At 41.3% G+C, this 57964-nt stretch overlaps 2 protein-coding genes and 1 long non-coding RNA gene across 3 annotated transcripts; 2 read left to right on the forward strand and 1 right to left on the reverse strand.

Annotated features, from left to right (window-relative positions):
- The first annotated feature begins 5507 nt into the window (after window positions 1-5507).
- On the forward strand, window positions 5508-26978 carry LOC137137346 (transmembrane protease serine 9-like). The gene is made up of 22 exons (XM_067523514.1): window positions 5508-5616; window positions 7383-7403; window positions 7595-7754; window positions 8376-8644; window positions 9766-9911; window positions 10021-10288; window positions 10519-10681; window positions 10921-11189; window positions 13288-13433; window positions 13542-13809; window positions 14040-14202; window positions 14442-14710; window positions 16809-16954; window positions 17063-17330; window positions 17710-17872; window positions 18862-19130; window positions 22606-22751; window positions 22840-23092; window positions 24213-24384; window positions 24724-24977; window positions 25504-25598; window positions 25790-26978. The coding sequence occupies exons 1-22, from the start codon at window positions 5562-5564 to the stop codon at window positions 26081-26083; spliced, it is 4257 nt and encodes a 1418-aa protein (XP_067379615.1). The 5' UTR covers window positions 5508-5561; the 3' UTR covers window positions 26084-26978.
- Window positions 26531-30025, reverse strand: LOC137137349 (uncharacterized). The gene is made up of 2 exons (XR_010915706.1): window positions 29289-30025; window positions 26531-29049 (listed from the first exon to the last, which is right to left on the reverse strand). It is a non-coding gene; the product is annotated as an uncharacterized lncRNA (long non-coding RNA).
- Window positions 30026-30184: 159 nt separating this feature from the next.
- Window positions 30185-36551, forward strand: LOC137138029 (chymotrypsinogen A-like). The gene is made up of 6 exons (XM_067524934.1): window positions 30185-30203; window positions 30285-30447; window positions 33271-33539; window positions 34933-35069; window positions 35209-35476; window positions 36388-36551. The coding sequence occupies exons 1-6, from the start codon at window positions 30185-30187 to the stop codon at window positions 36549-36551; spliced, it is 1020 nt and encodes a 339-aa protein (XP_067381035.1).
- The last annotated feature ends 21413 nt before the right edge of the window (window positions 36552-57964 follow it).

Below are 57964 nucleotides of genomic sequence, written 5' to 3' on the forward strand. Positions count from 1 at the left end.
GAGCCTATATATTGTACTTTATAAAAATACATACATGTATATCACCACCTCTGGAGAAGAGGAGCATGTTAGTGAGGTTACCGATCATCTTTCAGCAACATGCTGATAAGAATTCTTCAGTGTTACTGAGGAATAGTGAATAGTGAGCGGGGATCAAACCATCAACTGCAAGATTGGTGGATGACCGCTCTACCTTCCTGCACCACAGTCGCCCTGATCTCATGAGCTCATGGTTTCAATACTTGTACCACTTTATGTGTCTTAACAATTGCAAAAAACTGTAATAGAAACCTGCTCTGATCCACTGCAGCAGGTTCACTTTACTGTCATCACTGAGTCTCAGTGGAGTCTGAATGTTGCAGTTTACTACAGCAGTGAACTGACATGACACAAAGAGACGCACAAACACCTGCTGCAGGTCTACGTGACCACGTGTTTCCAGTGATGGACGTTTTCATTGTAACGTCACATGGAGATTGGAAACAGCACGTCTCTATCCACATTTATCTCTGTTCATTCTCAGTTGCAGACTTAGGGATTGTTTTCTGAGTCACATGTATCTTTCTGCTCTTTGTGTTTCCATGCTGAGCTGTGGTACATTTCCACTAAATGCAGCTCAAATCATTCATATCATGTTGTGTGAATATGAGCTGATGGATGCACAGCTGCTGTTATTATTCACATTAAGACAAATCAGAAACCATTTCCCACCCTGATGAAACATATGTACAGATTAGTAACAGTGGTACATTTTAGTCTGTGTACTGTTAATTCAGTCCAAACGTCCCCCTTTCGTTGTTTGACAGCTTCAATACAAACTGTCAATCACTGATAGATTCAGGAAACATTTCCTGTCATTATAAATACTATAAAAATATAGAGAGAAAACCAGTCAATTCCCCCTTGAACAAGCCATAGGCAACAGTGGAGAGGAAAAACTCCCTTTAACGGAAGAAACCTCCAGCAGAACCAGGCTCAGGGTGGACGAACATCTCCCTCGACCGGTTGAGTGGAAAGTGAAGAGAAAAAAGAACAGAGCAACAAAAAGCAACAACCATAGTTCTCTAAAGATTTTCTATTAAACAGGTGATCACGTCAAACGGTGCAGGTGCAGAGAGCAGCAGGTTTGTTCTACAGTAAAATCATCATGGGATGTTGGGATTTTGTTATTTACTGTGTAGTGACTGACTGAGTGGAAAAGTTTGAGCAAGTTTGAACAAGTTTGAGGGAAAAATCAGCTTTTGTTGCTTGTTTTTAATGTTTAGTGTGAGAACGTTTTGGGCAGTGACGGCGTGTGTTTGCTGTTCTGAAGATGAGACTTCAGACTGAACAAGAGTCTCAGCAAATGAAAAAAACATGTTCACTCTAAATGGACAATTCATCATGTCTCAGATGTGTGAATCAGTCAAACTGCTCCCCTCTGTCCTCCTGACCACCAACACCTGTAATGAGGTGAAACAGGAAGTTTCCATATTTCTGTGTCCACACCTGTCAAACAGAGCTTGTGTTTTCTACGTCTGCACATGTGTTGGTCACATCACCCACAGTAATGTGTGGTCAGTATTATCCAGGACAACAAGTATGAGACAAAGACAAAACTGTGACTGCAGAGACACCTCAGACTGTTCCAGCTCCATCACTGGGGGCCTCACTGCTTTCTACTGCAGAGGTTTATGTTGTCCTGTTACTAATACTGACAGCACTGAGGTGAATAATGTATTAGGGGACATTTGCTTATTTCACACTGATGCTGTAATGCAGACAGAAAATGCTGGATGTGAAAGTAAATTAAAAACCGATCAGCCAGACTCACTGGCAAAAACCTGGAGCCTGGACCACAGAGCCAGTCCAACTTAGTCTGATTCTCTGGACCTTTCAGGCTTCACTGGGCTCATAGGGGGTAGGGACATGTCCCTACCAATACTTTAAGATGAATGTCCCTACTAATATTTGAACAGTCATTTTCCTGCCTTCTGATTGGCTGAGTAGCAAAGACAACAGTGGTTCAGCAGCTGCTCTTGTTTCTCTCTTACTTACAGCCTCAGTCATGTTTGTTCTGTGTTCAAAATACTAAATGATTATGTCTAATGACAGAAATGGGAAATAAATCAGAAGCAACATGAAGAAGTAATACAGAGTAAATGTGCAGGAATAAGCACTGGGGGATTCTGGGTAATGCAGACGGAAAGTTTTCTAGTCAGTGGTTCCTACAGTCACTGGTCCAGTTGTACAGCACTGGATGTGCTGGGAGAGAACAGTGGGAAGTTAAGCTGCTGTTAAGGAGGAGGAGGAGGAGACTGACTTCTTCAGGGGGAGGCTACAGGTCTGTAACAACGTGTGTTTGAACAGTTATTTAGCTGTGAGTGGGGCTGTGGGGTCGTGTAGGGTCTGAGGTTGTCTTCATTCAATCTGCTGACATAGTGTCATGTGTTTAAATGTGATACATTCAAACCTGTTCTGTGTTTGTCCTGTGTGGGTCCCAGCAGTCAGCTCCTGCTTTATGAACCACTTGACCCTTTGACCCCTGCAGGTGACTTCGGCCTTTTTAAGTTAAAACCTCAGGAAACCTGACAGTAGTGTGGTTTGAAGCAGGTTGGCCAGTGAGTGTAGACCGACCCAGGAAGTCACTTTTCCCTAAACACACAGACGCTGCTGAAGCTGCGACTGGGTTTTTAAAGTAGAATCTGGACCTGATGAAAACAGTGCTGTGAACTGGGTTTTCTCTTTGTGTCATGTGAGGTGGACCTGTTTTCAGACTGATGGACAAAAGGTAACTTAACAAACTGAAGATGTTCTGGTGAAGCTCTTTTAATGCAGGAATCCACATTTGAGCTCTGAAAACTACAGATCAAATCTATAAAGTACTGGAGACCAAACCTAGGCCCTGGACTGAGCCGGGTCCTCCTCCCGTAGATACGAGTGTGTTCCTGTGAACCAGGAGCAGTGACATCATCAGAAGCATGAATAACATGAGATGAAACAGTGACACTTGTGGGTTATTAGCTTATTGTTCTGACGTGTGAACAGAAAAAAACTCAAATATGAAACTACAGCTGAAGAAGCACTGACTGTAAATAAGATCCACTGATTCTCTGATGAACAGATAAAGATGTCAGAGTATCATCAGACAGTTTCTGCTGCCAACAGGACAAAATTTACCTTCTTCCTGTGGGAAATACTTCACAGTGTGTGGATTAGTTTGCAGCTGAGCTGCAGTGATGGAAGAAGAGTAAAAGCATCAACACATCAGGAATCAGAGCATCTTTATGTTCAAAATGAAGCTTTAATCACTTATTTAGTGAATAATTCGCCTCCTTTTAGAAAATTACTTGGCTGATGTGTAGAAATATCTGCTGCTGCCTATTATTATGTCTAGGTCCAGGGTTTGATCCCCGGAGAGGACGGGGTCCCTCTGTGTGGAGTTTGCATGTTCTCCCCGTGTTTGCGTAGGTTTTCTCCAGGTGCTCCAGTTTTCCCCACCGCTAAAAACACGTGTTAGGGGCCAGGTCAGGTTGGCCCATAGTGACGGTGGCTCAGGACTAACCCTCCATCTGAAACGGTTTTTATTCCCTCAGGATCCTGGAGAAATGACGACTGTTGCCATCGTGATTCAACCAGTGAAAACCTCAAATTAAGTCAGAACGTGTGCGGATCCCACTTTTTGGAGCAGGCTGCAGCTGTGACTGGGGTGTGAGCTCCGTCTGCCTTTAGTGACTGATGACACGTCTGCAGCTCTGGCTCTGATTGGCTGCTGGTTAAATTTAAAACATTTATGTAAAAACTGAACTTTAAACAGACAATTGGTTCAGGTGACTGATGGGAAACAGAACGAGGAAAACAAAGAGATAATCTGCTGCTTATTCCACCACTAATCTGATACTGACACGCTCGTCTGCATTCAGATCTGTGTTTCCCTTCCAATGTTGATTCACAGTGAAACAGGTGAAACCACATGAAAAACAAAGACAAGTCCTAAGGAGTCGATTAAGACCTGACCAGGTCACGAAGTGTCTTTTGTACTTTTGTCAGTCTGAAGGTCATTCGTGTGCAGAAGTAATCAGATACGTAAAGAGTCCTGGTCAACAGGTTTCCTGGACTGATCAGAATAAATCATATTAATTCATGCAGTATTGAAAACTGTTGTTGGACACATGCACTGCACACAGGACAACAGGGGTTTCAGTGTCTTGTCCAAGGACACGTTAATATGCGGTCGAACCAGCACCCTGGTTTATGGTTTGTCTCGACCAACTGAAAGGGAAATAACTCATGTTTGGCACTAACAGCACCACACAAATACCTCTGAGTTCAGGTGTGTTCAGGTGTGGCTGTTTGTGGTTTACGAAGGATTCACAGCAGCTGGACCAGAGGACAGAAACACGTCAGCTCTGTGTGGGTCATGTCTTTGTCACTAACATTATAAGTTTAGCTTGTGAGGACTCGGTTCTGCCTCAGCACTGAGGACCCATCCTCACCAGTGCCCCACCTGGGGAGTTTCTATGAACGAGCATCACCTTGGACTCATGGAGGAACTGAGTAGAAGTGTGGATCTTCACACAGTGGCTTGTAACAATAGACTGTAAATCAAATCAAATCAAATCAATCAATCAATCAATCAGATCACATTTTATTTATATAACACATTTGAGCGGATGAAAAGAGAGAATTGACAACATAGGACAAAAACAGTCAGAGGACATTTAAAGACGCCTCAGCCTGTTGGACCATGGTACCAGACGTGTTGGTCAGTGAGTTACAGCTTGTGAGCTTCTTTAATTTAACCATTTAGTTTGTTTCTCTTCACTTTCATGGTGAAGATCTGGATCGTCCTGTTTTCCTTGTCGTCTGATGTCTAACGTGACACATTAGTTTTTACTGTAAATCTCTCTGACTTCCTCTTTGGATCACTTTTCCAAATCATCTGATCACGTTAAAGACACTTATCTTCCTTCTGCCTTTGGTCCAAGTCAAAGACAAAAACACTGAAAGTCGACTTTGTGTCTGACTCTCTGATGGATTAAAATAAATCCACTCTGTTGGGCAAAAAAAAAAAAACACATCTGATCAAATATGCACCGTTTGGATTATATTATATTTGTGCTAAACTGCACTAAGTTAACCTGATTTTTTGACACTTTCTTAAACATATTAACTTTAAAACAAACCATTTATTGTTTTATTTGGTCCCAGCAGCGTTTCTCCATTATCTCAGTAACTTTCTCAGTGTCAGTTTGTTGTTTTCCAAAGACCACTTCGTGCAGCCTGAGCCTCTGTATTTCTGTCCCAGCTGCTGTGATCACAGTTTCTCTGATACAACCACTGATGGTTCCATTAATTCTGACTTGGTTTGGCGATTTCTGACTCAGTAAAGTAAAAACTAAAACGTGACAAAGAACAGGAGCCGTATTTTTTGATTTTATGGGCGTGAGTCCAATTTGGAGCAATATGTTAATAAATGAGGCAAATAGTTTGAGAAATACAGAGAGGTGTGTTTGTGCCGGAGGGAGGAGAGAGGAAAGTATTTATACCAGAGCAGATGTGAGGATTCAGGACTTGCAGCGATGGCTTCTTACAAAGTGATGAGTGTGGTGACTCTGCTGACTCTGCTGACACCAGGTAAGAACCTCCTCACTGTCCACACCTGAACACATCAGGTTTCACATCTGCTTACTGCTGTGTGAGGACAAACACTGGGGAAGACGTGAAATCTTTGTCTTAAGTGAAGGCAGGTGTCACACTAACAGGGGACATGATCTCAAGTCATGGAGCATCATTATTCACTGGAGCTTGTCTCATTGAGTGTATGTTTATTAGACATTTTCATGTGAGAGGACGCAGCAGGTCAATTTAAGAGTTTAGGAAACAAGTGCAATTCTGGGAATCACAGCATCTGAAATTTACATGTGTCTTCACCTGTTCATTGTCATCTTCATGTACAAAATGATTTGTGTTTCTGAGGATTTTAATCAGGAGGCCACAGACATTTTCCTGAAGCTTCATAAGGCTCAGCCAGCTGTTTTAAAGCCAGTAAAAGACCTGTCTCCTGCCTAAATACAGACACAGATGAATAATTGTCTGTCCAGAGGAACTGGGCGTCCTCCTTCTTTGATCTTTCATGTTGGTGTGGTTTTTGTCATATTTCCTCTGTGGTCTTTTCTGCAGCTGTCCATCAGACTGGCAAACGTTTAGGTCCTCATTTTATGTCCTCTTTCTTCTTGCTGCTGTTGATGTAGACTTCCACATCTCTCACAGAAAAGCTGTTTTTTCTGCTTCCTGTTGGTTCCTTTGTTTAGAACAGTAAACACCTACATCACTGGTCTCCAGTTTCGATGGAGTCGTGAGCTCAAGCTGTGTAAAGAGAAAAAGTACATACAAAAATTGGTTTAATACATTTGAGGTAAGACAGGGACATGTCCTGCCTGCAGCTTTGTTTGCCATTGAAAATAATAATTTAGAATTAAAGATCAAAGAAGCAAACTTTGTGTCCATATGAGGATTTTCTTGTATGTATCTGAGGGACTTACACAATAATTAGTGCTGTAAATAAAGGTTGAATCACATTATCTTTTTTTTTAGGGAAAATAAAGCTTTCAGGCTTGATGTGATGTGAGCTGGATGAATCCAGACGTCCCTCATACCACAGCAGATTCTTTTTGTCACTGTAATATTAGTTTTTCCTGCTAGTTTTAAATTCAGTCCATTTTACGTTCAGTATTTTATTGTCATTTTTTGATTTGAGTTGCACCTTTGCAGGAAGAGGGGCCTGGCCTGATAAATAAAGACAGATCCAGTGTATTCTGACAATGAGCCAGGTTTCCCTGAAGCAAACTTTACACCATCACAGCTCAGTGTTTATACCGATCAGTTCTGTCAGGAAGGTGTTGACTTTATTCAGTGAAATACAGTTTCCTGTACAATGTGCTGTACTTATTAACAACCACTAGATGTCACAAATACACAACATTAATCTGAACTTGACCAATAAATGTGTGTTGCACGGACAGCAGGTCTCACATTTTAGAATAAGACAAAGTGTCTATGCAGTTACATTACACCACTGTAGTAGTGATTAATGTGTCTTCGACCCACTAACAGCCGTAGCTGCTACTGCTACACCTCAGCCTGAAATTCACATTTTTTACAGTTTGGGGAAGCAGCAGTTATGGATAAATGACAGGAAGTGTTGACTGGGAAGCAGAAGAGATCATATTTCTCCTTCACTAGCTTCTCTGCTGTGGAACCAGCACCCATTTCAGGAAGCAGACACATCTGTATACTCTTAGCTTTATTATGTAAAGTGCTTTAAAATGACTATATAAATAAAGTTGAATAAAAAAATTATAATAAAACTTTATTCCAACTTTTTGTGTTTTCTTTTTTAGAGTCCTTCTCACAGCAGGATGGTGAGTCCGAGTTTTCTAAAGAATTCTTTTCTGTTCTGACTTCTTGTTATTTCATATTGTTCACACTTTCTGTCAAACCCAGAATCCCGAGCTTAACACTGCTGGTAGAAAGTATGAAACATGTGGACTGTCAACTGTCAAATCATCCCACAGTAGAAAAAACTGACCTGTCTCTGTGTGTCTCTGTGCAGTGTGTGGTCAGGCTGTGTTAAACACCAGGATTGTTGGAGGACAGAGTGCGTCTCCGGGGAGCTGGCCCTGGCAGGTCGGTCTGTTCAGTAATGGAGGTCGTTGTGGAGGATCCCTGATTAATAATCAGTGGGTGTTGACTGCTGCTCACTGCTTCTCAAGGTGAGGACGGATCTGTGTCAAACCCCACATGTCATCATGCAGTGTCACTTACCAAATCAGTCTGAGTGCTCTTCAGACATTCAGTGGGACAGGAAAGAGGACAAACACTGAGTGATGTAGGACTCTTTAGCAAAATTCAGACACACATCGCAGTGCACAGAGCAACAGGTTCCCACATGGTGTCCTGCATTGGACTCCATGCTCCATGACAAGTGATGCTAACCAGCTTCAGCTGTTACTCTGGGCTGATATATAAGAAGCTGACAGCTTCAAACCAGATAATCTCAAAAGGTTTTACTGACTTTTTCCTGCCACTGATGTCCTGTGGTAACTACAGTCCTCAGAGTGAGAAACAGCATTGTACTGTGGTTATTACAGTCACTACCGTGTTATCTCTTAAAGACGGGAGAGAAAACTTTGAACAAACTTTGTCAGTTAACATATATGCAGACATGTCAGAAATCTTTACATGTTCAGACTGAAAAACACAAATGTTTTCAGATAATAACTGTAGATACTTAATGAACCTTTATGAAAGTAGAACAGGAATTGTATTAAAATGTCTGCAGTTGTCCTGTTGACTACAGCTCAGCTCACGTTCTGTGTCTCTTCTTACATCAGCACTGACCCAAGTGGCCTGATTGTCCTACTGGGTGGTCAGAGTTTAGCAGCTTTAGGTCCCAATGCGGTTCTTCTAAGGGTAACACAGATCATCAACCATCCCAACTACAACCCCAGTACAATGGAAAATGACATCTCCCTCCTGAAACTCTCCTCACCGGTGAATTTCAACAACTACATTCTGCCCGTCTGCCTGGCAGCTTCAAACAGCACCTTCTACAGGGGCACTGACACCTGGGCCGCTGGATGGGGCAACATTGCATCAGGAGGTGGGTTTTAAAGCAACTGGCATTAAACATTTACTTTTAGAGAAAGCGGGGCTGTGATGGTGGCAGCAACTTTATCGTCAGATACATGAATGAACGATAAAAAAGTGCTATATAAGTGCAGAACATTTACCATTTACCATATTGTCTATTAGATACGATTTTAAACAGGAAAGGGGCAAGTACACTGTTCTCTGGTATCAAATGTCACGCTATCAAGTATCAGGAACACAGATTCCTTATAAAACTTCCTTTGGAAAGGAAGGGATGGTTAGAAGCTTGTCCTAGTTATTAATAAACTCTGGACCCAGAGTCTTAATCATAAATGAATGAGGTCATTCTGAGTTTGTAAGTAACAGGATTTTGGGTTTGGTCCAGTCCCCTTCCACAAAGCTCCATCATTAATTAGTGGTACATACTTTTTTTTTATCAAGTTTAAGTTTTTAAGTACCAGGATCCATTTATGCTGTAGAAAATGACTCTTAGCTCAACAGACTTCTCGATTCTCAAGGGCCTAATAAATTTGAACATGGTTGACAAAGACCCAGTTTTTCTGTCAGCCCCTGGGTTTGATAATCCTGAGGGCTACAGCAGCCCCGACAGTTGCTGCGTGTTGTTACCCAAAGGTGCTTAAACTGTTACAGATAGCCTTTCACAGTATATGTGCAATATCTAGTGTCTAATATGAGACTGGACAGAACTGTTACCTTACGTTTCAGGTACATGTGAGATGAGCTACAGACTTTAGTTCTTGATATGTTGCCCACAGACATTAAACTGTTGCTTGACACATAACGTACATATCTTCCACGTAATTTTCGAATTGGCACCAGTTAGTCAAAAAAAAAAGCTGAAGTATAATTATCCAGTTTCACACTGTTTCCCCCTTAATCTCCAACCTTAGCCTCTTGTTACCAGGTGCTTACAAGTATGTATGTGTTTGTTCTATACAGGTACTTCCTTATTACAGTAAGATGCTCTGTAAATGCAGTGTTATTACAGGGCCAGTTACAGAGTGTCATCTAAAGCGATATTATGATGTCATTCATTTGTCAGTTCATAATTTACCCATTTTTGTGAAGTCACTTTAAAAGCGTTTTTGTCACGTTAAACTCATTTTGCAGTTCCTCCTCCTGCTCCATACAACCTAATGGAGGTTGAAGTTCCAGTTGTGGGGAACAGACAGTGTAACTGTGACTATGGAGTGGGAACAATCACAGACAACATGATGTGTGCTGGAGTTACTGCTGGAGGGAAGGACACGTGTGAGGTGATCATTCATCTACTTATTCATCTGTCTATGTCTCTCTTTCAGTGTGTGTTTGTGTCAGATTGAATTACCTGCTGTTTTTTCCCCCTAAATGTTTCTGTCCTTAAAGGGGGACGATGGTGGTCCACTGGTGAGCAAGCAGAACGGTCGCTGGATCCAGGGGGGAATTACAAGTTTTGGAATAGGTTGTGCTCTGCCTAATTTACCAGGAATCTACACCAGAGTGTCCCGGTACCAGTCCTGGATCAGCAACCTGATCACCAGTGACCCACCAGGCTTTGTCACCTTCACGTCCACTGGGACTGACAGTGACCTTAATGTCACCTGTCCAACCCTGCCCCCACCTGTACCCCTCGCTCCAGCTACTACAGCTGAATGTGAGTTCTTAGCATGTCTACGCTTTGTAAATGGAACTGGCAGATTTTAACAGTGGGGCACAATTAGACTCTTTTTCACACTGCAGCATAATAATCATTACATTATTGATGTTTATTTGTCATTATTGATATATGATACAATCATCATTTATTCTGCATCATCATGCTGCTGTTACTCAGGAATGTTGCCTTAGCCACATTTCTCTTTATCACAAACTTGATCTCTTCAGTATGTGGTAAGGCCGGATTCAACACCAGGATTATTGGAGGACAGGAGGCTCCTCCAGGGAACTGGCCCTGGCAGGCTGCTATCTACACCAATGGGAATGGCTTCTGTGGAGGATCCCTGATCAACAATCAGTGGGTGCTGACTGCTGCTCACTGCTTCCCAAGGTGGGTACTGAAGGAAGTTCTGAGACCTCATGTACATGTGAATCCAGACTCTCTAGTGCAGTGGTTCAGAATCTGGAGATACATGCCCCTCCAAGGGGTCACTAGAATAATGTGAGGCATTCTTGTACCTGAGGTATATCCCCAAGGTTATGAGTGTTAAACAGAATACTGTGTTATCTGACACATCTCATCAGTTGATAACATTCTTTTGTTCACTCTTGTTTTTCTTCTAACCACAGCAACAGCACAAGTAATGTGGTGGTGTATCTGGGAAACCAGAGACTAATAACATTGAGCCCCTATAAGGATGTGCGGACAGTAACACAGATCATCAACCATCCCAACTACAACCCCAGAACAGCCGACAACGACATCTCCCTCCTGAAACTCTCCTCGCCGGTGAATTTCACCACTTACCTTCTGCCCGTCTGCCTGGCAGCTTCAAACAGCACCTTTTACAACAGCACTGACACCTGGGCCACTGGATGGGGCGTCACCGAAAGTGGAGGTGGGTGATGAAAAAGGAATAGAAATACAAAAATAAAACACATAATTTCTATTTGTTATCGTGTACCATCCTCCAGTCCCTCATTTTCTGATTTAGTGCTTAGTACAGATAAAGTCATTATAGTGGGTGACTTTAACATTCATGTAGATGCTGACAGTAACTGTCTGAGCACTGCGTTTAATTCATTATTAGATTCAATTGTTTTTTCCCAAAATATAAATAAACCCAAAGTAGGCGGCATTTCACTCATTAGAAGAATCTCATTTAACCTGGAAAAATAGTTTAAAAATGTACAAAAAAGCTCTGTGATGCCAGAACAGCATATTATTCATCATTAATAGAAGAAAACAAGAACAACCCCCGGTTTCTGTTCAGCACTGTAGCCAGGCTGACTAAGAGCCATAGTTCTGTTGAGCCTAGTTTTCCCTTAACTCTGAGCACCAATGACTTCATGACTTTCTTTATGAATAAAATTGTAGCTATTAGAGAAAGAATTCACCAGATCCTCCCCCCAAAAATTACAGATAGATCTTCATGTACAGCAGTGCTAGAATCATGGATAAGGCCCCAAACCCTGTTAGACTGCTTTTTACCCATAGATCTCTCTGAGCTAACTTCAATTATTACCTCATCTAAACCAACAACCTGTCTGCTAGACCCTATTCCAACTAAGCTGCTCAAGGAAGCTTTACCCTTAATAGATACGTTTGTATTAGATATCATAAATCTATCTTTAGAAACCGGCTATGTACCACAGGCCTATAAGGTAGCTGTAATTAAACCACTACTTAAAAAACCCTGTCTTGACCCAGGTGTTTTAGCCAATTACAGACCAATATCTAATCTCCTCTTTATTTCTAAAATAATTGAAAAAGTAGTCGCAAAACAATTATGTGATCACCTTCATAGGAATAATTTGTATGAAGACTTTCAGTCAGGATTTAAAGTTCATCATAGTACAGAAACAGCACTGGTAAAAGTCACCAACGATCTTCTCATGGCCTCAGATAATGGACTCATCTCTATACTTGTTCTGTTAGATCTTAGTGCTGCATTTGATACCATTGATCACAACATTTTATTACAGAGACTGGAACATGAAATTGGGATTAAAGGAAATGAAGTCATAGTATTTGGGCCCAAAAATCTCAGAAATATGATGTCCAACCATATTGTTACTCTAGATGGCATAAGTCTGGTCTCCAGTACTACTTAAAGGAATCTTGGAGTGATTTTGACAGGATTTGTCCTTTACCTCACATATAAAACCAATCTCTAGAACAGCCTTCTTACACCTACGGACCATTGCAAAATTAGGAGCATCCTGCCGAACGTGTTACTTCTAGGTTGGACTACTGTAATTCCCTACTTTCAGGATGCCCCAGTAACTCCCTAAAGAGCCTGCAATTAATCCAAAATGCTGCAGCAAGAGTGCTGACTGGAACTAGCAAGAGAGATCATGTTTCAACTTCACTAGCTTCTCTCCATTGGCTTCCCATTAAATCTAGAATAGAATTTAAAACCCTGCTTCTTACATATAAAGCTCTGAATGGTCAGGCTCCATCATATATAGAAGACTTCATAGCACCATATCATCCCAGTAGACCACTTCGCTCTCAGAATGCAGGCCTACTTGTGGTTCCCAGAATTTCCAAAGGTAGAATGGGAGGGTAGAGCCTTTAGCTATCAAGCTCCTCTCCTGTGGAACCAGCTCCCAGTTCTGATTGGGAAGCAGACTTGCTCTTTACTTTTAAGTCTGGGCTTAAAACCTTCCTCTTTGATAAAGCTTATAGTGCACCGATGAACTGAGCTCCTTTCCTCCTCTTGTCCCTCTCTCCTCTCCTCACCCCCACATTTATATACCATTTCTATATTCTGTAAAGCGTCTTCAGACGGCTATGTCGTGAATTGGCGTTATATAAATAAAGTTGAATTTAATTGAATTCATTCTTTATCAGTGTGGATCAACAAAAACTTATTTCACTCGTCACTGACAGAACCAAAAACATTGGTCAGTATCAGTTTCCATGTTGTGTAAAACTACTTCAAAAGCATATTTTTATGTGTATTTTGTCAAACTAAATCTGTGTCACTTTAGCTTCCCCTGCCATTCCATACAACCTAAGGGAGGTTGAAGTGCCAATTGTGGGGAACAGACAGTGTAACTGCAACTATGGAGTGGGAACAATCACAGACAACATGATGTGTGCTGGGTTATCTACTGGAGGGAAGGACACGTGTGAGGTGATCATTCATCTACTTATTCATCTGTCTATGTCTCTCTTTCACTGTGTGTTTGTGTCAGATTAAATTACCTGCTGGTTTTTCCCCTAAATGTTTCTGTCCTTAAAGAGGGACGACGGTGGTCCACTGGTGAGCAAGCAGAACGGTCGCTGGATCCAGGCGGGAATTACAAGTTTTGGAATAGGTTGTGCTCTGCCTAATTTACCAGGAATCTACACCAGAGTGTCCCAGTACCAGTCCTGGATCAAAAGCAAAATCACCAGTGACCCACCAGGGTTTGTCACCTTCACATCCAGTGGGACTGACAATGACCTTAATGTCACCTGTCCAACCCTGCCCCCACCTGTACCCCTCGCTCCAGCTACTACAGCTGAATGTGAGTTCTTAGCATGTCTACGCTTTGTAAATGGAACTGGCAGATTTTAACAGTGGGGCACAATTAGACTCTTTTTCACACTGCAGCATAATAATCATTACATTATTGATGTTTATTTGTCATTATTGATATATGATACAATCATCATTTATTCTGCATCATCATGCTGCTGTTACTCAGGAATGTTGCCTTAGCCACATTTCTCTTTATCACAAACTTGATCTCTTTAGTATGTGGTAAGGCCGGATTCAACACCAGGATTATTGGAGGACAGGAGGCTCCTCCAGGGAACTGGCCCTGGCAGGCTGGTATCTACACCAATGGGAATGGCTTCTGTGGAGGATCCCTGATCAACAATCAGTGGGTGCTGACTGCTGCTCACTGCTTCCCAAGGTGGGTACTGAAGGAAGTTCTGAGACCTCATGTACATGTGAATCCAGACTCTCTAGTGCAGTGGTTCAGAATCTGGAGATACATGCCCCTCCAAGGGGTCACTAGAATAGTGTGAGGCATTCTTGTACCTGAGGTATATCCCCAAGGTTATGAGTGTTAAACAGAATACTGTGTTATCTGACACATCTCATCAGTTGATAACATTCTTTTGTTCACTCTTGTTTTTCTTCTAACCACAGCAACAGCACAAGTAATGTGGTGGTGTATCTGGGAAACCAGAGACTAATAACATTGAGCCCCTATAAGGATGTGCGGACAGTAACACAGATCATCAACCATCCCAACTACAACCCCAGAACAGCCGACAACGACATCTCCCTCCTGAAACTCTCCTCGCCGGTGAATTTCACCACTTACCTTCTGCCCGTCTGCCTGGCAGCTTCAAACAGCACCTTTTACAACAGCACTGACACCTGGGCCACTGGATGGGGCGTCACCGAAAGTGGAGGTGGGTGATGAAAAAGGAATAGAAATACAAAAATAAAACACATAATTTCTATTTGTTATCGTGTACCATCCTCCAGTCCCTCATTTTCTGATTTAGTGCTTAGTACAGATAAAGTCATTATAGTGGGTGACTTTAACATTCATGTAGATGCTGACAGTAACTGTCTGAGCACTGTGTTTAATTCATTATTAGATTCAATTGTTTTTTCCCAAAATGTAAATAAACCCAAAGTAGGCGGCATTTCACTCATTAGGAGAATCTAATTTAACCTGGAAAAATGGTTTTAAAATGTACAAAAAAGCTCTGTGATGCCAGAACATCATATTATTCATCATTAATAGAAGAAAACAAGAACAACCCCCGGTTTCTGTTCAGCACTGTAGCCAGGCTGACTAAGAGCCATAGTTCTGTTGAGCTTAGTTTTCCCTTAACTCTGAGCACCAATGACTTCATGACTTTCTTTATGAATAAAATTGTAGCTATTAGAGAAAGAATTCACCAGATCCTCCCCCCAAATATTACAGATAGATCTTCATGTACAGCAGTGCTAGAGTCATCGATAAGGCCCCAAACCCTGTTAGACTGCTTTTTACCCATAGATCTCTCTGAGCTAACTTCAATTATTACCTCATCTAAACCAACAACCTGTCTGCTAGACCCTATTCCAACTAAGCTGCTCAAGGAAGCTTTACCCTTAATAGATAAGTTCATATTAGATATCATCAATCTATCTTTAGAAACAGGTTATGTACCACAGGCCTATAAGGTAGCTCTAATTAAACCAATACTTAAAAAACCCTGTCTTGACCCAGGTGTTTTAGCCAATTACAGACCAATATCTAATCTCCCCTTTATTTCTAAAATAATTGAAAAAGTAGTCGCAAAACAATTATGTGATCACCTTCATAGGAATAATTAGTATGAAGACTTTCAGTCAGGATTTAGAGTTCATCATAGTACAGAAACAGCACTGGTAAAAGTCACCAACGATCTTCTCATGGCCTCAGATACTGGACTCGTCTCTATACTTGTTCTGTTAGATCTTAGTGCCGCATTTGATACCATTGATCACAACATTTTATTACAGAGACTGGAACATGAAATTGGGATTAAAGGAACTGAAATCATAGTATTTGGGCCCAAAAATCTCAGAAATATGATGTCCAACCATATTGTTACTCTAGATGGCATAAGTCTGGTCTCCAGTACTGCTTAAAGGAATCTTGGAGTGATTTTGACAGGATTTGTCCTTTACCTCACATATAAAACAAATCTCTAGAACAGCCTTCTTACACCTACGGACCATTGCAAAATTAGGAGCATCCTGCCGAACGTGTTACTTCTAGGTTGGACTACTGTAATTCCCTACTTTCAGGATGCCCCAGTAACTCCCTAAAGAGCCTGCAATTAATCCAAAATGCTGCAGCAAGAGTGCTGACTGGAACTAGCAAGAGAGATCATGTTTCAACTTCACTAGCTTCTCTCCATTGGCTTCCCATTAAATCTAGAATAGAATTTAAAACCCTGCTTCTTACATATAAAGCTCTGAATGGTGAGGCTCCATCATATATAGAAGACTTCATAGCACCATATCATCCCAGTAGACCACTTCGATCTCAGAATGCAGGCCTACTTGTGGTTCCCAGAATTCCCAAAGGTAGAATGGGAGGGTAGAGCCTTTAGCTATCAAGCTCCTCTCCTGTGGAACCAGCTCCCAGTTCTGATTGGGAAGCAGACTTGCTCTTTACTTTTAAGTCTGGGCTTAAAACCTTCCTCTTTGATAAAGCTTATAGTGCACCGATGCACTGAGCTCCTTTCCTCCTCTTGTCCCTCTCTCCTCTCCTCACCCCCACATTTATATACCATTTCTATATTCTGTAAAGCGTCTTCAGATGGCTATGTCGTGAATTGCGGTTATATAAATAAAGTTGAATTTAATTGAATTCATTCTTTATCAGTGTGGATCAACAAAAATGTATTTCACTCGTCACTGACAGAACCAAAAACATTGGTCAGTATCAGTTTCCATGTTGTGTGAAACTACTTCAAAAGCATATTTTTATGTGTATTTTGTCAAACTAAATCTGTGTCACTTTAGCTTCCCCTGCCATTCCATACAACCTAAGGGAGGTTGAAGTGCCAATTGTGGGGAACAGACAGTGTAACTGTAACTATGGAGTGGGAACAATCACAGACAACATGATGTGTGCTGGGTTATCTACTGGAGGGAAGGACACGTGTGAGGTGATCATTCATCTACTTATTCATCTGTCTATGTTTCTCTTTCACTGTGTGTTTGCGTCAGATTAAATTAGCTGCTGGTTTTTCCCCTAAATGTTTCTGTCCTTAAAGAGGGACGATGGTGGTCCACTGGTGAGCAAGCAGAACGGTCGCTGGATCCAGGCGGGAATTACAAGTTTTGGAATAGGTTGTGCTCTGCCTAATTTACCAGGAGTTTACACCAGAGTGTCCCAGTACCAGTCCTGGATCAAAAGCAAAATCACCAGTGACCCACCAGGATTTGTCACCTTCACATCCAGTGGGACTGACAGTGACCTTAATGTCACCTGTCCAACCCTGCCCCCACCTGTACCCCTCCCTCCAGCTACTACAGCTGAATGTGAGTTCTTATCATGTCCAATATTAATTTCCCATACTGTATGCAGCAGAATGATTATCTGTTCCACAGAACGTCATTTTGTTGCAGCTTTTCATTAAAGTTGTTTGACAGATTCTGTTCTCAATCAGTCAAAACAAAAACTCCATGTTCTGTATACAATTCTACACATGTTCTGTAAAGAAAAGTTCCTTATCATTGGTGTCGGATGTTTTATCTGTCCAAAAATGTTAAAATATTTAGTTGTATTGATTTAGATATTTAGGAATTGTTATACTTATAATTTCATATTATTAGATTTCTCTGACTTTCTGTTCTGGCCCAAATTCAAATCTGCATGCAGAAACAATTGTATGTGTATTTATTGCCTGTATCTCTTCAGTGTGTGGTCAGACTGGGTTCAACACCAGGATTGTTGGAGGACAGGAGGCTCCTCCAGGGAACTGGCCCTGGCAGGCTGCAATTTTTATCAATGGGACTGGCTTCTGTGGAGGATCCCTGATCAACAAACAGTGGGTGCTGACTGCTGCTCACTGCTTCCCAAGGTGGGTACTGAGGGTAGTTCTGTGGCAAAAAAACAACCTGTCACTTTGTGGAGTAGAAACAGCCTCTTCAATGCAGTGGTGTAAAATTTGTCAGTACAGGATCATCGGATAATAACTTTCAGCATCTGACATTTAAAAATACACAGCCAATGAAAAAGCAGTTTGAAAGCAGTGTAGAGCAAATTCTCATGTGTCATTTGGGCTTTTGGTGACCGTGCTAATAGAAAAAAAGGAAAATATAATGACTTTAAAGGAGAGATTTGTAATGATGTTTGTTTTAGCTCCACCTTTTGATAGAGAGGCCTAAAAGTTTGAATACTTGTAAGACACTTAGGTGTCCACGTGCCTCAGGTTTGGTTAAAAATATATTTTTCTGATTTAATACCATTTTGAAATTTTAATGTCAACACGAAGTGAGACTTTTTAAAACTTAACCTCCACCAGTAGTGTCCCCCAGTGGCAAATGACTTGGACATCTCTGGTACAGCTATCAAGGTATCTTAGCAAGGGCAGGTTTCCATCCCTCACTCCCTGTCTACAGGTGTTCCCCAGGGCTCTGGTCTTGGCCCTCTTCTAAAATTATACCACATCCCTAGGTTGTATAATCCACTCGCAGAGCTTTTCCTATTATTGCTATGCTGACGACACATAGCTTTTGTCTGTCCCACCAGATGACATCACTGTCTCATTACACATTTCTGCCTGTTTCTCTAACATCTCTGCTTGGATGAGAAAGAGAAACATCTTAAACTCAATCTGTCTTGGATAGACTGAGTTGAACAAGTTGAACAAACCCCAGAATTAAGGACCAAAATTAACATGTATGAAGGATTTACAACGTTGTTGGAAGGATCAATTATACTAAGTTCATGAGAGACTTAATTATTAGTGTCTCTAAAAATCTGGATGTGGTTTTAAAATGTTGGCAGAAGTTTTCTTGACACGGTTCAGCTCACGCCTTGGCACTGCTTTGTTTCTGCTCTCCACAGCAACAGCACAAGCAATGTGTTCGTGTATCTGGGAAACCAAAGAGTATTAACATTCAGCCCTTATAAGGTGGTTCAGAAGGTGACACAGATCATCAATCATCCAAACTACAAACCCAGTACTGGTGAAAATGACATCGCCCTACTGAAACTGTCCTCACCAGTGAATTTCACAACCTACCTTTTCCCTGTCTGCCTGGCAGCCTCGGGCAGCACCTTCTACAATGGGACCAATGCCTGGGTAACTGGATGGGGCGACATTGGAAATGGAGGTCAGTTGTGAAGCAACTGGTATTATATTGATTTTACAAAGAAAGCATTGCGTACAATGCTGGCAGGATTGTACTTAATATCACAAATAATTTGTTTTTTCTTTTGTCCTTTCGGCTTATCCCGCACATTCAGGGTGACCACAGCGGATCATTGTCCGCATGTTGATTTGGCACAGTTTTTTCAGGCCAAATGTCCTACCTGATGCAACTCTCACCAATTTCTACTGGGCTTGGGACTGGTACTGCACGGCTGGGGAGGGGCTGTTGGGGGTTCAGTGTCTTGCCCAGGGTCACTTAAACATGTTGTTGGGAAGAGCAGTACAGTAGTATAATACTGTGCAAAAGTCTTAGGGCACTAGTTATTTTTTTTTTTTAGCAATGCTGTCATGACCATATATTTTTATTTCAGTTGTCGGAAACAAGCTGAAAATGTAAGAAATATGTACAGAGTATTAAAAAAAAACTGCTTCTATAATTAAAGTGGCAAATATTTAGTGTGGCCTCCCTCCCTAGCATGTCCTAGCAGACCAAGAACTTTCAAAATCTGTTAAAAAGTTTCTTACTATATATCTTTTGAGAGAGTGGAAGAAATCCGGGCAAGAACATGACAACTTCATCTGAATGTCAAGTTGATCCTTCTACAGTCTGAAAAAGCACGAATATCACGTTTATGTCCACTTCCCCCTCTAAAAATGTGGTTTCCTGGCTGCACAGTGCATTCAGAAAGTATTCAGTATTCATTTGTTATGTTGCAGCCTGATACTAGATTTGTTTAAATTCTTCTTTAAATTCTTTTTTGTCATGAATCTAAACTCAGTACCTCATAATGACAAGGTAAAAACAGAATTTTAGAAATGTCTCTAAAGTTATAAAAAATAAAAACAATCACATGTCTTGTGATCACAAGTATTTTGACCCTTTGCAACAACACTTGAAATTTAGCATACATACTATACATACTGTATCAGAACTAACGCCATGAGGTCAAAGGAACTGCCTGCAGAGCTCAGAAACAGGATTATTTCAAGGCACAAAACTGGGGAGGGCTAAGACAAATATCTGCCGCACTGCAGGTTCCAAAGAGCGTGGAAGCCTCCGTAATTCTCAAATACATGAAGTTTGGCACAACCAGGACTCTAACAAGAACTGGTCGCCAAACTAAGCAGTCGAGGGGGAAGGGCCTTAGAAAGAGGGGTGACCAAGAACCCGATGGTCTCTCTGAAGGGACTCCAGAAATCCTGCGTGGAGATGGGACATCTTAGAGTGGCTCAGCCAGAGTGACTTCACACATCCACTAAGAAGGCCACATCTAAAGACCCCCATCCTAGACAATTAAAGGTGTGAACACCCTGTTCTCGCCCCCTATTATCCACCTACCGAGCCTATTCAGGCCAAATTTCTCAGACCGGAGAAGCTGCTTGGTTAAGAGTTAAACCCTGTTGAACATCTATGGGGAGACCTGAAAATGGCTGTTCACCAACAGTCCGTATCCAACCTGACTCCATCCAGGTGTGCAAACCATGTGGCATCATACCCAAAAAGACAAAGCTGTAATGGTTCCTCAACAAAGTACTGAATAGTTATGTACAAGTGATATTTCAGTTTCTTTTTAATACATTTACAGACACTTCTAAAATTCCATTTTCACTTTGTCATTATGAGGTACTGAGTGTAGATTTATGAGAAAAAAATGAATTTAAATAGCTGTAGTATCAGGCTGCAACATAAACAAAATTCAAAAAAGTAATGCACTGTATATGTTCAGGACAGCTACAAGTAACTTGGGATACCACAGGTAAATTGGAACCATGAAGAGGCTGGAAGGGAAGCAGAAACTGCCAAATACCTACATAGAATCAGGCAAGTTCTAAGAAGTCAGCTGGATGGGAAGAACAAAGTCCAGGTGATTAACCCCTAAACCGTGCTGGTCATTAGTTACCTCCCTGGCATAATAAGCCGGCCAGAAGAGAAGATAAAGACCACTGACATCAAGACAAAGAAGCTCCTCACAATTCATGAAGGTTTTCACCCCAAATCCAGCATCCCGAGACTTTACAGTAAGTGGAAGGAATAAGGCTGAGGACAACAAACATCCATAAATCCAGACTTTATCCTGCAAGTCCGTACTATTTGTGTCAGCCTAATTTAATGTAGTAATTTAAGGAGGCCAAGGAGTAGTGAGTGTCAGAGCTACTATCCAGGATGAAACAATAATAATAATCATCAATTTTATTTATAAAGCACTTTATATTTGTGGGTAAATCTCAAAGTGCTACACAAGCAGATTACGAGCAAGAATAAAACAAAGACAAACATGGAACCCTAATGGAAGGACAAACCCCTGCACAGTTTTTGCCACTGGCAGATAGAAGATTTGGCTGATATGGAAAAATCCTACCAGTGGATGGACAAAGCTGGACTGAAAGACACAGAGGCTCTAATCATTGCAGCACAAGAGCAGGATTTAAGTAGTGTACAAGTCTGGAATGTCATGACCAAGTAGCTGGAATAGTGTACTGAAACATCTGTGCTGAGTACAGAAGTCCCAAAGTCAAAATGGGACACACCTCTAAACATGGTTAAGAAAGATCTTGTGGGACTTTGGGATACAGACTGACAAACTGGTAATGTCCAACCAACCCAGCATAGTAGTTGTGGACAAACAGAAGAAGGCCATAGTGGTAGATGTAGGAATCCCAAGTCATAGCAACATCAGGAGAACGGCTGAGAGAAGAGTTAGAAAAGATGTGTAAAGTAAAATCACAAGTGGTCCCAGTGGTAATAAGAATGTTGGGGGATGTGACCCCCCAGACTGGGAGAGTGGCTCCAGGCCATGAAGAGTTAGATGGAGGCACATGATTCACTGTGGAGACTCCTGAAAGGGAACAGCTGAAAGGAAAAGAAGATTTTTTAAAATAAATAATAAATACATTTATTAATGTCTGTCTGTCTGATGCTAATCAAAATGAATTGCATGTTTTCTCTATTCAGACTTTGCTGGTACGTTTGTCTTTAATACTCTTATCAACACATGTTGCTGATGGTACTGATTTGTTGACGCTAATGAACTGACTGAGTAGAAATTCATTATTTAATTTCTACACTAGTGAAGTAATATTTGTGCCTTATCCGTTTATCTACATGAAATATAGAATTGTCCTGATTGTTCAAATATTTTGGATCTTCTGATACAAAAGGTGATGTATTATATGTTGCTTAACATACCAAGCTGAAATTCTCTCTACATCTGAAATGAATCTTTGATCTTTAACAGCAAAAACTATGAATTAGTCTCACGGTTCCAGTACTTTTCTGAGGGCACTGGATGGTTAGTTGCTAGAAGTCTTCAACCTCATCGACTGTTGCCACATTTTTACATGTTAGAATTGACAATCTAAAAACCTTGTTGATCCCAGAAGGAAACCTGAACTCTGTATTTTGTGTTGTTCATTAAATGGAATTTGTTCCTCTCCAGTATTCCTGCCTGCCCCATTCAACCTGAGGGAGGTTGAAGTTCCAGTTGTGGGGAACAGACAGTGTAACTGTGGCTATGAAGTGGGATCAATCACAGACAACATGATGTGTGCTGGGTTTAGTGCTGGGGGCAAGGGACCTTGTGAGGTGATTATTTTTACAGTATATACAGACTATATCTGTTTGTGTGACATATTACCTTGTGGAGTTAATATTACCTTATGTGTTCTAATAGGGGGATGATGGTGGTCCACTGGTGACCAAGCAGAACGGTCGCTGGATCCTAGGGGGAATTGTGAGCTCTGCAAATGGCTGTAGTAACACTAAATTACCAGGAATCTACACAAGAGTGTCCCGGTACCAGTCCTGGATCAACAGCACAATCACCAGTGACTCACCGGGCTTCGTCACCTTCACGTCCAGTGGGACTGATGGTGACCTTAACATCACGTGTCTAACCTTCACCCCCCCAACAGTCACAGCCAAACGTGAGTTCCTGTCATGTCCAAGATCTGTGGTAGTGTCTGAATTTTTTTTTTTAACAGAGTAGCAAAAAGTAATTATTAGTTACTACAAATAGTTACACAAAGTATTCAGACTCGACAATAGAAACGATGCAGCGCATCAAACTAAATACAGTTGTGTGCAAAATTTATCATCCTCTAATTCCACTCACCACAACTGGTCAAGGCAGATGGTCGTCCACCCTGAGCCTGGTTCTGCTGGAGGTTTCTTCCGTTAAAGGGAGTTTTTCCTCTCCACTGCTGCCTGTGGCTTGCTCCAGGGGGAATTGTTGGGTTCTTTCAATACATCTTTATAATCTTGACTTTATTCTGTAAAGTGCCCTGAGATGACTTTGTTGTGAATTGGCACTATATCAATAAAGTTGAATTGAATTGAATTAATTTTGAAATATCAAAAAGAGTAAAACGTAATTTTATCACAGCTATTTTATGCACCTTAGGGTAGTACGATATTTATCAGAAATTAATTAAAAGTTAATCCATCCATTAACTGTAACCACCTGTTTGGATGACTGAGAACCTCACAGACATTGGCCAAAAGGCAGGGTCCACCCTGAGCAGGTCTCCAGTCTGTCTCGTGACCAACACAGAGAGACAGACACACAACCATTCACACTCGCACCTGTGGCCAATTTAGAGTCACCAGTTAACCTAACATGTCTTTGGACTGTGGGAGGAAACTGGAGCACCTGGGGGAAACCCAAGCAAGCATGGGGAGAACATGCAAACTCTGCACAGAAAGGCTGCATCTAGCTGCACACTTAAACGGGATATAAAGAAATGGAATCCTCACCCTAAACCTAACTTAATAATACACATTCAGCTAGAATAAATGTTCTTTCACATTTAGAAGGCAAAGGGTCAAGAAAGTACAGTAAAATAAATAATACTGGTGCATATTAGCTTAGTATCTTGATAATTTTTTTAAAAGTTTAAAACTTTATTTTCTGATGAAATGATGACATTTATACTAAATGAATGTGCATTAAATGTTTTTATCAGCACGTGTATGTGATATTTTTCTAACTGAATAAGTCTAATTTCTATGGCTTTACTCAGTAATTGGCTCCTTTCTTTTCTCCAGCTGTGGTCTGTGGCCAGGCCCCGCTGAGTTCTCGCATCCTGGGAGGAAGCTCGGTGGCTACAGCTGGTGAGTGGCCGTGGATGGTGAGCCTACAGAAGAATGGGAGTCATGTGTGTGGAGGGACTCTGGTGGCCGTGGATTCTGTGCTGAGCAACGCAGACTGTTTCTCAAGGTGAGACACCTGTCAAACACTAATTAGCTGGATTAGTAAATGACTGGGCCTAATCTCTCAGTTTTAAAGGTTTACAGTACCTGTTTACAAAGATCTGATGGCCTAGTAGACAGCCTAAGGTATTGAGTGAGATGGTCTAACATATGTTGTCTGGGTCTGAACCCAGTAATTGTTGATACTAAGAAAATGTTGTTTGTAGTTTGGAAAATACTATTAGCAAAAACTGGATAAAATAATGACCCAGTTCTTTGATTAACAGTACAACAAGCTGAATCTGTAAAGGTCCAGTTCTTGTTTTAAAGTGTTGAGTCCTACTTTATCTCATGTTATCTCCCACAGTTCACGCAGAGCATCTGACTGGACCGTGGTCCTGGGTCGTCTGAAACAGAACGGCTCCAACCCGTTTGAGGTGACACTGAATGTTACAAACATCATTCTGAGCAACCTGACAGGGTCTAATGTAGCAGTGCTGCGTTTGGCGACCCCCCCCACCCTGTCCAACTACATCCAGCCCATCTGTCTGGACAACAGAGGAACCTTCAGTGTGGGCTCCACGTGCTGGGCTGCAGGATGGAGCTCTGGGCGAGGAGGGGGTGAGTCTGGCACAGTAACATTACCAGTCTGCATCCCAAAGGTGTTTTTAGTTAAAATGACAAGTTGAACTAATTCATTTCTGAGAGTTCACTTAACCCATTAAGTTGTTTAAAAAACAGTTAGCGTATTAGTTGACTTCCCAGCATTATTTTTTTAAATAATAAAAAAAAGGTCTTTTGTAGTTAGAAAAAAATAATAATTAGAAAGTTTCTGCATTTAATACCAGTTAAATTAGGCCAATGTTGTGTATTTTCCCAGTATTAATAACAATGTGAACCATGATGAAGAGTGGTGTTAAATTCAGTCCCTCCGCCTACATGCTCAGATCCTATTAGCCATGGGGAACAGCTAACCACAGGACTGTAGGTCTGTTTGTCTCTTCAAACAGACAATTTTAGACATGCTCGTCTTGAAAGAGCTTCTAAGGATGTTTTAACGCAGCCCTTCAACTCTTATTTTTAACTTGAAACCAATTATATTTTACAGCCTAATTCTGTCTCCATTTTCTGATTTTCACAACTTTAGTGGAACAAGTTCTGCAGGCGATCCAGACCTCTGTGGTGAACTGTGGGAACACAACGAGTGACAGCATTTGTACAACATCTTTTATGCTGGAGCAGGTGAATAATGAAATTACAATTGTCACGTGTACAAACTGTGGGAAGAAATATAGAAAACAGAGACTACTGCACACGACAGACACATTCTTTAAGGCATTTTTTTTTAAATTTGCCAAGAGGCAAGTGCCAAGAATTATACTAAAACTAAGATGTGCTGGACTTAACCATTTCCATGATTTCTGTTGATTTAGGGGGATTCTGGGGGTCCACTGATGTGTAAGCAGGACGGCTCTTGGTTCCAGGCTGCGGTGTTAACAGTTGGCAACAGCACCACCATTCAAACACGAGAAACTATAATGGCCTTTCCCAGCGTGAACCGCTTTAAGGTCTTCCTGCTTCAGACAATTGGGGGATTTTTGTCTCCACCCTCCACCGTCAACACCACTGTGAATGCCACCCAGACGTCCAGCGGGGGTCCTACTTCTCAGTGCGCCTTCTTCTTCCATCTCCTCATCTTCTCCATGTTTCTCCACTTTTTCGTATAGAAACCTCCAGCTTCACCTACAGCAAAGTGATTTACATGATGTGTGTTTTTGATTAACTTTTAGAACAAATCAGCAGCTGCAGAAGTTAGTGTTTTCTTCCTGATTAGATGAGAAACAAAGTGTTGGCATGTTCTGATCTGATGAAGAAATGTTCTACACAAACAAGAAATGATTCAAAGTGTGACCACAGCTGTTATCTAATATTTTACTGAATATTTCAGGACCCTACAGGGTCAGTGGTTGGACTCCTGGTCTGTCCTGGCTACATGTGCAAGTGTCTTTAAACAAGGAGCTGATCATCTATATGAAGCTGTTCAGCAGCATTTTCCATAGGGATCAATAAGTAGTTATTAAAATTAGCAGCAAATATTTAGGTGTCATTTGTTAAGTCAGAGTTAAAACAAATAGATACAAACATTAGGCTGAAGTGGAAACATTTTAAACCAACACATTCTTGTCTTATATGTTAACAGAATAACTAGAATCGTGCATGTAATGTAATAATTTACACAATCACTAATGTATTATTTTGGGTCGAGGTAACCATGGTAACCTTCTTTCATTCAGGAACAACGCTATCAAGTGTCAATGTAAGAAAAGAGCAGCTCATATGAAAATACGACTCGAGACAAACTGATAAACAGATCAATTGCAGACAGAAACTTGGTTTCATGAGTTGACTACACAGCACTGAGCCAAATATTAAATATGTTCTGTAGTTTCAATAACTTTGAATCCAGAGATAAAGGATCAAATATCAAATCTTTCTTTCCATGTTTGGTGTAGTGTGAGAAGATTATGTTGGCTCTTCATGAATCCCTCACACAAGTAGAACATAAAGTTCTTCCTAAGTTCTTGGTGATTACAAACTACTGGACATTTCCAGAGGAAGTGACTGACTGTCACCAACATGACTTAGTTGTGGTTTGTTGTTTGCTTTTTGAGGGATTTTGTGTTTCTGTACATTTTAAAATAGGACATGTAATAACCTTTATTTAGCTTCTGTAGAACATTCAGAGCATTATCAAAACCATCTAACTGGTTTATCTGCTGTGTTTGTTTTTCTTGTTACCCTGATTTCATTTCCTGGTGATGCACGTGGTTTATATAAGTGACCCTGTACCTGTGCTTTTCACAGTCTCACCTGTATTTTACTTTCACTGACACAAATATATTTGTACCTGCTTTGGGAAAAAAGTTACAGCATTTTTATGTAACTGGATGCGTCCTCTTGAAAACAAAACCCAGCCTGCACTGTTACTCAGGGTTTCTCATAGAATTCAAATACATTTAACGTTACTTGACATTGATCAAGAGAAAAATGACCTTCTCCAAAGTCAAGTTATGACTCACTTTATTAGCAAACATCTAAACCATCACTTAAGTTGAAAATCACCTGTGTGAGGTCACAAATTTCTGTATTAGGGGAGTGAATGAAGACAGAGGATCACTTCCTTTCTCTGATTCAAGTGAACTACATGATGGTGCACATTACAGACTGACCCTGTTAAATCGGCTAAAACGGTCATTAAAACAACGACCAAACTGGATTGTTACAGTTACTGTTGTTAATAGTGTAAATATCTCTGTGGGTTGTCCTCTGGCTGTCCTCCGGTTGTCCTTGTTGTTTTTCTGCGCACTGGGAGAGCACCGTCATTAGCTCCAACATCTGCCCCACCATGATGAGCTCCACTTCTTCCTCTGCTTCAATATCTGCTTTTTAATACAGGCGGCATGGATGGCTGTCCACCATTTACAGAGCTGGGGATTCAGTTCTCATTATCAGCCATTTGCTTCTACAAAATGAAATCCCTCCACCCATGTGTACAAACAATACAAAACACTGATACAGATCCACCATGTTATATACACAGAAACCTGAACCTCTTTACAAAGTTCAACTCTGGGCCAAACTTTAAATCTCTATAATCTCTGTGTGTTAATGTGAACCTGTCGTGTTAGACCAGTGTTTTCTGGTTCCTATTGTTTCTTCTATCCATTCATGGATGATCATATACAATAGAAGACATAAAAGCTGTTGGTGGGAACCGTCCACAGTCCAAATTCAGATCCTGTTAGTCACTTCTGAACTTTATTCAAATGTATCAAATGATCAGTGTTAAAAACAGTGGGGGCAGCTGTAGCTCAGTTCGAAAGGCAGTCGTCCACAGACTACAGGGTCAGTGGTTCGATCCCCGGTCCCAGCTATATATATGTTGAAGTGTCTCTGGGCAAACACTAAACCAATCTGGTGTAAAAAAGGTGCCAAATCAACATGTGGACAATGATCCACTGAACAATAGACCCCTGAACTTAGGTGATAAGCTAAAAGGACAAAAAAAAAAAAATTATAATTTAGTGTTAAAAACATTGGCCAGTTCCTGCTGTGTGTAAAGGCTTTTAAAGGATAGTTACAAATGTATGTCTTAATGTCTTTAAGGTTTCTGAACTGATTAGATTTGGTGGTCAAACATTAAAGTCACTGTGACCTTACATCCAACATGATCTCTGACAAACACTTGGAAGGAACATCATACATTATGTCTGGCATAATTGTCCACATGGACTCATGGATAAACTGATATTACTAGAACCAAAAATTGTCTTATTAGACTTAAAGTTTAATTGTTGGGTGCAGAGACAAGTTCTCATAGGGCAGGGTTTTAAATCATACTACATTTATTGACTATTTATATTTGATTCAATTTACACAGCTTTGAATTCAGGTGAGCTCAGGTCTCTTAGAGTAGTAGTAGACGTAGGATTTGAAGAAGCTGCAACCAACAGAAAGGCAGGAGAATTCTCACAACACAGCCTGATGTCAACTTCTCAGTTTTTCTTGTAGTAACAAGATACAACTGAGAGAAAATGAGGTACCTTGGGGCCTGTAGCAGTAGGGATTTGCAGATGGATAATAATGATCAGTCCCTCAGCAGCAAAGAGGTCCATCCATGATGGTACAAGATCTGTAGTTTAATGAGTTTGAAACAACAAACAACCTTTAACAAAACTTAATTTAATGTTTAAAATTTGATGTTCAAATGATTAGATCTCAGAGCAGCTGGTATATTCATCAGTGTGGAACATGACTTGGTTTGATGAAACAGAAATATGAGAACACAATGTTTTATGTCCCATTGGTTGTCAAAGAAGCAGAGAGCGGTGTGTTTGAGGGAAGGAGGGGGACAGAAGAAAGTATTTATACCAGATCAGATGTGAGGATTCAGGACTTGCAGCGATGGCTTCTTACAAAGTGATGTGTGTGGTGACTCTGCTGACTCTGCTGACACCAGGTAAGAACCTCCTCACTGTCCACACCTGAACACATCAGGTTTCACATCTGCTTACTGCTGTGTGAGGACAAACACTGGGGAAGAGGTAAAAGTATCACAGTCAGTGGACTCTGTCACAGCCTCTGCTTGTCAGTCACTCAAAGTGGGAATCTGTGAAATTTATGGAAGTTATCAAAATCCAGGACAGAAGAAAGTAAAGTAAGAAACGTTTGATCAGGTTGAGTTTGTTCTCTAACGCTCTGTAAAGTCCAGAATTATTGGATCTCATACAGGGTCTGTTCACCACTATGAGTATGAGACCTGAACAAATGGTCTTTCTTTTTTCTTATTTACAGTAGTTTCATCTGAATCTTTTTAATATGACACTGAAATTTCATTACCCTGTTGCTGCCTTACAGTCTTTTACAGAAATAAAAGAGGAATTTAGAAAATGTTATTGCATAAGTCCCATTGTGGTAAATGTTGAGTATTGGAAAAAAAGTTTCTAAACAACAATAACAAACAACCAACAAGTATTTGAAAAGAAATGTTAAAATACAATTCAGTAAATATAGAATTGTCTAAATAAATGTTTTATTCATTACATTTTTCAGAGTCTCACTCACAGCTTAATGGTAAGTCCAAATTTTTTATGTATTTTTATTTCCTTTGCTCCTATTGTTTCTTTTAAAAATAGATTTTTAGACTTTTGTTGGACAACAACTTTTACAATTTCACAGTAGTAATTTCTGTTGAACATTGAATCCTGAAGTTCAGACTGCAGGTAGAAAAATTCCACAATCTTGAAATCAGCTAATAGTCAGATGAGATGATGCTGCAAACTCACAGCATCTAATCCTCCAACAACAGTTTATCGTCCTGACAAACCACAGTGGGAACAGTGCTGCTCACGTTTTCTCTCCCTTCAGTTTGTGGTAATCCGCTGTTAAACAACAAGATCGTTGGAGGACAGGATGCCATTCCAGGCAGCTGGCCCTGGCAGGCTGCTCTGTTCAAGAGCGGGAGTCTCTTCTGTGGAGGATCCCTCATTAATAGTCAGTGGGTGCTGACAGCTGCTCACTGCTTCCCTCGGTGAGTACTGAGGGTAAATCTCAGTACCACAACATGCGTAGAGGTGTAAAGTGGATTTTCTAGTTCTCACCACACTGGCCATTCCTCCTTGACCTACCACCTTAGGTTTTTTGTTTGGACTCCATTAAATGCTCCTGATGCCAGTTTGGAGACAACATCTAATAACATCTAACCCCATAACATGTTTTAGTGATGTTATTAGGGGTGAGGGGTTCACATACTTTTCCCAAAGTACAGATTATTTAAGTTAGTTAAAATCAATGTATTCACTCATATTTGTAACTTATATGAAGATATTGAATTTTTAAGGGGTGTTTTTTTCTAAAGGTGTGAAATTATGAATAATAATAATAATAAATTTTTTTGTACAACCTTGGATGACAAACAGGGTTATACAAGTTCATTATGATTCTTCATTACTAAAACATAATACAGTTCCAGTTTTCCAGGCAACTGGTGTGACGGTTACATGTCCAGAGGGCAGGATTAGGGCAAGTGAAGGGCAAAAATGATTCATTTAAGGCAACAATCATTGAGACACACTGGACAGCCTGCAGAGCCTCGGACTGGTAGACCAGCTACATCAGACGGTGTCTCCTACCAGCTTAAGCCGCACCAGAGAAGACTGAGGCAGTGGAGGGGGGCTAGCAGCCAGGCTAAACGCTAACAGCTGCAGAACACTGCTCCCCTCCATCCTACTTGCCAATGTCCTCTCACTGGAGAACAAAATGGACTAAGAACAAACATGGAAGTGAGAGGTGCAGTGCACACTGTGCAAATACAGAAGAAGCCCTGAGTGATCTCCATCACTGCAGCAAAATACTCATCCAGAGGTTTTATTTTTTTATATTGTGCCTGGTGATTTTAACCAGACCAATATGAAAACATATGGTTGGTGAGGCAGTCGTCCACGAACCACAGGGTCAGTGGTTCGATTCCCGCTCCAGGCTACATGTCGAAGTGTCCATGGGCAAGACACTGAACCCCAAGTTGCTTCCGGTGGGTCAGGTGAGCACCTTGCATGTGTGAATGGGTGCGTAGAAAACCACCTGAGCATGAATGTTGAAAACCTGCCCCCTTCTGTCCTCACCACCTTCTACAGAGGCACCATGCAGAGTGTGCTGACCAGCAGCATCACAGTCTGGTCTGGAGACTGCAATGACCAGGGCTGGAAGGCTCTGGGAGGGCTGATGACAGCAGAGATGAGCATCGGATCTTGCATATAAATGGCTACACGCACATCAATGCCGCCTGACCAGAGCTCAGAACATCCTTAGGGACCCCACACATCCTAACAATGGATTGTTCTCCTGGTTGTCTTCTGGGAAAAGGCAAAGACAAATCACTGAATACACATCTGTGCAGTTCTATATCCCTGTGAAATCGGAGCCATATTGTATGTAATATATCTGCCACCAAATATCCTCTATGCAGTACACGATTTTAAACATTTCTAAAATCTATTTTTAATATTTTATTAGTGCAATGTTTCTGGAGCAACTGAAACTAAATTTTGTTGTGTTTGTCCGCTGTGAGCAAGACTGAATGACAATAAAGTACAGTCTAAGTCTAAGAACTAACAAAGTAACAATGAATTATTTGTCGTTTGAACTGGCTCATCAATTTCCAAAGACCTCAGAACATTCAGGTCACTTTACTACAACCCTAATTCCAAAAAAGTTGGGACCATGTGTAAACTGAAAAGAATGATTTGCAAATCTCATCAACTCATATTCACAATAGAACATTAACAACATATCATATTATGAAACTGAGACATTTTACTATTTCATGATAAATATTCATGCAAAATGCTCATTTTGATTTGATGCCAGCAACACATCTCAAAAAAGTTCTCTCAAAAAGGACACGGGCAACAAAAGGCTGGAAAAGTAATTTCTGCATATCAAAAACGAAAGGAGGAGCAGGTCAATAACATGACTGGGTATAAAAGGATCCTTTCAGAGAAGCAGAGCCTCTCAATATAAAGATAGAGGTTCACCAATCTGTAACTAACTGCATCTGGAAATTGTAAAACAATTTCAGAAAAACCTTCCCTTAGTGTAAAAGTGTGAAGTCTTTGAAGATCCCACCATCCACAGTATATAATATTATCAAAAGATTCAGAGAATCAAGAGGAATCTATGTGTGCAGGGACAAGGCTGACGGTCAAAACTGGATGGATGTGGTCTTTTGTCCCTCAGGCAGCTCTTCATTAAAAACAGACATGATTCTCGACTGGACATCACTGCATGGTCTCAGGAACACTTCCAGAAATCACTGTGTGTGAACACAGCTTACTGTTCAAACCACAAATGTACAGTTCTAAAGCCTGTATCTCTGATGGTATGAGGTGCATTAGTACCTGTGGAGTTGGGCAGATCACACATCTGAAAAGGCTCCATCAATGCTGGTTTTAGAGGAACATATGCTCCCATCTAGATGTCTCTTTCAGGGAAGGTCTTGCATATTTTAGCAAGACAATGCTAAACCACATACAGGAGAAGACTCCGGGTGCTGAACTGACCTGTCTGCAGTCCAGACCTTTCACCAATAGAAAACATTTGGTGCATCATAAAACAAAAAATCCAGTAACAAAATCCCAGAACATTCCTCTTCTAAACTCCAGCAACTGGTCTAGTTCTCAGTTAAAACATCTGATGTGTTGTTTATGTTCTATTGTGAATAAAATATGGGAGATTTCCCAACTTCTTTGGAATTGGGGAAGTAGAATAGATACTTTTTAAAATGTTTGCATTTTACTGCACTTCATCCCAGCTCAGCTCAGTTCTTTGGAATAATTTGTTTCTCTTTTTACTTCAGCACCACCACCACTGGTCTGGTGGTGTATCTGGGTCGCCAGAGTTTAGCATCATCAACCCCCAATGAGGTGTCTCGGACAGTAGCACAGGTCATCAAACATGCCAGCTACGACCCCAATACAATGGACAATGACATCACCCTCCTGAAACTCTCTTCAGCTGTGACTTTTACCAACTACATCCTCCCCGTCTGCCTGGCAGCCACAAACAGCACTTTCTACAGCGGCACCAATGTCTGGATCACTGGCTGGGGTGATACTGAGGATGGAGGTGGGTAGTGAAACGACTTGACCCCATTTATTATGAAAGCAATTTGTCAGCTACAAAAATAGAAAACAGTTCTTTGTTCACCTCAGAGCAGTAACTTACAGTTTTCACAGATCAGTGCTCATAAAGTTTCTTCAAAAATATATATGTTTAACAACATATTAGACTAACAACAAATTAGACTTGGTGATTGTTTGAAGAGTTTCTAATGTGTTGGATGTGTTATATAATGCATGGGAAAAAAAGTTTCTATATGCTATAGTGAAAATATGTGAGAAGAAGATTTGGAGGTGGAAGGATGAGTGTTTGCAACATTCAGTAAAACATGGGCGGCTATAGCTCAGTTGGTAAGGCAGCCATCCACGGACCACAGGGTCAGTGGTTGGATCCCGGCTACGTGTCAAAGTGTCCTTGCTAACAGCCCCCTACTTAGAAATGGGGGAGGGGCTGCTGGTGGCTGCTTCTTTGCTAGTTACTGGAGGAATATAACCTCATTGGAAATTTCAGACATTGTTTCCAGACTCCGTTGGGTATTTTAAATTAAAATGTAATGAATAAATTGAGTATAAAAATGGAGAGAGACCCCCACTACTACTACTACAAAACAGTTCACCAAGTTTCAGCCTGTGAAACCCTTTATAGCATCTACGCTCAGCAATCTCGCTCTCAATATTCAAACACTGCTGAAAACAGAACTTTCATAAAGGACATGGTATAGGTCAGACTCGAAGGGAGTTTCTAACGTATTGTGTATACACAAAAATAAAGAGCATGGGGATTGCATTGCACAAACATTAACCACAGCCAGTACAGCCATTCAGAACGTCCTGAAGAAGAAACAAACCACTGGTTTACTAAGTAACAGTCGAATGGGTAGAACAAGGAAAACAACAGCAGCTGACGACAGAAACATTGTGAGAGCTGTAAAGAGAGACGCTAAAACAAGTGTTTTAAAACATTGATGAATCAGAGATATTCTTTTGCTCATTGTTTTAACATGTTATAAATATGTAAATACTCTTAAAAGACTTTTGTGTTTGCACTATTGGCTGGTAAATCCTTCTTACAACAACATTCTTTTTTTAATTAATTCATGTTTATGCATTATTAATGCTGAATGCTGAAGACACAATATGCAGAGACAGTGGACTGAAACGTCATTCCTCTAGTTTCACGGTGTAACACAAACACACATAGACGGCGTGTTAGCAACAGGATGATACTGAAGTCAATAAGAATTTCCATGCTCACAAAACCAAACTGAGTGACTGTGAAGAGAAAATAGTAGAAGTTGAAAGCAGCAGATGATACTGTGGACATAGATACAAACTTCTGTTTGATCTGTATGTTTCAGTATCAGTGTCCATATAACTAATCTGATTCTGTGTCTCTTTAGTGCTGTCAAACAACCTAAGGGAGGCTGAGGTTCCCATTGTGGGGAACAGACAGTGTAACTGTGACTATGGATTCAACAGTATCACAGAAAACATGATGTGTGCTGGGTTACGTGCTGGAGGGAAGGACACCTGTCAGGTGATCATTCTTATATCTGTTCTGTGTTTGTCCATGTCTTTATTTTATCTCCTCCAGTTTGCCCATAATGCCAACTGACTTTATTCTGTAAAGTGCCCTGAGATGACTTTGTTGTGAATTGGCGTCTCTCTTCTTAAAGGGGGACTCTGGTGGTCCACTGGTGAGCAAACAGAACGGTCGCTGGGTCCAGGGGGGAATTACCAGCTATGGAGCAGGATGTGCTCTGCCTGAAATACCAGGGGTCTACACCAGAGTGTCCCAGTACCAGTCCTGGATCAAAACCCAGATCACCAGCAACCAGCCGGGCTTTGTCACCTTCACGTCCAGTGGGACAGACAGTGACCTCAGTGCCCCCTGTTCAACAGTTCCTCCAATTGTGACCCTTCCTGCACAACCCACAGCCCAATGTAAGTGGCTGTCATGTCCAGTGTTCTTATTGCAATATCACATTACTGTTTCCATTTATTCAGTTTTCATCATGATGCGGCTCAACTAAATGACAATACTGCAACAGTAAGGAGATGACATTTTCATTTTTTTCCAATAATAATTTGGGGGAACCTGAGGGGGTGGAGGTCATAAAGCCACATCTAAAAGACAATATTATAATACTACAAGCCAATTAAACTGATTTTTATTAATTCGTTTTTGAGTGTTATAATACAATTTATCCTTTAATTGAACGAAAACAGTAGAATTCAAGCAAATAGTCTCAAAGTTTATGTTCAGTTAATGCTCAGATAAGTTCATGTTGCAGTTGTTACAAAGTGTGTTGAATGTGTGAAGCTAAACTTAAAAGTCTATGACTTGTCAACTTGATTAACAAGAAACATTATTATGATTTTTTAGAAAAACTATATTTGAACATTAGCTGAAAATAACAATACAGTGAAGGCTTTATTAAGCTGAACCCCTCTACTCAGTCTGATTTTACGACTTCAACGGGGCTGTTTCTAGCTTTGTGGGGGTCCTATACAAGATGATGTATGGGTGTACTACTTTGCCAAATTACGATGAGAAGATTCCTAACTTTTTAGATGCTCCAGGAAGAAGCTCCAATCCAATAAACTTCACGAGCAAAACAGGCTTCGGTCATGATAATGTATGATAATGTAGAAATACTACATACTATAGAATCAGGGGGCCGCCAGGACTCTTTGGAACCACTTTAGCTTTTAGTTAGCTTACAGCTCGAGCCAGCTCTGAACATAATCCTCCACCAACCAACTGTAATCATAAAATACACACACACACACTATAAAGAAAAACACAATGGAGCAGTAATTCTCACTCTGTATTTGCTGCCTGTTTTTTTCAGTGTGTGGTCGAACTACGATCAACACCAGGATTATTGGAGGACAGGACGTCGTTCACGGTAACTGGCCCTGGCAGGCCATTGTGACCAGTAGTTCATTTTTCTGTGGAGGATCCCTCATTAACAATCAGTGGGTGCTGACTGCTGCTCACTGCTCCCCAAGGTGAGCAGTTTCCAGATCAACCGTCCTGAGAAGTTTAGAGACTAGTGCTGTAACTAGCAAGAGGGGAATAAAAATGGGCACAGACTTCACTCTTTTGGTTTTGAGCCTTAAATGAGTCCACAGTTCCTCTAATAAAACCTAAGTGTTTTCTTCCCATTTCAAAGTCTTTCAAATAAAGTCAAAACAACTTTTTGAGTCTAATGTGAAAAATACATTGTATTGAGTGCAGCACAGTAATAACCTGGGGCTGTTTCAGAGCAAAAACGATCTGTTCTTTGTGGTTAAATACAGTAATAACACTTTACTTTTATGTAGAGTCAGCAGCTCAAACCACACACCTCTCTTTTCTCTGAAACTTCTGCAAAGCTCAGACCAATTTGATTTCATATCCTCTGCACCTCTTATAAGGATTTTCCTTCAAGACCCCCCAGAATCCCTGATCCAGCAGGAGCACAGTATTTTCTAAACTCTCCATGCATCCTCAGTAAAGCCTGTTAGAGGGTCATCTAGTGACCAAAACATGGTATTTCATCTGGCTTTTTTCTCCATGGTTCTTTCTTATCACTCTCATAGGACTGTTCTGGGGCTCAGAGCAAGAAGCATCTCTCTTTTTCAGACAATTTTTGAAAAGATTATCAGGTGACACGGTGAGAAACAAATTAGTGGAGTCATGGTGTGACAATCTCAGGTGAGGGAGACAGAGACACCAAAGACAGACAAAATTACTATTTTGACGGTCAGCAATTGATTTATTCAACTGTGAACTTTTGAAAAGATTCTTCTTTTATGATTCTGTCAAAGTGTATGAACTGAATGGACCAAACAAAAGAATAAGTCAATAGAGTAAATGAAATTAATCACAGTAAAATGTGTGATTAATAACTTTACAGGCCAAGTTTAAATCCAAGGCTGGGCTGTAAAATATCCTGCCAAAAAAGTAAAATAAGTTGGCCTAAAAAACAAAATCAAAAATTTAAAACCAATTACATTAGTACACAGTTACATGGACTCAGAACATTCAGGTCAGTTTACCACAACCACAGTTCCAAAGAACTTAGGATGATGCGTAAAGCCTAAATAAAAACAGAATGCAATGACTTGCAAATCTCATCAATCTCATATTTTATTCACAACCTCTATGTACTTTTCAGCATTGATGGAGCCTTTCCAGATGTGTGAGCTGCCCACACCATAGGTACTAATGCACCTCATGCCATCAGAGATGCAGGCTTTTGAGCTGTCCACTGATAACAAGCTGGATGGTCCCTCTCCTCTTTAGTCCGCAGGACACAGCGTCCATGGTTTCCAAAAAGAATTTCAAATTTTGATTCATCTGACCACAGAACAGTTTTCCATTTTGCATTTGAGCTCTGGCCCAGAGAAAATGGTGGAGTTTCTGGATCGTGTTCAGTTATGGCTTCTTCTTTGCATGACACAGCTTTAACTTACATTTGTGGCAAACAGTGAACATTGAACAGTGAACTGTCTTCACATACAGTGGTTTCTGTTCCTGAGACCATGCAGTGATCCAGTAGAGAATCATTCCTGTTTTTAATTCAGTGCTGCCTGAGGGCCAATAGATAACATGCATCCAGCTTTGACCTTTGGCCTTGTCCCTTGCACATATATTCCTGCTGATTCTTTGAATCTTTTGATGATATTATATACTGTGGATGGTGGGATCTTCAAAGTATTTGCAATTTTACTTAGAGGAACATTTTTCTGAAATTGTTCCACAGTTTTTAGATGCAGTTTATCACAGATTAGTCATGAAACTGCCATCAAATTTAGTTGGGACTTTTCTAAAGGTGAATTAAAGGAGAAAGAGCAGATGAAGAAATTATGGCCTTGTACTCTGCTCACAAACTTCCTCTTAGCACAGCCCTGTTCTGCCATCCATTATCTGCAACCATATGGAGGGAATTTTCCAGAATCTGTATTTTGTAGTCCCCAATGGAAATGCGAAGTGAAGTTTCGGCAACCTGACGTTAAATAAAAACCCTAACCTTACAAACGTTGGTGTTATATTACATCACATATAATGAGATCTTTCCAGATGGCAGGAGGGTAAAGTGTGCATGTGAGGGGTTTGTGGGACTGGGGGTTGCATTTTCAGAAAGTAGAGACACTGCTCACCTTTCTTGGTTAAGGAGCTGGGGTCCAGTGAAGGGGGCAGCAGTGTCTTGAAGTGCCTCATGACAAACGTCTCAAAACACTTGATGATGGGTGATGCAATGGGATGGTAGTCATTGAGACAGGACACTGGAGATTCCTTTGGGACAGGGACGGTTGTGGCAGCTTTGTAGCATCATTGTGACACTCAAGTGGAGTTTTCCTGAAGTTGGTGATGGCCTGGATGTCCTGACACGTGCTGCATGTCACCGCTGTCCTCAAAGTGGCTGTAATACTCCAGTGTATGAATGTTTGCAGTCATCATCAGATTCTGGTTGGTGCGTGTAATAATGGTCTTGGAGACACTAACATCCTGAATGCACTTGCTGATGTAACTCATCATTGATTCCGTGTTCACCTCCGAGTTTATAGAGTTGCTGTATGTTTTAGCCTCCTTAAACATGGTCCAGTCAGTCTACTCAAAGCAGTCCTGAAAAGCAGAGATGTCCCGATGGTCAAGCTTTGAACTGCGTGAGTGCCTGATCAGCGATCTGTATCTTGGAATTAGCATAATAAGAGGTGTGGTCTGATTAGCCGAGGTAGGGGCGGGGGTCCACCCGGTAAGCACCAGGGATGTTTGTGTAAAGAAGATGCAGCGTGTTAGCTCCTCTTGTAGCAAAGTTCACGTGATGAAATTTAGGGAGGACTGTCTAGAGATTTGCAAGATGAATCTCCGCCAACAACAGTCTCATTGTTGTTGCTAACGAGCCTCGTTAGCATGTGTGCTAGGAGGGATGTACACTGCAATTATGGTGGTGAATTCTCCCGGAAGATAAAGATGTTTGCATCTAACAGTCACAATTTCCCCCACCAGTGAGCAGATAGAAGAAATGGGCAGAATGTTTCAATCTAGTGTCAAGTTCTCAAAATGCATAGTTTTCAAACGTCTTGGCACTGTTTCGCTCTGCTTCCACCGTTTCTCTCTTTTCTCTTCTTCTCATAGTGATGAAATAGCAAATATGGCTGTGGTTCTGGGTCGCTACAGATTATCAATTCCAGTCCTCTCAGAGATAATTCTGAAAGTAACACAGGTCATCAATCATCCCGACTATGTGGACGGTACTGATGATAACAACATCTCCCTCCTGAAACTCGCCTCTGTGGTGACTTTCACCAACTACATTCTGCCCGTCTGCCTGGCAGCCTCAGACAGCACCTACTACAGTGGCAGCAGTCACTGGGTCACTGGGTGGGGCGACATCGGAAGTGAAGGAGGTGAGTCGTACATCCACCGGAACAGTTTACCCTCAGAGAAAGCATGATATCAGTGGTTCGAACATTTACAGATTAAAAACTTTGATCTGTTTGTAACAAAATACTAACAGTTTGTACAGGTAGTTTGATCATAATCTGTTGAGGACATTAGAAAACACACAGAAATCCAGGCCTACTTTCCCATCCTGACGGGCAGAGTTTCAGCAAAGGTGAAAGTGGAGGGGTGTGAAGCTGAGGTAGCTGTGTTCTGTGGGGGGGTCTGGGTTTCTGTACCAGTAGGTGAAAGATGAAATCAGCCTTGCTGACTGCAGACCAGCAGCTTTAGCAGAGATGGAAGTGGAGGTGCCGTCTTCTGTGAGAGGGACAGGTCCTGCATTTGTAAAGGAGAACAGGGATATGCTAATTCCACACTTTTTGGATTTTTGGAATTTAATATGTTTAAATGTGAAGGTGACAGAAGCACAGGAAGGAGATACAAAATATAAAAACAAGGTGTCCATACTGTGTACTTGTATGGTGAAAGGAGCCTCACAGGACACAAGTAGGTCTCCTGTAGGTAGAATTACAGTTCAAACATGTAAATGCTCAGTGATTACTAAGCTGAAACTACAACAACAGACCCAATATTAACTTGACCAGAAGAGCAAAGGTTTCTAGCTACAGTTCTTAACACTATAAAACAGAATAAATCAGCAGTGGCTGCCATGCAAGGTGCTCATCTGACCCAGTGGGACCAACTTGGGGTTCAGTGTCTTGCCCACGGACACTTTTCAACATGTAGCCAGGAGTCACTGACCCTGTGGTCCATGAACCAGCTGAGCTACAGCCACCTCAGGGTATCTCCTGTCATAGTTAGATGCTTGTCCAATAAGAAAAAATCATTTGTGGTTTATTAAACTGAATTTGTGTCTCTTCAGTGCCCCTTCCTGCGCCATACAGCCTAAGGGAGGTTGAAGTGCCAATTGTGGGGAACAGACAGTGTAACTGTGACTACGGAGTGGGAACAATCACAGACAACATGATGTGTGCTGGAGCACCTGCTGAAGGGAAGGGGCCCTGTCAGGTGATCATCTTTAAAGAAATGTCGTTTTGGTGTTTTACTTCTTGCAGATTCTTTTTACTGAATGTTTCTGTCCTTAAAGGGGGATGATGGTGGTCCACTAGTGAGCAAACAGAACAGTCGCTGGATCCTAGGGGGGGTCATAATTTCTGGAACTGGTTGTGGTCTGCCCAATTTACCAGGAGTCTTCATCAGAGTGTCCCAGTACCAGTCCTGGATCAACAGCCAGATCACTAGTGACCAACCAGGCTTTGTCAACTTTACATCCAATGGGACTGACAGCGACCTCAGTGTAAACTGTCCACCACCTCCAGAGACTCCTCCTCCAGACACCCCTCCTCCAGACACCCCCACAGCTTCCCTCCCTTCAACCACCTTCCCTCCAGCCACCCTCCCTCAAACCACCCTGCCTCTAACCACCCTCCCTCAAACCACCCTGCCTTCAGCAACCACAGCCAAATGTGAGTTTCTGTCATGTCCAGGAGACATGGATTAAGCCACAGCGTGCTGCAGTTTATTATCGCTGTGTAACACCAGATTGATTTCAGATCATCTAGTTGTGGTTGTTCACGAACGTTATACAATCATTAAACTGAATGATACAGACAGATTGTTTTTTTTTTATGGTGAGATCCCACCATCTACTATTTTCTCTAAAATAACTTGAAACTCACCAAAGTAAAAGAATAAAAAAATTAAACTAAATAAATAAACTAAAATCATTTTTTACTTTCTTACTTTTGTAAGTTTCAAGGTATTTAGGAAAAAATTGTGGGTTATGTTATTTTTTCATGGACTTATATAAAACATTTTGTCCACCTGTGTATATAAAAACAACATTATCTTTGTAAAATTATATTCACTATCCCTGAAAATACATTTATAGTCGTGTGGAAATTTAATACCCCCTTTTTAAATTGTATATTTAATTGTTCAGTTGTATTTTTCTCTGTGTAAAACCTTAAAACAAATATCTAAATCATAGGATTTGAGAGGGTAAGCTGCAGCTGCAGCTGCTTGTAAGCCATCGATGATCATCAGCAGGTCTGCAGACGTTTATCAGGGGCAGAAGTTTTTGTAGTTTGCTGGTCTGGAGCATTAAGGTGTGAATTAACACAATGTCAAGAGGAAAAGTCATGAGCTATGGTCTCAGAGAAGCAACTGTTGCTGCACACCAATCTAGAAAAAGTTATCAAACCAATATTTGCAACAAGATTCTTCACAAGTGAAAAGCATTTAACACAGTTTCCAATTTTCCCAAGTGTGGACATCCCAGCACATTCAGCCCAAGATCAGACTGTGCAATACTCAGAGAAATACAAAAAACCCAAGAGCTACATCCAAGACCCTACAGGCATCACTGACCATTTTAAATGTTAGTCCAGCTAGAAGAACTGAACAATATGGTTTGTTTGATGAGTTGCCAGGAGAAAGAACTGTCTATAAAGAACATGAAAGCACTACTGGAGGTTCATAAAACTGCATGTGCACAAACCACAACACTTCTGGGACAATGTCCTATGGACAGAGGAGGCCAAAGTGGATTTGTTTGGCTTTAATGCCCAAAGCCATCTGTGGTGAAAACCAAACACAGCATTTAAGTAGAAACACCTCATACCTACTGTCAAGCACAATGGTGGAAAGTGGATAATTTGGGCTTTGTTTGCAGCCACAGGACCTGGACACCTTACACTCATTGACGCAACGAGCAACTTCTTTAAACCAGAGTATTCTACAGGCAAACTTGAGACCATCTGTTCGACAGCTAAAATTCAGTTTAAATGTAGTCATGGAACAAGACAATGATCCAAAGCACAGCAGTAAATCTACATCAGAATTGCTGAAAAATAATACAAGTTTTGGAATGGCCTAGTCAAAGTCCAGACCTCAAGCCAATTAAAAGTTTACACGGTTTTACAAAAACGTCTCTTTTGTCTCCAGCTGTGGTCTGTGGCCAGGCCCCACTGAATTCTCATATTGTGGGAAGAAGCACAGTAGCTACAGCTGGTGAGTGGCCGTGGATGGTGAGCCTACAGAAGAATGGAAGTCATGTGTGTGGTGGGACTCTGGTGGCCGTGGAATCTGTACTGAGCGACGGCAACTGTTTCTCAAGGTGAGACACCTGGAGGCACAGTGTAACTCATGTTATGTGGGGCAGCTGTGGCAGTAAGCAGTCAGCCACAGCCAGTGGTTCAATTCCTGGTCCCTCCTGGCTATGTGTCCAAGTGTCTTTAGGCAAGACACTAAACCCCCCATTGATCCCGGCCGGTCAGGTGAGCACCAGCCACCGCCATTGGTGTGTGAGTGAATGAGAAGCACAGGGTAAAGCAGATAAAAGCGCGACATAAGTGGCCATTAACCCTTTTTATCTCTGAGGTCACCCAGAGCATCTGACTGGACCGTGGTCCTGGGTCGTCTGAAACAGAACGGCTCCAACCCCTTTGAAGTGACACTGAATGTTACAAACATCACTCTGAGCAACCTGACAGGGTCTAATGTAGCAGTGCTGCATCTAGCAACTCCACCCACTCTGTCCAACTACATCCAGCCCCTCTGTCTGGACAATGGAAAGACTTTCATGGTGGGCTCCATGTGCTGGGCTGCAGGCTGGAGCACCAGAGGAGAAGGGGGTGAGTCCATGTCATTAAAATGACAGTAATGCTAATTGTACACATGATATCACCTCTTAACCTCAAATCAAACATAGCAAAATTATAGAAGTGATTTTTATTTTGTTATTATTTTTGGATTTTCTCAACTTTAGTGGAGCAAGTTCTGCAGGAGATCCAGACCTCAGTGGTGGACTGTGGGAGCACACTGAGTGACAGCATTTGTACAAAAGCTTTTACAGTGGAGCAGGTGAATAATGAGAATATACTGTAGTTACTTTTATTGATCATTTTATTAGCTATATTGTTTACTTATAGAGGTCACAGTGGTCACTGGAGCTGGTCTTTTGCATTTACATTACATTTAGCAGACGCTTTTATTCAAAGCGACTTATGAGTGAGGTACAAGGCAACAAAACTCAAGTCAAAGAGAAAACATCAGAGCAAAGTCCTATCAGAAAAGTTCTCACAGTTCACGAGATGCAGGTGCGACAAAGAGCAGAAAGGAAGTTTTTTTTTTTTTTTTTTTAAATAGATCACCACTGGGCAAGACGTGAGAACAACGTGGTAAAACAAGGCCTTCTCCAACAACATTAACATATAGATGCACTAAAGTTTGCTGGTGACTTACTGCTAACTGTCTTTGAACTGCTAGTAGAAAGTCCCCAGAGAAAATCCATATAGGCACCAGGAGTACATGCAAACTCCACACAGAAAGGCCCCGACAAACACTGCATCAATTACTATTACAATTTATATGTACAGTAGCTACACCTACTGGACTTTGATAGCTTCCTCTTTCTTCCAAGACTGCAACCAGATTTCTGAGGAGGCAAGAGAAGAAAAACCTCTAAGTGACTGCAAAAGACCTGTAGCAAGACTTGGTGACAACGGGCACTGAGATTTCTGTTTGCACAGTAAGGTGCATACTAAATGCTGACAGCTTCCATGCCAGAGCTCAAAGACGTATAGTACAACTGGCCCAAACACATGAGAAAAGTCAGCTCCAATATGCTCAAAATTATATGAATAAGCCACAAACCTTTTGGGATTTTTCTAGGGGCAAATATTGGCATGCTGGACTTAACATTTCCATATTTCCTGCTCGTTAAGGGGCTTTCTGGAGGTCCACTGATGTGTAAGCAGGAGGGATCTTGGTTCCAGGCAGCAGTGTTAACCACTGACTCCACCATTCAAGGACAAGCAGATGTGATGTTCTTCACCAGTGTGAAACACTTTGAGCCCTTTCTCCTTCAGACAATAGGAACATTTTTGTCTCCGGCCTCCATCAACACCACCACCACCACCACCACCGCCACCACTACCACTACGTCCACCACCACCACCACGCCCCCAACCACCAGCGGGTGTCCTCCTGCTCAGTTCACTCTCTTCTATCTCCCTGTATTCTTCATGTGTCTCCACTTCTTTTTATAGAAAACCTCCAACATCACGTGATTTACATGATCTGTGGGACACAAATGATTGTAAACAACTGCTGTGGCTTGAAATGTCCAGTCAAAGAACTTCAGATTCTGTTGTGCAGCTAATGGTGGAGTGTGTTTTAATCAAGTTTTGGAGCAAATCAGCAGCTACAGAATATTAGTATTGTGTTTCTGATTAGATAAAGTATTGGCATGTTCTGGTCCCTAAAGGTTTAAGAAATGTTCTTGACTGAAATTAAATGATCTATAGTAAAAACCCAGCTAGAGGAGTAAACACAAATGAAATAAAAACAATACTATTTGTCCATTTAGACCTTTAAGTCCCCCTCTTTTTTACAGAAGGGGGTTGAGTTGAACAGTTTAATGTCCACTGGGAGAAAAGATCTCCTGTGTTGTTCTGTGGAGAACTTGACTGTGATCAGTCTCCTCTGTGCAGCCAACACACAGTGGACTGGGTGAGAGGGATTGTCCAGGATTGAGAAGAGTTTGGACAATATATACTTTCTGTCCAGGCACCATGTTTCCCTTCCCACAGGCGGCCTGTCCAGCTGCAGGCTCAGGTTGAAGATGTGCTGAAGGATGCCACATAGCTCTGGGGCACAGGCTTTCAGTGCCCTGGGGCCGACTCCATCAGGACCTGCAGCCTGCAGGATCTGCATTCCTCCCTCTGGCTGAAGAATATAGACAGCAATCAATATGGCATGTGAGCACTCTCTGGGCATATAGTAAGGGTGGAGGCCCACCGACAACAGTTCAATGTCCGGCCAACAGACCCTCTTTCACAGTAAAATGACTAGTATGACACCACCTGTTGTTGATGTACATGACCATGACTCCTCCTTTCCTCTCTCTCCTCCAATCCGCCTGCACTGTGCTGAAGCTGTTAATACTGATGCATGTGTCAGACATACTGTCCTGAAAACGCAGAATCCAAACCAATTATTATATTCTGAGCATGTCCAACTATCCAAAAGTACCCAAGAAATCCACAATCAAATATCCTTATCCAAACAGAGTCAAAGTCCAAAGCTGGTGACCATGCAGTTCACTGATAGAGACACATTTTGAAGTTGTAGGGAAGTTTTGAAAATATTTAGGAGACCTAAACAGGTTTAAGAAATGGAGACAGATGAGAGATTATTGAGAGGGTTGTGTAAATAATAGGGTCCTTGTGTGAATTGTAAGAGAATAGAGCAAATGCAGTTCTAAAGGTTAGATTTTCAGACGGTGTATCATATTCATAAAAGGGTTTGTTCTTTATTTGGCCCAGAAATATGTAACAGGTGGATTTTGCGGGTGGAAGATATACAGAGCTGCAGTTGGCTTAAAAATACCCAACTCACATTTTGAAGGATATACACCTGATTATCTCAACAATGAAGTAAGAATAAATAAAGCAGAGAAAAAAAGTCATCAACAGAAAAAGAGCGCAGAAAGGTGTTTGATACTGTAGAAGTGTTGAGTCTACTCACTGAGGATGAACTTAACAGGAAAGAAACCCCGTCACTGCTGGAGCAAAAAGGAGGAGGAGGAGCCACATAACACAAAAACCACACAAAGTACCTAAAGTAAAACAACATGTCCACACTGGGTTTTCTCTCGGATCCACTCACAAACAAACTAAACCAGGGAAAGAAAATTAAACCCACGTGATCGCGTGTATGCTGTTTAGTTATTCGGCGTATTTACAATATTACAGAACACTGAACCGCTGAACCGGTAAATGAGTCAAACCGCCGCCACTCCTCCACTAACCAGATAATGTTCTTATCAATTCCGAGTTTGTCTTCACGACGATCACATCTGGACACAACGCGATGGACCGTGTGGTAAAAACACGTCTTCTCCATTTTTCCTTCTTATCCGCCCAACAGCAGCCTTCAGTCGTACCGGAAATACACTTCCTGTCGGCAGGATTCACACTGCCCGGGAAAAATCTAAGTGTTGCCATTGGCTGACTGCAGGACACGAGCGTGATGACGTGTTCAGTGTGTCGGTTGCTACAATATAAACATATAAATACCACAGAACACATGCACACACTCATACACGCTGTTGCTGTTTAAAAAACTACATCCTAAACAAAGTAAAACTAAAGTACAAAATACAGTAACAATATTTTAACTAAATATAACTAGTGAAATAATGAAGAGCAAAAGAGATGGAGGTGTTTCAATGCTTTAAAGAAGAAGGGGAATATTAAAGACGAAGTCTATAATGAAGCTTCACCAGAAATTATAAATGAAAAACAAGGCTCCAAAACAGGGTGATGAACCCACATATTCGGATTTCAGTCTATTTAAAGTAAAACAAAAAGACACAAACACATTCATTTTATCCAAAGAACTTTAAAATCTTGCTTTTCATTCACACCGATGGCAGTGGCTGCCATGCAAGGTGCTCACCTGATCCACTGGGAGCAACTTGGGGTTTGGTGTCTTGACCAAAGAAACTTTGAGAGGTAGCCAAGACCAGGGGCCAAACCCATGACCCTGCAGTCTGTGCCTTACCAAATGAGCTACTGTCGATGTTCAGAGTGCTGCAGCTGCAGGCTCTGTCACTTGTGAGGACAGTGGTGGCAATGTTGTACATATATTTGAGACTAGAGACATGTATAATGGAAACTGTAGGAACACACTAAATACTGACCACTATACTGTTCACAAAAGAGTGAGTGTACTGGTAAATCAGACCATTTGTTAAACACGCTAAAGCAGTTTATACAGGTTTATGGTTCACATGTGTGAAAAGCTCTGTCCAAGGCTGTTTTCTGAGTCCATTGATAAAACGGGCTAAAGATCATCCTACTTTTGAAAATACTCTTACAAGCCATGTGAGTGTAGCCACGCTGATGCTATGGCCACGAACTGTAGGTCTAATCAGTGCTATTAAAAACACAATCAACAGGACCCCATACACAAGACAGCTCGAAGTGATACATTAAAAAATTGCTCACAGTGTGGGAAGCTGCACACGATCTCACAAAGACGTGGAGGCACGTTTGTCAGGCAGCTAAATGTCAAACTGCCAAACTGCATATCTCAGTCTCAGATTGGGTACTGGTCTAAAACTGGTTTCCAGACTGTAGCTCAATCTGATCTGTCATGTTGCTTTCAGTGGGTCTGGTGAGGACCTTTCATTGCAGCTGCTGTCATCAGTGTGTGTGTGTCAATGGGTGACAGTGAATGTGGTCTAAAACAGGTTTCCCTTCTTGGACCTGGTTGCAGCTCATTATGATCTGTCATGTTGCTTCTGTCCTTCCTTCCACACTATACTAAGATGTAACACCTGCAAACAGCCTCACCAGGACTTTGCAGGTTCATTGGGCTGATTAAATCAGAGCAATGGAAGACAAAAGACAACATGCAAGGGACTAATGTACCACAATTATAATTTATTATTACTGTCAACTGTGTTCACAGTGTAAAGAGGGTAGGATTAGATAATCAGTCACTCAGGAAACAGCTCTCAGGTTTGTCACATGGTGGGTTTACTGCCACCACGGGAACACTCACTTCAGCCTTTTTACAAAACCAGAATCAGCCTTAAGGCAGCAGCACCTAGACCCAGACCCTGGCCTGTACAAACTAGAGACATCCAACTGGTGCCTGCAACATGTGCTCTTAAATAGTTTACAGAGTGAAGGCTACACCCACACACACACACCTGTGATCAGTCCTCTTACTATAATCAGCCATTTGGTTCTACCAAATAAAATCCCTCCACCCACATGCACAAACACAATAGTAAGACACTGATACAGATCCACCATGTTATATAAGCAGAAACCTGAACCTTTTTGCAAAGTTCAACTCTGGGGAAACTTTAAGACACAGAGATTATACAGATTTAATGTGAACCTGAGGTGTTAGACCAGTGTTTTCTGGTCTTTTCTTGTTTCTCCTATAATGACTATACAAGATTCCAGATTCAAAGTGTTAATTTTCCTATGCCCAGACAGAAAGCATGTTTCCCTGCACAATGAAATTCTTACTTTGCCGTCCACACTAAATGTCATACAGTAAAGTAAAATAAAGTATGTAGAGAAATAAGAATAGTAATAAGTATGTAGAGAAAACCCAACAATCCCCCCTTGAACAAGCATTAGGCAACAGTGGACAGGAAAACCTCCAGCAGAACCAGGCTCAGGGTGGGCGGCCATCTGCCTTGACCGGTTGGGGCAAGTGGAAAGTGAAGAGAGACAAGAAAAAGAGCAACAAAAAGCATTAAAACATCTATCAAAGCAGAAAATGAAACGCTGTTGGGTCGAGGTAACCATGGTAACCTTCTTTTATTCAGCACTCTTTGTAAAGCTAATCGCATTGTCAAGAATTACCCAACAAAGAGCAACGCTATCAAGTGTCAATGTAAGAAAAGAGCAGCACATATGAAAATAAGACTCAAGACAAACTGATAAACAGATCAATTACAGACAGAAACTTGGTTTCACGAGTTGACTACACAGCACTGAGCCAAATATTAAACATGTTCTGTAGATTCAATAACTTTGAATCCAGGGATAAAGGATCAAATATCAAATCTCTCTATCCATGTTTGGTGTAGTGTGAGAAGATTATGTTGGATCTTCATGAATCCCTCACACAAGTAGAACATAAAGTTCTTCCTAAGTTCTTGTTGATTACAAACTACTGGACATTTCCAGAGGAAGTGACTGACTGTCACCAACATGACTTAGCTGTTGTTTGCTTTTTGAGGGATTTTGTGTTTCTGTACATTTTAAAATAGGACATGTAATAACCTTTATTTAGCTTCTGTAGAACATTCAAATCATTATCAAAACCATCTAACTGGTTTATCTGCTGTGTTTGTTTTTCTTGTTACCCTGATTTCATTTCCTGGTGATGCACGTGGTTTATATAAGTGACCCTGTACCTGTGCTTTTCACAGTCTCACCTGTATTTTACTTTCACTGACACAAATCCTTCTTTTTTCCAAAGCAGGTACAAAAGTAATAGTGCTAGTTTATATAGCAATGAAAAGATTTTTTTTTTTTACCAGAAGGTGGTTTTTATGTTTTTATTTAAGTTTCCAATCTTTCATTTTTGTGAAAAGCTCATGAAAGAGCTGCGTCACATCAATTACTATCCCATCACACTGAATCCAGATTCCGGCTATATGTCAGTTCTGATACACATTTAATACAATAAATCATTCTATTTGGGTAAAATTACTTGAAAGATAAATGGCCACTTATATAGTGCTTTTATCCAAAGCACATAACCCATTCACACACACACAGTGGCATGGCAGTGGCTGCCATGCAAGGTGCTCACCTGACCCACCAGGAGCAACTTGGGGTTCAGTGTCTTGCTCAAGGACACTTCGACATGTAGCCAGGAGTGGGGATCAAACCACTGACCCTGTGGTCTGTGGATGACTGCCTTCCCACTGCTCTACCAACTGAGTTACAGCCACCCCTACAACCTGCTTGAAAGAGTTATTCATCATTATTTATTGTTTCTGAACTGGCTCTCGATTGGCTAAAATCTTACCAACAACCCAGGGTTTGTGCTTTAAAAGCATTATATCAGCATTTCTCTTATGTCCAATTTGGACTTCCACAAGGCTCTGCCTTTGGTCCCCACTGATTTCTACTTACATATCTTCTATTGGACAGATTTTTTTGAAGTATGGGGTAAATAGTCATTGCTATGCTGATGATACTCAGCCATATGTCGCTGTAAAAGTTGATGAAACTCTGGAATAGACAAACTTTTTTAAACCTTTATTTAACCAGATGAAAGCTTTTGACATCGAGACCTCATTTACAAGAGTGATGTGGCCAAGAGGTTGGCAGTACATGTCATAATAATTACTACAAAACTTGAAGATTGCCCGCTTGACCAGAAAACCTTGATGTCTGAAAACTTCCTACTTCTAAACCCTGATAAGACTGAGATCCTTGTGACTGGCTCGGCTAGAAATAGACATGTGAAAGATCAATATATACTAACCCTTGACAATTATTTTGTCTCAAACAAAGATTAAGTAATAAATGTCTCTCCTTCAATCATCACATACAGGATATATTTTTGTGTAATATATCCAAAATTAAACTGAGACATCGATTCATGTATTTGTAACGTCCAGGTTTTTGTCAGGAATTTGTAACGCCCCGAGTCAGCAGTAGAGTAGAAGCTGTCCAGCTTCTCTCTGTACTGCCTCTTGGCCGCTGTGATGGCTTTGCGAAGTACGTACTGAGAAAACATCACATCACAGACTACAGGTCCAACACCTCCAACATCACCACCTCAACAGACAGCCTGCCAGACGACCTCAACACATTCTACACCTGCTTTGAGGGCCCCAGCTACACTGCAGAGAGGGGGCCCACACACACCTGGACCACTCAACCCCCCTCCCCTCCACCAACTGTCTCAACGACCCAGGTACACAAAGCTCTGAGGAAGATCAACCCCCGCAAAGCAGCAGGTCCTGACAACATTCCTGGGCGGGCCCTCAGAGCATGTGCCAACGAGCTGGCTGACGTTCTCACCTCCATCTTTAACCTCTTCCTCAGCCAGTGCACTGTTCCTTTGTGCTTCAAGATCACAACCATCATCCCCCTGTCTAAGAAGAGCCCACCCACCTGCCTGAATGACTACAGGCCAGTGGCACTCACTCCAATCATTATGAAGGGTTTCGAGAGAGTGGTGCTGGCCCACATTCAGAGCAGCATACCTGACACTATTGACCCCCTGCAGTATGACTACCAGCCCAACATGTCCACCTCGGATGCCATTGCTGCTGCCATGCACTACTCCCTCTCTCACCTGGAAAATAAGGACTCTGAGGATACCTGAGGATACTTTTCATAGACTACAGCTCCGCCTTCAACACGGTCATCCCCCACAAACTCACCCACAAACTGTCCACACTTGGTCTACACCCCACCCTCTGTGACTGGCTCCTAGACTTCCTGACTGGCAGGCCTCAGCTGCGTCATTGAGAGTGTCCTGACCAACTGCATCACTGTGTGGTACAGCAGCACTACTGTCATGGACCAAACGCCTGCAGAGAGTGGTGAAGACTGCACAGAAGATCACCAGGACTCCACTGCCCTCTCTGCAGAGCATCTACCACGGCAGAGTCCACAGGAGAGCTGCTTCCATACTCAAAGACCCCTCCCACCCCCAGCACGGACTGTTCACACTTCTACCCTCAGGACGGAGGTACAGAAGTGTGAAATGCAGGACTTCAAGACTGAAGAACTCTTTCTTCCCCTCTGCCATCAGACTCCTAAACAGCTGACAGGAGTTTGCAACCATGAACATAACATAACATAACATGACTGTTACACGGACACAACTGCTTACGAATCACATTTTGTATTTGCAGACTCATTTTTTTTAAGAACTGCACTACCTCACCTTTATTGCCTTATTACTCTTATTTTGTTTGCTCTTATTTTTTATTTTATTTGTATTTTATTTTATTTCTATTTTTTTTGTCAATTCTCATTTTACTTACTGTGTGACATTTAGAGTGGAGGGCAAAGTAAGAATTTCATTCTACAGGGAAACATGCGTTCTATCTGTGCATATGACAATAAACACTTTGAATCTTGAATCTTGATGACTGTAATAACATGCTGTCATGTTTACCCGACTGGAGCATTAGAAATCTCCAGATGGTCTGCAGCTCGGATCCTTACCAGAGCTAGGAAGTTCAATCACATCACACCTGTCTTGGCATCACTCGTTTGGCTTCAAGGTCAGGTAAAATTTTAAGGGGGTTTCTGCTGACCTACAATATCTTATATGGCATGGCACCAACATATCTATCAGACCGTTTAAACCATAGGCTCCATCTCGAGTCCTCCACTCTCAGTCATCATCTCTACTATGTTAGCTAGTGTTAAGAGAGCATTAACTTCTCATATCATGCTCCCCTCCTCTGGAACAATCTTCCTGTCTTTGTTAGACAGTCTAACTCCATGGAGTCTTTTAAAATTAAACTACAAATTGGACAGCATTGATGGCCGTCCACTCTGTAAAAATCTTGTTAAAGAGTCATGTTGCTTCTGTCCACCACAATCCTGGGAGTCAGTCCTTCCACACTATACTAAGATGTAACACCTGCAAAAAGCCTCACCAGGACTTTGCAGGTTCATTGGGCTGATTAAATCAGAGCAATGGAAGACAAAAGACAATATGCAAGAGATGAATATACCACAATTATGAATGATACATCATAATTGTGAGTGGACGGCCATCAATGCTGTCCAATTTGTTGTTAAATTTTAAAAGACTCCACTGTCGTAAAAAATGTAAAACAGTGTAAACGGGGTAGAATTAGATAATCAACTTCTACACAATCTACACTAAGAGGAGACACGGGGCCAGTCAATGTCTCTAATCAGTTCAGGGCCAAGATGAAAAGTCTCGGGTTAACCAACACCAGTGCAGGAAGACACAGGTCCACCATGCAGATGGTCTGCTGCTCAGTCTCTCAAGACACAGCTCTCAGGTTTGTCATGCAGTGGGTTTACTGCACGACTAGAACACTCACTTCAGCCTTTTTACAAACCAGAATCAGCCTTAAGGCAGCAGCACCTAGACCCAGACCCTGGTCTGTACACAGTAGAGACATCCAGGAGAGTCCAACTGGTGCCTGCAACATGTGCTCTTAAATAGTTTACAGAGTGAAGGCTACACCCACACACACACACCTGTGATCAGTCCTCTTACTATAATCAGCCATTTGCTTCTACCAAATAAAATCCCTCCACCCACATGCACAAACACAATAGTAAGACACTGATACAGATCCACCATGTTATATAAGCAGAAACCTGAACCTCTTTACAAAGTTCAACTCTGGGGAAACTTTAAGACACAGAGATTATAGAGATTTAATGTGAACCTGAGGTGTTAGACCAGTGTTTTCTGGTTCTTATTGTTTCTTCTATCCATTCATGGGTGATCGTATACAATAGAAGACATAAAAGCTGTTGGTGGGAACCGTCCACAGTCCAAAGTCAGATCCTGTCAGTCACTTCTAAATTTGCTAAACATTAAAATTTATGAAATGATCATTGATAAAAACATTGGTCAGTTCCTGCGTTTTAAGGATAGGTGCAAATTTATGTCTTAATGTCTTTGGTTCAGGTTTCTGAACTGATTAGATTGTGGTAGATTGTGTGACCTCACAGTCATCTCACCTCACAGTCATCCAGTTCTCGTCAGTTGATTAGACCCGTTCGAGATGAACTGCATCTCAATATGGAAAGTGGACGGACGGGCTGCAGCAGGGAGCAGTGACAAAAAGCTGCAGTTAGGATGGACATTTTCCACACTGTCTCTAGCTAGTTTTTAAAGGAAGTCATAAATACAATCTGTGAAGTCTGATCCATAATAAATAAAACTAGATAATTAATTCAAAATACATACTCAGTCTTTATAACTTATGTTTTTATTTTTTAGCTGACTGAGATATTTCAAATGCCACACAGTTGATCTGTGTTTATGACTCATATGACTCATATTTGACATGAAATGGAAACAAATCATCAAGAAATGCATATTCAGGGAGAAAATGTATAATTTAATTTTTTATCTGTTAGAGATAAACTATATGTGCAGAAGTTAAGAATCCTCAAATTTACCTTATCAAATCATTCTGTCTGTCTGTAACGTAACACCTAAAGATATAAATCATTAATTTAGTTTCAAATGTTATACAGATGTAGCCATTGAAAGTGTCTCTCTGCTGAGTGAATTCATCCTTCTTATGGCAGCTGCTTGTCTTTTGTCCCACGGGATGACATGTGATTATGGTTTATGTGGGTAATATTTGCACACAATGTGCTTCAGTGCACAGAATGTAAATCTGCGAGCATCTGTGTAGTTTGTCCAACACTGGTGATCTGTAGGCCTGTGCTTCCAGCTAGATAATACTTTCAAAGCTGAATGATTCTTAATTATGGCGTCATGGATGGAGTCAGACTTATAACTCTAGTATTAAAGTGCTGTACTTTACCAGGTCGCCAGCACACTACTGTGAGGTCTCCACATGTCTGTAGGTAAATGTATGGCTTCAATTATTTCAGAACCATGATGCAGTGGATTTTAATCTAAACATCAAATGTTCTCAACAAAAGGATTTTGCAGTTTAAATGGTAAATGTTCTGCACTTATATAGCGCTTTTCTACCTGTTGGCACTTTACACTGCTTCTCATTCACACACCGATGGAGGAGCTGCTATGCAGCTGGCCAACACTCACTGGGAGCAACTAAGTTGGGGTTCAGTGTCTTGCTCAAGGACACTTCGACGTGTGACCGGAGGAGCCGGGGATTGAACCAACAACTGTGAGATTGGTGGACAACCGCTCTACTTCCTTCACCACAGTCGCCTCACAGTTGCTTAGTTGCTTATGAACCTTATAGGAAACAGGGTGACTGAAAATGTATAAAACAGTAATGTAATCTCATGAGGACCCACATTAAAGAGACAGAGACACAGTCTATAGGACAGGTCTACAGGTCAGTCTAAAGGTCAGGGGTTATGACAGCAGCTGTGTGACAGATCAGATTCAAAACTAACACACAGCAGGATTCAGAACTGTTGACTGGGGACGATGACGAGACGCCTAAATGCTGAAAAGTACTGCAGGCTGGATTTTATGAGCCTGTTTCAGACTTAAGGGTACCCCAGACATACTGCAACCAAAAACCATGACACTTTCAACGGCTACATCTGTAGAGCTAGACTGTTATTAAAACACAACATGTGAACATAAAAACTGATGTATTCAGGCTCTGAGAAGTTTACAGAATTGATCTTCATAGAGAAAACTCATTAGTCCACATGTTGATTTGACACATTTTTTACACCAGGTGCCTGATGCACTTGATGCAACCCTCCCCAATTTTTAACGGTCTTGGAACCAGCACTGCGCATCTGAGGATGGGCTGTTGAAGGTTCACAGAGTCTTGCCAAGGAAAACTCTGACTAATTAAATCTATTACATAAAACATTTCTTTAAACGAAATAGAAAACATGGGTTCAAATCACTCACATCAATCTCTCTCTCTTGCTTGCTCGCCCACTCACTCACTAAGTAGTTTTATCTGTGTGTGCGTTGGCCCTGGACATGAACGGTACCCTACAAGTGGGTGGCTGCTTCTTGCGTGTCCTAATCCTGCCAGCCCCTCAAGTGTTACAGAAAATGAGCAGTAACCTTCTCCAAATGCACCACAACACTGAACAGTAACAGTACAACCCCCATGACTGGAATTATTTATTGCAGGGCTGTTGTATTATACTGTATAGCTTTAAGTAGGTGCACCTCATACACATGGCCAGCACAACCTTTTTTGTGGTTCTTAGCAAGTCTTTTCTCATGTGCCCCCCCCCCAAAAAAAACACTACTCTATAATGTTGTCTTACGTATGGTTGAGGTGGTCCCCTGACCACCCTGTAGAATAACCCTCCATACAATCTGCTGGCTTATACTTTATTTTGTTCTAACAATGAATACATGAAGTTTAATGCTTTGCCTTGTTTCATGTATAAAGCAAAACAAAAGATTGTTGCATAATTAACCTGCCGCTTTGTGACGACCACAGACATTTAATGGACTAAAACAAACGAGCTACATTCTACCTTTGTGTGGTCAGTGACTGAGAAGGTGGCTGAAAGTTCAATGTTCAAGACAAAACTGTTTCAACGCTGTGATGCTGAATGGATGTTGCACCCTGACTGAGCTGAGCTTCAGTCGGTTCAGGACTAGTTCAAACGTCACTTCAGACTCCAGACAATAATGTATCATGGTAAATACATACATATACATGTACAAATACATGTTTTTGTCGTGTATTTTTTCTTTTGTTTGTCACCTAATGGTGAATGTCAAAGTTGGCAAACTGAAGCCCCTTCCCCAGTTGTGAAGAGCCAGTAAATATTAAACCTCTGTACACAGGCATCACAGAGACATAATTGGATCCGGAATTCAAAGACATCAAGAATTGAAACGTACTAAAACATTGTGCTAAGCTGTCACTTAGTTCTCTTCTGACTTAAGTAACATGCTGTGTATATACACTCACACTTTGTTGGTCATTTTCTTCCATAATAAAGAACATAATGAATACTAATAATTTGGTATAATAATTTTAAGAATAATTTGTAGGACTTTTTACAAAGCCTTCAACCCTTATTATGTTAAGTTTATCCTCAAGAGATTATACCTCAGCTCTCATGTCACAGAGACTAACCTGATCCCGTACTGTACACAGAAACCCGAACCACTTTACAAAGTTCAGCAGAAGGCCAAAATGTAAAACTGTTTAGGAGGGACAAACACAGAGAGTGTGTAGCTGAGGGTCTCGCTGCCTCCTCTTGTTCCCTTCATGCCTTCAAGGGGGATCTAACTGTAGAAAATAAATAAACGCTCAGGCCCTTTGTGAGCTTAACTCACATTCACATTGCTCAGTTCCTGCTGTAAAGAATAGACACAGATTTATGTCTTAATGCAGGACTCGTCTATTGGAAGAGTATTTGGTCACTGTGATTGTTCCCTCTGTCAATACTGACTGAAAGCATCTCTTTCTAAAAGATATTTTCCCAAACCCCCTGTTCTGGCTCAGGTTTCTGAGCTGATTGGTTTTTGGTGGTCAAAGGTCAAAACTCACTTCGACCTAAAATCCACCCCATTCTCATCGAGATGATATATAACAACCACTTGGAGGAAATGTCTTTATGCCTGGCATGAATGCCCACATGGACTCATGGATGAACTGATTAGAATATGAGTCTGGAGAGACATGCTTGTACACTCCAAATTGACTGGATTTTGGAAGCATACAACCATGATGTGGTAATTCTAGTTAAAGTTACAAATGAGGGTAAATGGGATGTGAGGTAGCTTGGGGCCTGTAGCAGTAGGGATTT

Source organism: Channa argus, chromosome 12 (assembly GCF_033026475.1).
Source record: "Channa argus isolate prfri chromosome 12, Channa argus male v1.0, whole genome shotgun sequence".
Lineage (NCBI taxonomy): Eukaryota > Metazoa > Chordata > Actinopteri > Anabantiformes > Channidae > Channa > Channa argus.

Coding starts and splice junctions, on each gene's coding strand:
- LOC137138029 (XM_067524934.1), top strand. Junction 33,540..34,932: donor GGGTGATACTGAGGATGGAG/GTGGGTAGTGAA, acceptor GTGTCTCTTTAG/TGCTGTCAAACAACCTAAGG. Junction 35,477..36,387: donor TGCACAACCCACAGCCCAAT/GTAAGTGGCTGT, acceptor TGTTTTTTTCAG/TGTGTGGTCGAACTACGATC.
- LOC137137346 (XM_067523514.1), top strand. CDS start 5,562: ATGGCTTCTTACAAAGTGATGAGTGTGGTGACTCTGCTGACTCTGCTG. Junction 13,434..13,541: donor GAGGGAAGGACACGTGTGAG/GTGATCATTCAT, acceptor CTGTCCTTAAAG/AGGGACGACGGTGGTCCACT. Junction 16,955..17,062: donor GAGGGAAGGACACGTGTGAG/GTGATCATTCAT, acceptor CTGTCCTTAAAG/AGGGACGATGGTGGTCCACT.